The sequence below is a fragment of the Physcomitrium patens genome, chromosome 14, assembly GCF_059467195.1.
Source record: "Physcomitrium patens ecotype Gransden chromosome 14, ASM5946719v1, whole genome shotgun sequence".
Taxonomy (NCBI): Eukaryota; Viridiplantae; Streptophyta; class Bryopsida; order Funariales; family Funariaceae; genus Physcomitrium; species Physcomitrium patens.
Genome location: NC_143423.1, coordinates 3,052,695 through 3,124,783, shown reverse-complemented (window position 1 = coordinate 3,124,783; position 72,089 = coordinate 3,052,695). Strand labels below are relative to the sequence as shown.

At 34.2% G+C, this 72,089-nt stretch overlaps 3 protein-coding genes across 13 annotated transcripts; 1 reads left to right on the top strand and 2 right to left on the bottom strand.

Moving 5' to 3' along the window:
• Nucleotides 1-23,202: 23,202 nt before the first annotated feature.
• LOC112291383 (protein PSK SIMULATOR 1) lies at nucleotides 23,203-30,826 on the bottom strand. 4 transcript variants are annotated; one of them, XM_024538712.3, is made up of 13 exons: nucleotides 30,356-30,826; nucleotides 28,942-30,067; nucleotides 28,229-28,509; nucleotides 27,965-28,057; nucleotides 27,651-27,741; nucleotides 26,974-27,085; nucleotides 26,711-26,808; nucleotides 26,489-26,558; nucleotides 26,077-26,183; nucleotides 25,277-25,393; nucleotides 24,856-24,932; nucleotides 24,443-24,487; nucleotides 23,203-24,277 (listed from the first exon to the last, which is right to left on the bottom strand). In XM_024538712.3, the coding sequence occupies exons 2-13, from the start codon at nucleotides 29,344-29,346 to the stop codon at nucleotides 23,623-23,625; spliced, it is 2,151 nt and encodes a 716-aa protein (XP_024394480.1). In that variant the 5' UTR covers nucleotides 29,347-30,067; nucleotides 30,356-30,826; the 3' UTR covers nucleotides 23,203-23,622. The 4 variants fall into 4 exon arrangements, with proteins under 4 accessions (XP_024394480.1, XP_024394483.1, XP_024394485.1 ...); XM_024538715.3 differs by lacking the exon at nucleotides 27,965-28,057 and having other exon boundaries at nucleotides 30,356-30,748; XM_024538717.3 differs by lacking the exon at nucleotides 28,942-30,067 and having other exon boundaries at nucleotides 30,356-30,649.
• Nucleotides 30,827-42,956: 12,130 nt separating this feature from the next.
• Nucleotides 42,957-46,863, top strand: LOC112291879 (HVA22-like protein j). Of its 5 annotated transcripts, none has more exons than XM_024539827.3 (8): nucleotides 42,963-43,222; nucleotides 43,559-43,634; nucleotides 44,077-44,175; nucleotides 44,506-44,562; nucleotides 44,794-44,857; nucleotides 45,062-45,322; nucleotides 45,659-45,996; nucleotides 46,443-46,863. In XM_024539827.3, exons 2-8 carry the CDS (start codon nucleotides 43,603-43,605, stop codon nucleotides 46,555-46,557), a joined length of 966 nt encoding a protein of 321 aa, XP_024395595.1. In that variant the 5' UTR covers nucleotides 42,963-43,222; nucleotides 43,559-43,602; the 3' UTR covers nucleotides 46,558-46,863. The 5 variants fall into 5 exon arrangements, 4 of the variants coding, with proteins under 4 accessions (XP_024395595.1, XP_073394958.1, XP_024395593.1 ...); XM_073538857.2 differs by having other exon boundaries at nucleotides 42,963-43,379; XR_016506229.1 differs by having other exon boundaries at nucleotides 42,957-43,634; nucleotides 45,449-45,996.
• Nucleotides 46,864-47,206: 343 nt separating this feature from the next.
• On the bottom strand, nucleotides 47,207-54,732 carry LOC112291878 (uncharacterized). Of its 4 annotated transcripts, none has more exons than XM_024539821.3 (13): nucleotides 53,064-54,732; nucleotides 52,224-52,375; nucleotides 51,633-51,815; nucleotides 51,078-51,362; nucleotides 50,619-50,678; nucleotides 50,297-50,434; nucleotides 49,827-49,928; nucleotides 49,553-49,659; nucleotides 49,382-49,439; nucleotides 49,108-49,191; nucleotides 48,894-48,995; nucleotides 48,292-48,564; nucleotides 47,207-48,041 (listed from the first exon to the last, which is right to left on the bottom strand). In XM_024539821.3, exons 1-13 carry the CDS (start codon nucleotides 53,617-53,619, stop codon nucleotides 47,721-47,723), a joined length of 2,421 nt encoding a protein of 806 aa, XP_024395589.1. In that variant the 5' UTR covers nucleotides 53,620-54,732; the 3' UTR covers nucleotides 47,207-47,720. The 4 variants fall into 4 exon arrangements, with proteins under 4 accessions (XP_024395589.1, XP_024395590.1, XP_024395591.1 ...); XM_024539822.3 differs by having other exon boundaries at nucleotides 51,633-51,791; XM_024539823.3 differs by having other exon boundaries at nucleotides 51,633-51,785.
• Between the last annotated feature and the right edge of the window lie 17,357 nt (nucleotides 54,733-72,089).

Genomic DNA, 72,089 nt, shown 5'->3' with positions numbered 1-72,089 from the left:
AGAAGGAGTTGTAGCCTTAAAATCTTAGAATGCCCTCTTTGTTAGTAAACTAGTATTTTTACTATGAAAACACTCTCAATTTCACTTCTAAGACCTCCCACAAGTTCAATGATCAATATAAACATTTCAAACCAGATTTGTCACTCTTCTATCATTTTTATGCTCACAAATCATCTCTAGGCACCATAAGAGGTCTTTTAAGCACCTTAAGCTCTTTTAATACATAAAACTACAAATTTAGTTTATTAAGGATCTTAATCAATAAGAAAATATAATACTAGTATTCTATAACATTACCATAAGATACAAATCAAACCTTGAATCTAAAATAAACTTAACAAGAAGTAAAAGCAAATAAAGATGTACATCTAGATGTGAATCTAAAAGTTAGGAATATCAAAATCCTAACATCAGTAACAACAATATGGTCTATTCTACACAATAATAATATGATCTATTCTATACAACAACAAAGACTTCATAAAACTTCAAAGAAACTCACAAAGAAATATGAATGGATCCATAATTCATTGAAAAAAGAGAAGTTAGAAGTCACATCACTTAGCATCAACTTGAGTTGCACACAAAATAAAGTATGGAATAAGATGATTCTCACTTCCAACACTCTTTACTTATAGCTAGAGTTTACACCCATTGTAGTTGAACTTAATTATTTTCACCTTTCTTTTGTTATATCCAACTAAACCCTAGATTCCTCTTATCCTAGTTGCCACCTAAAAATCCTAACCGCCACCATAGCAATATCTTTTAAGCCTTTGTTATCTTTTGACCATTAGCAACTTACTATGGTTTAACTCTCTGTGGTTGCAACTATATAAGATCTTGCTGATCTTCAATAAAGTTGTACTCATTTTAAAAAGAGATTTATGAACTTTTTGGATTGCAAGTTAAATTAAACATTCAATTAATAAGTAGTCACTGAGGTTACAATCTCTTTGTATAAAATAATTAATTATTAGATATATCCCAATATCTTTGGACTTGAAAGAGTAGATCTTCTCTAATTAAGCTAAAATAAATATTCTATCTATGTGCATATTATTTCAAGTGTATTTTATTTGACTATTTACTAAAACTTTATCTTCAATCTGAAGTAATTTTGTGAACATGGAAAATATTTATTTTTCTCCTTCCTAGATTAACTTCTCTCAAAAAACAACTTCTCTCTCTTCTTCTTCACCAAATTCTAGTCTCTACAAAGAATCCAATGACATCAAATAGCATTCTTAAACCTCAAGTGACTTAAATCCTTAATTAGAAAAAAAGAAAAGTTATAATTCACATATTCATCTATTTTTTTTTATTCCTTTGGATCCACAATAGTGATTATATTCCACAATAACCTCTCTCTCTATAAAACCTATCTAAGGCCACATATAGTCCTTTAAATCAAGTAATTTCTTACCTCATAGTTGGTACTCTTGGAAGTAAAAGATATCAATGCTCAATAAAAGCAACCAATAGTACCTTTGGATTAAATCCAATTTTTAAGGATTGTTAAGCCGTTGGAGATTGTAAGTGATTGTTGTAATCATCATAGTAGAGATAGAAGGGAGAAAAATCTTCTCAAGCTGACTACTATAGTCTCTTATGGCATTTTGAGCCTTTGAAATAATAAGTCTCATTTTTGTCTTAATATTTCTAAAATTTCTTATCTATGAAGCAATTGATGGTTCATAGCCTTCTTACTTGAAGTATTAAAAAATTTCTATTTTTTTCAATATATTAATATTATTCAGCTAATTATAGAACTAAATTTAAAGAATTTCAAAGAATCTTTTTGCCATTCCAATTGGCATTATTGTAATATGAGAAGTTTGCTTGATTATGCACTAGACACTTGATTATGGAAGAAAAAATAGAATTTGTAATAAGATGACCTTAAAAACTTTAATAGAATCCTAAATAAATTTCAAATAAATTATAAAAATACTAATTAATCTTTAATTAAATCTAAAAAAAATCTCAAGAACTTACAAAAGAAATATAAAGAAATAATAAATTAACCTTAATAAAATATATATAATATTAAAATCTTTAAAAAAATCAAAATAGATATCTTAATTGAACTCTAATCAAATCTTGATGTTATCTTCAATAAATCCTAATAAAATCTTAAATCAATCCTAATCAAACCTTACATATAATATAATGAAATTTTAATAAAATCCTATACAAATCTTTAAAGCAATCTGAACAAAATTTTAGATAAATCCTAATCAAATCTTAATCAAATCTTAAACCAAATCCTAATAAAAGCCTAATAAAATTCTATTCAAACCTTAATCAAACCTTAAAAAATTCCTAAAATCTAATCAAATCTTAAACCAAACTCCTAGAAAATTTAAGACAAATCTTAGACAAATTCAAATCAAATCCTACTCAAATTCTAAATCCTCATCAAATCCTAAACGAGCTCTAAATCTTAACCAAATATTAGACCAAATCCTAATCAAATCCTATATTTTTAATTAATCTTAATTAAATCCTAAAAAATTCTAAAATCCTAATAAAATTCTAAACAAATTCTAATCAAATGTCAAGAATATGAAGCTCAAAGAAAGAAATCCTTAATACACTCTTGTATCATACTAAAAAATTAGAAATTCACTCAAAGATGAAATAGTATTAAACTACTATGGCTATTCCTAAAGACAAGGATATTACAAAATCTTGAAACTAGACAAAGAACTACAAAGGCATTGACAAGAGTAAAGAAGGCTTCATTCTTGCCTCCATATATATGCTTAATTAAGAACTACATGGTGGTTTCATATTGTAATATGACTATATAATAAAAATATAATCAAAAATAAATTTTTAATTAATACCTAATTATCTTGTTTCAATAATAATTCAAGATATTTAAACATGGCATTAATAAAAGCTTCTTAGTTTATTTTCTTGTCTTAATAGTTAGTAGATTAAAATTTGGTTAGTAATTTTACCTTCTAGGCTATAGAGACTCTTTAATTGCCTTAAAAAGATCATAAATTGATAAATTCAAGTTATATGAGGTAAGTAATTAGTATGGTTGATATAAAGATTAAGTTGAAGGTAGGATTGGATTGAAAATCTCCTAGGATAGGTTAAATTGATATCTAAGGATCGACTATTTGTGAAACAAGGTCAAAAACAAACCTTTAGTGGCAAAAATAATAACCTAGGAAAAACTAAAGAAGCATTCAAAGATCAGCAATTAGGATTTAAGAGCTCGTTGAAAGCTTGTTCTAGAGACATAAGGCTTGATTTTATAGGATTTGATTTGACTTTATAATTTTTATTCAAAATCAAGATTTTTATTAGCAATTTGAGATTCATGCAATACAATTAGGGCTAGCACTCTTTGCTAGTTTTTAAAAATGGTATCACATCTATATTTCAAAATTTAAAAGTACTTAGTTAATTAGGTGTGCTAAGTATATGTAAAATTTTGTGATAATCTAATGGTATGATTGAGAGATATTTGCGTTTTGGTATAAGAAGGTATTAGAAGTTGACAATTTGGATTTAGGTAGGAATTCTATGACATTTGAAGATCTATTAGTTGAATCAAAGTAAAATTTGGCATAGTGTTAGAGGACTTAAAGATCAAGCTACACACTAATTTTGAGTTAAAGTTAATTGTTGGAGAAAGAAAAATCACTATTGGAACACTTGCATTAACTTTCAAGTTGGTGGCCAAGTAACATTAGTGTGATTTTTAGATGTTTTCTAACAATCTATAAGTTGGATTGAAATTAATTCTTTTTTAGCACATAAAAGACTTGTAGTGGCATTTATGTGCAAAACATTTCTCCAAGTGGACGATTAGATTACGAGCTACAGCTTGCTAAAGCTTACTAATTAAGATTAAGGCTTGTGAAGAAAAATCAAATTTACCTAATTATGAAAGTAATAAGGTAATTAGAATTTATATATGGTTGAGATTACAAAAAAGAGTATTTTTGAGTGCTTTGTATTGGATTTAAGTACTTTTAAATTCAAATTCAAATTATATTCTTTTTATAAGAGTGAAACATATAAGGATTTTTGGATACTTATAAAAACACAACTTCATCTTTTACAGCTAGATGTTTAGTGCATTCTCAAACATGATGACACATAATATGACATAAGTGGTGAACTCAACATGAAAGTTTGAGATGGAAGGTATTAGATTGTATTTGTGGTTATTTGAAATTCATGGAGTAAGAAGACAAGAAGATTGAATTTAGAATTTTTGAGAGAGCTTTGAGTGGAGCTTCAAGTAGATCTTCAAATAGAGCTTCAATTAGGTTTTTTATTGATAAACAAGGTATGTACTTTGATCCAAACACTACAAAAATATTTCAAGTATTTACACTATTTATGCAATAACAATAGATCAATGATTGTAAAGAGGCTTTGGCAACGAAAGCATTGCAAGCGGTGGTTAACAAGATTGACTAATTTGATGGGAGGGATATTTTTAAATATTTAAGATGTTATATGTGGAAAATAGAATTGAATCGTGTTTTTGAGAAGAAGATGATTTAATTATTTGAACTTGCTATGGTATCAAAAATAAAGATATTTATTTGGAAATTTAGATGCACTTACTTGAAGCTACTCTTATACAATTGAGTAGTAGCTTATGGAAGCGCACCCACATTTCTACCCTTGACCTCTAAGATCCCTAATGTAGATCTATGACCTTCATTCATGTAAGACCTAATTTTATTATTAAGGTTGATGGCTCTTGTAAGTGGTCAAAAAAATATTTTTTTGATAAATCTAACTTCACTATTGTATTTAAAATATCTTTTTATGCTAAGATTTATATTCACACGCCTCAATCCATGCTCATTTGTAATTTTTATGAAAGTTTTTACCTACAAGGATCTTAGCAATTCTTGTAAATTCTTCAAAATGAGAATTTCATTGCTTTACTTGTATTTTGAAGGAGAGGATGCTGATCTTGTTTTCTTCATTCCATGGGGTGAATCTAATGCCACTATTGCATTTGAAAGGCTTCTTTTAATTAGGGGAATCACTATGCCACTTGAATTTAGAAGAAATCTCAAAATTATCATTATTAAACTTTATTAGATCTTTTAAAAAATTATAATTCTAATTCACTTTAAATCATATGAAATGATTGTAGGTAAATTCATAGGCTCTTAAGCAACCCTCATAATAGTAACTAACGACCTCTAAATTATTAGAACTAATTAATTTGCTATTTTAATATTTTAACTCTTATCACTTTGTTTTGAATTAATCTAATTCAAGAAATTAGACTATGATTTATATCATCAAATTTTATAATCTTAAAAAATTTATAAAATTAAATTCTATTTATGTAAATACTAATCTAATATATTCAATTATTATAAAATAAGAGAATAATAAAAATTATAATTTTGGAACATAATAGAGAACTCACATAGACTTATCTTTACTTGATAAGATTACCATCAAGAATATGTATTTCTTACTTTTGATTTCATAGCTTCTTAACTAATTCAATCAAGTAAAGATCTACGTAAAAATAGATTATAAAAAGCTTATAATCTGATTTGTATTAAAAAAGGAGATGACTAGAAGTTTGTTTTTCAAACTAGATATAGACATTTCAAATATAATATCATTCCTTTTGGACTCACAAATATATTAGCTGCTTAAAGAATAATAATTTATAAGTTTCAATTAATTAATTAATTATTTATTATAATTAAATATAATTTTTAATCACATAAAATTTAGTTGTTAAGTAAGGACTATATGAATGATCTTGAACAAACTATTGAGATTTAAATGGAGATCATGAAAATAGCCTTGAAAGACTATAGTAAATTTTATTTAATTTTTTTTATTAATATTGGTAATCATTTCTTGAAAGGCTTAAAGTTAATTGAATTGTAAATATCAAGATTTAAGTTAACTTAGCAATTATACAATTGAGAGTTCTTCCATTCTACCTCTTGAACTTATTGTGTGGCATCAATTTCATTGACTTGTGAAATTTGGGCTCATAATCTATGCACATCCATAGAGATCCATCTTTTTTTTTATAAATAAGATAGGAAGTTTTTTTAGAAATTTTGAGTGACATATAAAGTTCTTAATTAAATTCTCATCAATGTACTCTTTTAATGTAGTCAATTTATTTGGTAACAAGTTACAGATCGATCTAAATGGTGATTAAGCTCTTTCTTCTATATCAATTGAAAAATCATAGGATTGATGCTATGAAAGAATATTTGCATTTTCTTTTCAAAAACATATTGGAAATCTTGATATTAGCTAGGATTACCTCTTTAAATCTTTCCACCATTAAAAATAAATGTGGCGTATATATCAAAAGTTGACCCTTCTTTTGCTGCATGCATGAAAGTTCTTGCACCTACTAGTAAGGGTTTAGATGTACTAGGCTTATCTATTTCTACTTCATTATCAAAATTTTGGATTAAACTACAAAAAAAATTTAAAATTACAAGAAATCTAATCTATCTCAGGATTATATTTTTCTAACTACAATAATTCTATAATAATTGGATTAAAAAAAAATCTTATCACATTAAATATTTCTATACTATTATTATCTTAAATTGCCACATCTAAAGGAATAATCTCATGAATAACGTCTCTAGAAGACAACAAATAAATATCTATGACTTTTATATGTACAAGTTTAGTTTTTTTGACTAAAGATATTTCTTGTTTCTTGACAAAGTCTTCATCTATAAAACAAACTAAGGCTCTTCAATTTAATAATATAAAGACTTTGTGATTTTTAGGTCCTAAACATATATCTATTGTAAAACAAGGTGAAAGATTTGAAGAGAGAATAAGACCTTTACTATGAATTACATATGATTCCAACTGCACAATTTCTATTATAGTTGAAAAAACTTGTTCTTTGACACATTGTCTTTTTTTATAATTATACACCTCATTTTGTGATTGCATTGCTTCTTTGAATAATGCTAAGTAATGTGCTTAGCTTCTCCCTAATATAAGCACAAAACTTCTTGACAATATTGAATCTTTTTTTGCTTAGTGAGGGATTTAAAATGTACCATATCAATTTGCATTGGTTCCAGCCTTGATAAATAAGTTTGTAAAAATTTAGCACTTGCTATTATTGCTTGGCTTATACTTCTCTAACCAAGTCTTTGTTCTTTATGCCTTTTAAATAATTAATTATTACATGTAATGGCTTGAGGAATAAATTGTTTTAAAGATTTTACTTTTGACATTATCAATAATAAGTCTTTGACATTATCCTTTAATCCATATCAAAATTGATTGATAATGGCTTTATCATTCTAATCCACATCACAAACAAAGTTTTAGAATTCAATAATATATATGGTGGTTGATGATGATTCTTATTATAAAGATAAGAAATTAGTCTTTATTATTTTCTTATAATTACTTTTTCTAAATATGGCTATAAATACTTCTAAGAATGAATTCAAATCATAAAAGATTCATGAATTCTTTTCTATCCAAGGTGCAAACTAAAAAAGAGAACTTCCACATAGAATTGCACCTATGAATCCAACTTGAGTAAATCCATCATAGTATTAGAAGAAATGCAATCTTAGATAGATTTTGGCTTATTGCAAAAGTTCTTAAAATTTTGATCTTGTTCCATCAAACTTCTTAGGCATACTAATCCTTATCCTTATTATACTTATAGAAAAAAAAAATCTTAGATTTAGTTACAAGATTGATTTATTTTCTTCCTTCAACTATACAATTTTTTGGCATAAACTCTGAACTTATTCTATATGTGTAGGATTAGTATTTCCATGATTGATGCTCGTGATGCATGAAATTTCTATCTTAAGTGTATTAATAAGTTCTCAAAGATCACCAATAGTTGTAAATCTATTCACTTTCGTAAAATATAGCATCTATCATGCCTCCTTCTCTTTCAAATAATTTAATAAATCTACAAGTCAAATTAGAATATAATAATATCTAATCTCTAATATTAAATGAAAATTTCCATAAAAAAGGATAATCTACTTTTTTTAAGAAAGATATCAGTATTAGAAAACTAAATAGTTTGTTTAAAGGTAGATAGTCCACAACCTTCAAAATACAACAATAGAATTTGAATAATTCATCCACTTCCAAAAAAAATAAAAACAATGAATTAGCACTTTTATCAAATTTTCAAAGATATAAAGCTCAAAGAAAAAAATCCTCAATATACTCTTGTATCATTCAAAAAAACTAAAAAGTCACTCAAAGATGATATAGTATTAAACTATAATGCCTATTGTTAAAGCCAAGAATACTAGAAAGTCTTGAAATAAGACTAAAGACTAGAAAGGCATTGATAAGAGTGAAGAAGGCTTAATTCTTGCCTCCATATATACGCTTAACTAGGAGCTATGTGGCAGTGTCCTATGGAACCTCCAAAATGTATTGACTTTGCAAGTCACATATCTTAACTTGCAAGGTAAGTTTTTTATATATGTGCCACATAATTAGCTTGTTCTCTAAGCTATGAAGACATGATTCACTTGTTGACTAAGTTTCTAATCTATCAATCAACTATAAATATATATAAAATTCAAGTAATATCTATAAAGCTTTTAAGAAGCTTTTCTAAGAAATATTATGAAATAAATCTTTTTTTTTTACTTCTATTTAATCATATAGATAAATATTAAAATAAATATGCATGTCCATGATATCAAATTATAAATCCTAATCCTTAATTAAATCTAGATATTAATTAATTAATTAGTAGATATTATCAGATTAAAAAATCCTTCATTGATCATAAATCTCAATTGTCTAAGACCATATGTTAAAGTAAATAAATAAAAATAAAATAATTTATGTAGTAAAAAGTATTACCTTAAATAAATTGCTAATAGTCAAAAGATTGACTCTTAGTATATAGAAAGAGCATCCTATGGATATAAGACGAGGTCAAGGACCAAGAGTCAAAGTCAAGAGAATAAAGTATGAACTAGGCAATATCCAATGACTAGGTAAGAGTAATTAGTATATAGCATAGGATACCTTTGTGGTTAATAAGATGCTAAAAGATCTAAAGACCATAGGATACCGTCGAGATACGTTACATGCCAAAGGATCTTAGAACCTAGATTCATGTGTATAAAAGTCAAAGAGTGGAAGTTGTCTTGCAGGACAACAACCACAACCTATAAATATTGGGTGTTGGAAGTGAGACACATCTTACTCCATACTTTCTTTGTATACAACCTTGTTAATGCTATGTATTGTGACTTCAAAGTTTTATTTCTTTAATAGGTTATGAGCCCACATACCTTTAGTTATGAGTTTTGAAATTCTTTGAAGTCTTTGTTGTTATGAAGAGTAGATCTTATGGTTGTTGCTGATGGTAGATTTTGATATCTTCTAAATTTCCTTTGCATCTAGTTATTAATATAGTTTTTGCTCTTATTTATTGTTAAATGCATTTATGGTCTTAGAAATTTTTATAAACTTTAGAATGCTATTCTAAAGCACTAGTGGTGTATTTCTTTGCTAACCTAAATCATTGATATATTAATATTAAACTTTCATGTGCTTAAGTTCTTAATAGATCTTCTTATAGTGAATAGAGGTGTTATAAGAGATTAGACGTGATAAAAGAGTGGCAAAGCTTACAAGAGAGATTAAGATAATATATAAGACTTGTGAAAAGTCTTATAAGTGAAGTTGAGAGTGCTTTAAGAGTGAAATCACTAGTTTACTCATAAAGAGGATATTCTAGGATTCTAAGGCAGCAACACCTCCTTGTTGATTTTTAAAGTTCTATCTTCTCTTTTCTTGATTTTCTTTGATACACCCCTTCTTTACACATGGCTTCAAAGGAAGGTGAGGATTTGAAAGTGATGGAGAAGTTTAGAGGTGACAACTTCTACTATTGGAAGAAGAAAATGAAACTTTTATTGGCTTCATTGGACCTTTGGAACATTGTTGATAAAAGTAAAGAGCCTCTAAGTGATGGTGTTGATGTCAAGGTGAAGAAGGAGTATAAACAATGTGAAAGGAAGGCTTTTGGCATGATTGCTACAAGTCTTGAAGATGCCAATTTTTCACATATAATTGCTTGTAATGGACTAGAAGAAGCGTGGAAGACTCTTTGAAACATCTATGAAAGTAGAAACCTTGCCAATATTCTATGGACAAGTAAGAAGTTCTTAATGATAAAGATGGAAGAAAGAAATGACCTCATAGTTCATGTTAAGAAGTTAAAAGGACTTGCAAATCAAGTAGCAATTCTTGACATACTAGTTGATAATAGAGAAATTATGTTGACATTGCTCATGAGCTTTCCTAAGTCCTATAACTACCTCATTGTGGCATTGGAGTCTATCAACATGAAAGAGCTTACTATGAATTATGTCCCATCAAAACTTGTATATGAAGTAACTAAGAAGAAAATAAATAAGCTTCAAAGTATTGATTTGGCTCTATTCTCAAGAAAAGGCAAAGGTAGCTTTCTACACCAATGTCATAATTCAAAAAGTAATATAAGGAATTACTATATATATAGAAAATCAGGTCATTTTGCTAGAAATTACTACAAGGCCAAGAGAAGAGATAGGAAAAATATAAATAATATTATTAATAGTTTTGATGGAGATGATTACACTTTTATCACAAGTGAAGGAGCCTCCATGGCTGCCATGTCTAAAAAGATTATAGATTCAGATGCTATTAAGCATATGACACCATAAAAGTGTTCATTTGACACTTATGAAGCAATTCCTACAAGAAAAGTATGGCTGGGAGATAATAGCATGGTGTAAGCCATTGGAATTAGCTCCATTGTAGTGGAGATTGTAGTAAAGGACCAAATCAAGAAGATCAAATTGAAAGAAGTCTTACATGTACCAAAGGTGAAGAAGAACCCTCTTTCGATGAGTAAACTTATATCACATAGTTATAAAGTTCAATTTGGCATAAACAGATGTTTTGTGAAGACATTGGATAGACAACATATTGCCAAAGTTCTTAGAGATGGCAACCTCTACTTCATCAATTGTAAGAAGGTAAATGGAATTGAAGTAGTAACATATGTTGATTTTTCACAAAATCAAGACAAGTTTGGCATTTGGCATCAACGACTTGGTCATTTGAATGCCAAAAGTATAAAAGAGCTCAAATCTATGGTAAGTGGCTTGAATCTTGGTCAATTTAGCCAAAATGCTATGACACTTGTTTGTAAAGGTTGTATCCAAGGTAAACAAAAAAAAACTTTATTTCCAAGTAGAATTACAACACGTACAAGAAAATTATTGGAGATGGTTTTTTCTGATATTTGTGGATCAATGAAAACACCATCAATTGAAGGAAGAAGATACTTTGTCATATTTATTGATGATTTTTTAAGAAATATGTGGATATACAATATTAAAGCCAAGAATGAATGTTTTTCAAGGTTTAAAGAATTCAAGGCACTTGTGGAGAAGCAATATGAATGTAAGATGAAAGTGTTGTACACAGATAATGGAGGTGAATACATGTCAAAGTATTTTGATGAATTTTTGAGAAATCAAGGCATTGCAAGATAAACCTCTACTTCTTATATTCCACAATAAAATGAAGTTGCTGAAAGAAGAAATCACACCATTGTGGAGATGACAAAGAATATACTTTATATACAAAACCTTGAGTATGAATATTGAGCAAAAGCTATCGTCAATACAGTTTATATAAGGAATAGATGTCCAATAAGTATACTCACATCAATGACTCCACAAGAAGCTTAGAGTGGTAAGAAACCTTGTGTTTTATATATGAAGATCTTTGGATGCATTATTTATGCAAAGAAATCAAATTGCATGAGATCCAAACTTGATACAAAAGGAACAAAATGTATATTTATTGGATATTATGAAGATACCAAAGAATATAGGTTCATATATTTACAAACCAAGAAAATCATTAAAAGTTATGATGTAGAATTTTTGGAGGACAAGAGTGCTTGTGAACACTTGGAGATGTGTCTAAGTGACAGTAATGGTGTGTTTGTGGATATATCTTTAAATCCAACAATGAAAGAAGAAAAATATGATGACAGTGAAGATAGTGGAATCTCAAATCAAGATGAAGAATCAAAGTAGATAGATCATGAAGTGCCTAAAATTACTAAAATCAGCAATAAAGACAATCAAGATGTTGAAGATGATGATAGTGATGAGCAGTACCAATCTTTAAGTGTGAAGAGACAAGTTTTAAGAGAAAAGAAGATTGCAAGCGCTATTGGAGTGCATGAAGGTGAATCTTCATTAAATAAAAGGAGATATCCTTTAAGAGATCAAAAATAACTTAGTGTATAGTACAAGAACCACATCTTTTGTCAAGTAAATGAAGAACATGCTAATGTTGCACTCTTTACTAATCCATTAAGTTTATATGATGTAATAAAGTCCACAGATGCCATGAAGTGAAAGAATGTCATAGAAGAAGAGTCCAAATCACTCATGAAAAATAGAACATGGGAATTGACTCAAATTCCACCAAATCGATCTTCAATTGGTTGTAAGTGGATGTTTAGAACCAAAAGGGATGCAATTGATCAATGTTGTGAAATACAAGGCTAAGTTGATAGCCAAAAGATATTCACAAGTTGTTGGAATTGATTTCAATGACACATTTGTTTTCATGGCCAAATCCACCACCATTAGAACCATTGTGGCAATTAGAGCAACAATGGACTTGGAGATGCATCAAATGGATGTAAAGACGGCTTTTTTGAATGAAAAGTTGAAAGAAGACATCTACATGGATCAACCTCAAGGATTTGTTGAAGATGGCAAATAAGACCTTGTTTATAAGTTGAAGAAATCTTTGTATAAGCTCAAGCAATCTCCAAGGACATGGTACCAACATATTGATACATTCTTTGTGAATGAAGGATTTTTAAGGAGTGAAACTGATCATTCTTTGTATGTGATGCAATCAAATAAATTCATATTGATTGTCATCTTCTATGTTGATGATTTGATCATATTAAGTAATACCATGAAGAAGATGGATTGATTGAAGGCAAAGTTAAAAAAAGAATATGAGATGAGTGATTTGGGAGAGCTTTATTATTATTTAGGAGTGGAGTTTGTGAGAGATCATGCTAAAAAGACCATTATAATGAGCCAAAGTAAATACATTGAAGAGGTGTTGAAAAGATTCAACATAGAGGAATATAAGCCTATTAGAACACCCTCAAAAGTTAATTTGAAGTTGATGAAGCTTACGGAAGAGGAGTTTGTTGAAGTTGAAGGATAAATGCAAGGTGTTCCATACAAGGTAGTAGTGGGCTTACTAATATATGCAATGGTTGGCACGATAATGGATCTTACATATGCGATAAGTGTTGTGAGCCAACACATGTCAAAGGTTAGACTAATCCATTAGGCAACCATCAAAAGGATCATGAGTTACTTAAAAGGTACTTTGAACTTCAAATTATGTCTCGAAGGTGATATATTACTATGCATGGTTATTGTGATGTAGATTGGGTTATAGATACAAATGATAGAAGGTCAACAACAAGTTATGCATTCTTTGTTGGAATGGGAGCAATTTCATGGAATTGCAAAAGACAACTAATAATTACAAGATCAACAATGGAGGCGGAGTACATGACAGCAAGTCATGGTACAATGGAGGCAATATGGTTAAAACAACCTTTAGAAGATATTGGAGTAGTGCAAATGGGAGCAACTCCAATGAAGTGTCATAATCAAGGACATCTTGCTTTTGTAAAGAATCCAAAGAATTATTCAACGACCAAAGACATTGACATTCAATATCACTTTATATGATAGAAGATTGAAATGGGAGTCATTGATATGAAGTATTATACAACGAAAGACATGCTTACTGATTTGTTGATAAAGGCATTAGTAAAGGATAGATATTACATGTTGACAAAGGCTTTAGGATTGAAAGCTCCTTGACCAATAACAAAGTCGGAGTGTTGGAGTAAGTAAATAAAAATAGAATAGGTTATGTAGTAAAAAGTATTATCTTAGATAAGTTGCTAATGGTCAAAAGATTGACTCTTGGTGTATGAAAAGGGCATCATATGGATATATGACGAGGTCAAAGACCAAGAGTCAAAGTCAAGAGAATAATGTATAAACTACACAATATTCAAAGACTAAAAAAGAGTAATTAGTATTATGGCATATGATATCTTTGTGGTTAGTAAGATGCCAAAGGATCCAAAGACCATAGGATACCCTCAAGGTACATTAAATGCTGAAAGATCCTAGGACCTAGGATCACGTGTGTAAAAGTCAAAGAGTGGAAGTTATCTTGTAGGGCAGCAACTACAACCTATAAATATTGGATGTTGGAAGTGAGACACATCTTACTCTATACTTTCTTTGTATGCAACCTTGTTGATGCTATGTATTTAGACTTCAAAGTTCTATTTCTTCAAAGTATTATTTCAAATCTATCTTTATAAAAATAAATTTTACTTACTTTGTACTTTATAGCTATACAAAATAAGTAAAATCTATTTTTATAAAAAGTAATTTTAATATTATAAGATTTTATTATCTACCTATATTTATATTTTTTATTATATATTTTTAATTAGGCTCTTTCATAATAAAATACTTTCTTTCCTTCTTTCACCTAATGGCTATATTACTACACAATAGTATTCTTGGAATCGATATGCTAGATCTAGGAGTTGGCAAACCATTAGTATTGATGCATAGCATTGTTGGGTACAGTTTGGATATGTCTCCTATACTAGTTGTATGCAACAAGTGTGATAGCAATGCTACTCAATTTAAGTCACTGTTAATCATTGGCAAATGAGCTAGGATACATGTCAAAGAGGTGGACAGAGGGGGGCAACATATTTCTTGAATTGAATGGGATGCTGCTAGTATGGCTATGGGAGGTACATTGTATGTAACGTCTTTCTTTAGCCTGGGCAAGGGAGTTGCATGGATGGGCTTCCTTGCCTTTTTTATCAAGATTATCCTTCACTGGAGCTGCCTATGGATCAACACTAATTTGAGGCATGAGTTCTGGAAAGCCCACTCCTTTGTTCTTGCTATTGGGCTATCCAGTCTAAGTGAGTCACCTTTGAATGTAAGATGGTGCTTGCCCCTCTCTAGGGTATGGGAGACCACACCATGGCTCTCCTTTCTTTGTTTTGGGGCAAGGAGAGAGTCAGAGCGATAGGTCTTTCCGGGATCATCGATGTAGCCATCCTTAGAGGGGTAGATAGACTTTTCTATTGGAATCCATGGTTGACCTCCTTAACCTTCCTTTGGATGTTGTGGTCTAGACCGTGGAGGCCCTAGTAATTTTTGAACTGCTGCTATATTCTTATTGTGGTCCTCTTATTGTACTTTTATGGCGGTAGACTTTCTCCTAGCCATTCTACTTGTATTCGGGAATGACACGGGAATCTCCATTCAAATTATGGTTTCCGGACCTTACTCTGCCTTGGTTTGAAAACCTGTACTACAATGAAATTTTTCCGACGAAGAACACGATAATCCCACCACAATAGTGGGATTCTGCCCATCAAGGTTAGGAGGAAGGGGGAATACCTTGTCGTTGGTCGTAGGAGTGTCATGTTGTGGATACGGCACTTTTCTTGCAGTTGGAGCAGGTGGTGGTATTCTTACAGATATTGCCACTTCCTCCTCTGTGTGTCTTTGTAACCGAGTTCCTCTACATTCTTTGACCAAGTGATCTATACTCAAATAAAAACGACATCTGATAGGTAGGTTACAGTAATCCATTGTGGTTACCGATACATCTTCGGATGCTTCGTTGGTAACTAAAAGAAGTGTGCGCCATCCCGCCCTTGCCTCCATGGCTATGCAAAAATGTTGATCTGCTGCATTCTTGTTGCAAGCATCGTTCCTTAGTACTGCTTCCAACCCTTCTGCAATTTACTTAGCGACATTCATAAACTCCCTTGAGATTCCGCACAGTGTCATCCATGTGGAGACCCTAAGACCTCGTGGCTGGCTGGAGTCAAACTCCGGGATCCATGTTTGCATTTTACATGTCTCCCAACACGACTGGTGCAGGATCAACATCAATAGCTTTTGCGTAGTTGTATTCTGCTTGCCAATTATCTAAAAGAAGCCCCGACCAAGATCTCGCCCCAAGATCATCATTTCCCCTACTTGTTCTTTAAGAGCCGCAATCCATTTAGTCAGAACAAGTTGGGTCTGCTTACCTCCAATGAAGCCACTACTCTATGATGTAGTAGATGCCCATGAATATCCACATTCAAATCCACAGAATTTGCCTACCCAAACACAGCACATAGGGAAGAGAGCGCAATGAAGCTTCAGTGGTTTCAGCTCAGTGTAGTTGATGACTTCCGCGGAAGATCGTCCATCCGTTTGTAATAATGTTACAATATTCCTTGATTGGGGGCATATAGGTTTAGGAATCTGATAACCTTGTTTTTTTATTGAACAAGTGAGCCACTGAGCTCTGTCGGAGGTTAGAATGCCCGAGTCTAGTACCTTGTGCTGAAGGGCAGCACTACTCAGGATCACCGCTCTACTTTGGTGACGCATTGTGTTGGGATTAATGATTGCTTCGTTGCAATATCCATGTCCACGTTGAAAGCTGAGTGCTCCCATCTTGTCGTAGAGGTCCTTGGATAGTTTGTGTTCTTAAATAAAGGCCACATCCGGTTTGAAAACATAGTTTTGATGTATTGACGGAAACATCGACATTTAATAGCGCCTGTTTGAGAGTTAGAGAATTCCCAAATATTCCATATAAGGATGTTGAGAGATTTATTAATCATTCTTAGAGATGGAGGGGAGGGGGTCAGATTCTATTGTAGACCATGGTAGGTTGAGTTCCTTGCATGAGCGGAGCAATGGGAGGCATAGAATTTTAGTGCTGTCTTCTATTGCATTGTGTATCCTGTAAAATTTTGGAATATGTAAAGTACCACCGTAGAATGGGATGCGGTACTGAATTGTTTCCGGATGTCCAAATGGTAGATTTTGAGGAGAGGGTATTTTTGCGTGGCGTCTTTCAAGGAGAGCCAATTGGCGATCTCTGTGATGAGGTATGTTTTCAAAGCTCTGCTATTTAACCAGATTGATTTGGGAACCCTCACCATGGGCCATACTAAACGATATTCATTGCAATTAACTAATACACACTCTAAGGTTTGACATGGGGCAAAACGGATTGTTGTAGTAACCTACAGATACTCCTCTGGGAGCAGTGGTCTTTGTTCGGAGGCTGCTATAAGAGATCTTGAAGGAGTATTATAGTGGCAAAAAGAGGGGTGGTCGTAGTTGACTAACTACTGTTGGTCTTGTAGTGGTCTGCCCAATGTCATTGTTTCCAGATCAATTAGATCGCAATTTTGGTTATAGGTGGAGAAAGTGGTGTCCTTGTCCTTAGTGGAGTGTTTCTTGCTTGCTAACCTATGGGAAGAGTCTTCTTTTAGCGAAAGAGTGGCCGATGAGTCTCTTGTTGTTTTTATAGTTAGTGCACAATCCATGTTATTTGTTGTGGTTGCTATTTTGATACCCCACGCATGGGCAAAAAGATAGGAGAAAGCATTCATTTGATGTTAATTTCCATTCTAGGTGCACTCACACCTTCAAATAATTTATGTCGGTCTATTGGTGTGTTGATTCCTCAAAGTAGAAGGATGTGTCAATTGGGTCTGTCTCTATGATAGCTAGGATGTGGCAGCTGTGAGAGCCCTTAGTAATGATTTGTCACTTTTCTATCCATTCTATCGAGCTCCATTTGCATGTAATTAGACTTTTGCAACCCGAGCCAACGTTTCATTGCAAGTCTTCCACCAACTATTCCCAGCATAGTGTTCGGATGCTTTCAAAACTCTGTTTAATGTTGGTTGGGAGTGTGATTTGAGTGCCTTGTAGCTCACTATGGTTTAAGCTCAAGAATCATCTCTTGTTCTTGACCTTGATGTAGAATATAGGCCATATTTGGAATCGATGATCTCCGCTAGTGCGAGTTTGGTCCAGTTGTAAGCTATCTCATATATGATCTTCCAGGATGCTGGAAGAGATGGGTCTTTTCTTGCTAGGTGTCAGTATTGTGTTTTGTTTTGGAGAAGGAATCTTGAGAGGCTTCCCGTTCTTTTCTACTATATGCCACTCGGCATTCTCAGGTTATTCCACTAGAGAGGTAAAATGATTATGTGTGGATGAATTGAGGTAAAAAGTGTCCTGTAAGTTTGATGTGTCGATAGCCGTTTTTGTTTGTAGGGGGTATAGTACTTGGTTATCTGCAGAAGGTCTCGTTGGAATAAGCGACTCGGTTGGGGCTACAGAGGTCAGAGGTTGATTCTTGTATTGTTTGATACCCGTCGATGGATGGCCTTATTGTTCTTGTTTATGCCTGAACTTTAAGTAGGGCGCTTTTGTTGACATTGTCCAGCCTCGTATCCTAGCTCCAAACATGAGCTGCATTGTTTTGGTATGCTCTCATATTTCAATATGATTTCAACTTTTATGTTTGAGAAGGGAATGGATAGTATCTCTTATAAAGGGATGAGTTTTACATCCTAACCTAGAACGCAGACCCTTGGGGTGGAAGATTTCTTGTGGTAATCTTCTTTCTTCCCGGTCCACACCACCTCTCCAATGGCCGCTCCTACCTCTGGTAATACTGGGTAAAATACGTCGTCAAGTTTGGGAAACCGCATCCAGAAGAAAACTCGAATCTCTTGCGGAGCATATGGGTCAAATTATGGTTTCCACGGATGAAGGTGAATCAGATGAGCCCCGAATGTGAGAGGACTTTGTTGTAATGCAGCTTGAGCTCCTTCCTCTAGAGCGAAGTTGATCACGAAGTATCCTCGCTGAAGCATCCGGATTCTGATTATGAGCATATTTGGTTCAACCAAATTCACGTTCACCCATTCTTGCAGTTCGATGTGAGAGGGCAGTTTGGTAGGGGCGAAACCGATTAGAGCTAGGCGGACAAGGAATGAAAGCTTCCTGCTTGATCTGCGCTAAGGTTTCTTTTGACAAATTAGATCTTATCTTGGGACCAGACGGAAATAGCAAGGCGTGGACGGTCTTGGACGTGTTGCTCCACAGTGGTGGCCGCACATGTGTTGTGGCATCTCCCATTGAGAGTACCTCTAATTCTAAAATCTGCCTAATCTGATCTAGCAAGGCACAATGTAGAGAAAAATTTCAATTGGCAAAAAAGAATTTTAGGATTCGGAGAACTTCTCGTTTAGGTGGCCAAATTTTGTGAGGATTGGTGCACCTTGTGGCTGCGCTCAAGCTCCTCGCGCTCCTTTGCCTTGTTTCTACGTCATCTATACTTAAAAATTGCTTCAGGGTGCCCCTCTGGGCACCAGCCGCTTCGAATACTAGCTTGCGTGCTTATCCGGAAAAGATGGAGCTATATCACAGCTCTGCACTTCACAAGCTAATGTTTTTCCTACCTCATGGCATTCTAGTCATATGGTTATTTACTGTATAATGTTCATTTTTACCACTCAAATAGCTAATTTGGCATATTTCTATCAAACAACTATGCTATCTTCGTTGAAATATCCACATGTTGCCTGCCCTATTCTTAATTTGCGTCATGCCTGCCACCTATGTACATTGAATTTAATGTGTTCAAATAAAACCTAGAACAACAAATTTATATAACATTGTGAAATAAGAAACTAGTCCTCACCAACGACACTTGTGTCTATTATTCTGACCTATTTTATTTTATTTTCTGAAATTGACCTTGTCAACGAGGGCAACAAATGGCTGTGGTTGAAAACCAGGACCTCTAGCCAAGGTTACTTCTCTCCTCCCCAAATAAAAAAATGATGATTTGAATGGATTGAAGGAGTCATTTTTTTGTTTGATTTTAATTTTTCAGTTCATCAATGTGATATCATAACTTTATTTGACGGTTCTCCTTTGACAACACTGGTCGGTGATGCAAATTATTTTGTGTCTTATTTATTTATGCTATTTCATGTTATTTTTTTTATATCTATACATAGGCCCTTTAATGTAGGACAATGAGAATTTTGTCCGACATTGTGTAATATTGGACACAACTTCTCCTACTTGTCCTGTATTAGACTAACATTGGACACAAATGAATGTGAAAGGAGAATGTGAATAAAGTTACACAAAAGGGATAGCTTTGCATTTAAAGCTCATTAACTCTTTTTGCCCTCTTAAAATTGTTGTCTTATAACTAAGAATTTGAAAGATATTCTCTCATTCTCTTAATATAGAACATAGTTTTTGATGATTTCATGACAAATATCTAATATCAAAAAAAATTGTTCTTCATTAGAATGGCCTGCCCATATGTTTAGTTACAAATATGATAAAAAAAAACAAAAAATGTATGGAATGATCTACACAGCTCATGAAAAAATGCGAAAAAATATAATTAATCAACTTCAATAGAATATGTAAAATTTATCTTACTCTGAATATTATATATTTTTTGCAAAATAGATTCTTATTTTATAATATTTTACTTCCTACTTGTGCTATTCATTATGTATATGTATATATGTATATATATATATGTATCTTTTTCTTTTTCTTTTTCTTACACCTTTAAAATAAAGTTATTTTGATCTTTTTTAATAATTTATGTTTTCTCTGATATTTTATTTTAAAACTTTACCTCTAAAACTCTGTAATATTAAGAATCTAAGGCATTCAACTGGGGGTTTATTTTTTTATTTTTCATTTTTATGTGGTTTTGTAGGGTGTCATATCATGGTTGAAGAAAAAAAGAAGGTCACAAAGTTAAATATAAAGTAATTAAAAATATGATATATATGATAAATGAAATTGGGTTACATACATGTCTTTAAAAAATTTAAACTTTCTTAATGTCATAAATAGTTTAATTATTTTCAAAATTTGAAGATGCTTAAAATATATCTTATACATTTTTTAATTGTTCCAGTATCTGAATCAATGTATTTTAAAAATTAAAAAATAAAAAAACATAATTCATAAAATTTATAAGTACACATAATCAAAGGTATATTTATTATGTAAAATAAATAATTAAAAATAATTTTTATAAAATTTGAATGTAGGATTTCTTACATACTTATTAAAAATTTCAGAAAATTAAATGAAAACATGGATGATTATTATGAGTATAAATAGTTTGCAAATTTATTTTAAAATGTTAGTTGCACTAAATCATTGGTTTAAAACTTCATTCATTATATTTTTACTACCTCCTTAATTTTTACCTATGCTTTCCATAAAATTTGCTACTATATTTTCAATTAAGCTCTTCTATAATATCATCCTTTTTTCTTTTTTTTCTCTCTTTCAACCAATAGGCATGTTGCAACACAACACCGTTGTGTATGGTATCAAGAGCTTAGTGATATTTTTGTTTCACTATATCAATGCATTGAATGTACCCTGTTTTTTATTCTGTGTCAAAAAGATGATGCTTCCTAGTGATGGGCAACTCCAAGTTTTGCCATTCACAGTGCTGGTGAAGTCTATCAACCAAGCAGCCGTTTCTATGAAAATGAGATTCTCGCTCTTCGCCTGTCCAAACTCTGAACCAAGCGTACACACAGACCACCAACAGTGTGCTCATGAATCTCAACAGTATTCCGAATGTTGCAACAGGAAAGCACCATTGGTATACCACGCACGAGAATGCCATCACTTGTGGCATTCTTTGGAGAAACAGGGACATGAACATGAGAGGATTTTAACTGAAGTGCAGTTGGAGCAGCACATAGAAGATTGACATAGGTTTAAATTGCTCGAAAGTCGGTTGCTTTTTGTTTTGTCCTGATACCGTTCCTTGCTGACCATTTGCATATTTTGACATTATCCAACAAGCCAGATATGGATCTACACAGCAAGAAGGCCCCCAAACATCCATTTCATCCTCTTCGCAACTACAGTGCACGGCATGGGCTCGGATGTCTGGTGTGCTGTGTGGAAGGCATGGATTGCAATTGCAGGGACAATACGAAGGAGCCAGATATATATAATTGAGCCCCAACCTTTTCGCTTGACACCCCGGCCCTCTACAGGACATAACAGAAATGGAGCTCCGCCGAATTCGAGTCACAACTATGAGTGGAGACCTTCGCACAACGGAAATCAATCTACAAAGGGAGCATTCTGGACGCATTTGGGTTACAGGATTAGTGCGCGACCTTACGTTTGTTCTTTTGGAATGGGTGTGGAATCCTCCGACCCCATTGCGCCCAGTTGCGTTCTTCAACTATTCAACACGAGCAGGATACAGAATTGCACTAGCGCCCAAGGCGCAAAACTCGAGACTGACAAACAAACAACAACGACTCGGCCTAACCCAAGAGGAAACCTGGAGTTCCATAGCATCAATAAGGAACAAGTATAAACCGGCAAAATTACAAACATTCCTCTGGCAGATTAACTCTGGTGGTCTGCCTGCAGGAAGTTGGTGCGCGGTAATGGGCTTCCCCGACATTTGTCTTTGTTGCAATTACAAGGTTAAAAAGTCCCTGGAACATTGCCTCAGAGGTCGCAAGATCGCGCGAAGAGTATGGCAGGCATGTGAACCGGTGTGGAGGACATTACAACGCCCCCCAATCCGCGCATGGAGGGAATTGCTCACAGGCGTACCCCCAGGCACCCACAACGAAGATTGCGTTTGTTACCTTAACACCACCCCGTTTCTTCCAGCCTTAAACATAGAGCCGCAATTCTATGGCACCTATTGTGAGCCCAGTGCCGCTTAGTTTTCTCACAAGAACGCATTAATGCACATAGCGTTTGCCAACTAACCTAGAGAGAGGTAATCTTTGCTGGGATGGCTAATAGAAACCACATCCTTAGCTACATTGATAAATGCGGCGAAACTAGAAAGACAGAAATCATAAAAACCTTTCAGGATACCTGGTGTTAGCAGGATGTTTTCTGTTCAGGAGGCCTTTCCTCCCCTCGATGGCACTTAGCCCCCACCCTCATTCATCTGCCAACCCGCGTATGGGACCCAGATTGATTGTAGCTTACTTTATTACATAAAACACCGGAACTTAAAAATAAAATAAAATAAAAGGAAGTGCCGTGAGGTACCCACTAAGTCAAAAGCACGCCCAAAAGGCCTGGTGTGACTACCGACTTTAGAAAGTCAATGGACAGAATATAGGACTAGCTAGGCTATATTACAAGACAAGAGCCTAGATTACGGTACACTGTTGAATAGATCATGAAAGTGAGGAGAAGAAACCCCACTGACTGCTCTGTGAGAGGTACAGTTGTTAATAGGAGCATTTAGAAACGTCTCTTCGGCTTAACTACAATCGGGAATGCTCCATCATTTACAACGTGTGAAAATGAGGCGTGGGCATATGCTGTCACTAACTTCTACAGATATTGCTTTCTGCTGTATCGAAGTCTTGGTGGAAGACATTAATCCTCTTCAAGAAAAAGAACGTGACTAAGGTATGGATCTCGAATGCCCTTCCTACGTGGACGTGTTGTGCTTAGATGACATGTAAATCGAGCAAGCTAGCTAGTCAATCTTACTCACGAAAAAAAGGAGAAATATATTATCAAGAAAAACTTGGAAAGTGTCGAGAGAACTTCAACTTCAACACAGCATGTATAAAGCGAAGCATCACTATACGCTATGCTCGTTTACTCTATGCACATCATCCCTAAGAGGATCGACCTTACTGTTTCTTGGTTTGTGGATAGTTTGATCAAGTTCAAACTTCTTCGCCGTACTTGAAGAATGGCTGCTGTTTTGGCTTAACTTTGGCTGTTCTCGTTCTGCGAGGACAACGCTGGAGTCGAATTCTTCCGACATACCGAGTCCTGGAGTAAATATGGGACTCGATGATGAACCACTGTCAACATGACTCAACGTAGATTCGTCCTCCTGTGAGAGCTTCGAGCTGCTTGAAGTCACTGGAGCATGATGAGGTAGGTTTGGAAACCCATTCGAGAAACTTGGTGAATTTGAAAGACTCACTGAGGCAAACATTTCAAAGGGTGGGGGGGAGATGTTCCTCTCAGGCGGTACGAATGGCTCAACTAATTTTCTTCTACCAAGTTCCACCGGCTTCTTATCCTGTGTCTTGTTCGGAGGTTTCTGTGGTAACAACTGTACATTGCTGTTCTTGTTCATGTTTTTCCTTGCTCGGCTGACCAAATGATGCAACCCAACAATAAGTTCTAAAATATAGGCCTCCACTTTCTGTTGATTCGCATGGTGCAATGTTTGCAACAGTGTTATTTCTGTGTATCCCATTGCCTTCCGATCGGCTGCCGACCTGTTATTACAACGACATAAACATAAACATGAAAAGAAAAGCCGGAAAAACATCCACATGCATTAAGTGTAGAGGGCATAAAAATGTAATTCGCACACTGATTGTTGCTCGAAATTATTAACATATATAGTACTGAAGGAATACGATCTGGGAAGACATACTTACCCAGTATTTGCCCACTCACCAACCCATCCAAATCCATGGTGAGCCCTGAACGCCAGAAGCAACGAATTCCCGAAGACAATTATTAAGTCCATGATATCACCTCTTGAAAATCATACTTCATAGCATAAATGCACTTTAAAATACATCTAACTTAGATGATATACCAACACAAAGACGCTGTTAAATATGAAGTTGCAAAATCTGCAGCTAAAAATTGACAAACAACAAGATAAAGAAGTACAAGTAGACATGCAAAAACTATCTGCACCAAAATAACGCTGTCTTGCAATTGCCCGATCTCAGGAAAACATCTTGCTGTGTAAGAATTACAATCCCATTTCTGCCATAATCGAAAAAAATAAAAACAAAGAAATGATTTAGAACAAATGATAAACACTACTGGTGATTCTTACTTCGTCGTGTTGGAAGCAACTGGAACCATCCAATCCAAAATCTTGTACAACTCACTTTTTAATTCGTCAATTGTCATCTGCACAACAAAGTTAGAAGGTACTGTTGAACAACTTCCTCAAGTACAAGTTCTACGTCTGATGCACGACATGCAATTTACCCTTCTTTTACGCAAATTTTGGGAACGGTGTAGAGGAAGAATAAGGCCGAGTTCGACCGCGTAATCACTGTAATGTACACTCCATCACTCTAACGCTTCTGCTTTCAAATATCTAAAACAGGACAGTACCAGCGTCCGGTTCTAGTTAAAATTTCACAGCAACAAATTCGCAAGTGCTGCGACGTTAACAATTCCTCTTTTATATTCCACACCATCTTGAAAAGGGGGCGGGAGGGTTTGGGTTTCAACAGAATGAAACTCACTTGATCCAAATTGGAATTTTGCTGTAAGCGAATTCTCAATGCAGCTTTCATAGTTGGGGGCAACCCTTGATAAAGATTGTCCCTTGCGTTAGGAGGCACCGAACTAGGTCTTGTTACCTGCATGTATAGATATCAAGAAAAAGTTGAGCATTGGAGTGGAACCCAATGCCGCTGTCAAAGGACTATTAACAACTGCTTCGTAATTCGAAAGTATCTAAAACAATAAGAAGAAATTCGTCCACATGTATCATACGAGATCAAGGAAAAAAAACACGACTAGAAGGGGCACAAATTCAGACGTAATTAAAAGCCATCCACATGAATAGCCCCTTCAGGACCAATACCATAAAGAACCGCAAAATTAAGCAATCTCATTAGTCACGAGAGGAAAATTAAACTCGAGAAATTTACACTAAAGTCTCAATCTAAAGATGTCGAAATGAGGTAGAACTTTAGCGGCACCATTTTGCCAAGGAATTGTTTGATCCTAATTCAAGAAAAGTTGTCAAAAAGAAAGAAAGGAAAGAAAAGAAAAAACTCCTAATTTGAGAAAACAAACTCATATCTTGGATCTAATTTCCACCTGGATTTCAAGTCCAAAATTTGTTCTTTATAGGATTTTTGAACAGTAATTTTTAATCATGGACCTTGGCATTGAGATGTAAATGTCGGGTTGTACAGTCCGTTAAAAGAGATATTCCTAGAAACACAACTCTGCTATATGTGTCACGATTGGACATTTTTAGCGAGATAAGTGCCGACCGTTTTGAGGGAAAAATATAGAAAATACATCATCATACCAGGGTGTCTATCTGATTGATGATATTCGCATAATGAAGCGCCAAGCCAGATGTTCCAAGCTTCCCAGTCTTCCTTGTGCAGCCGTTCTCAGCCTCTTCCAAGAATACTGCAAGTCACCATTTATAAATACACATTATCTAGATCAATGAAATAATTACATAAAATAACCTCAGCTAAATTACACTGAATATTGTAATCCATGTAGACCCATTCAATCCTCTTCACCTTTTAAGAACAGCTCAAACTTTTTGCTATTAGTATTATTATTTACTTGGAGAAAGAAAGTATCATGTAAGCTCTTAAACTAACTGCTAATTAGCAAACTAGAAAAACGGCTTTCAACAAAAACACACAAAAGTGATGTGAAATATCGTGGATAACGAATTTAGGAACAAGAGAGCATCAATTTACCATCAGGCCCAAAATTTTCATTGATTTCTTGGTAAAGATAATATACAATATCCACCAATTGTTCCATGACCTGAAACATTCGCATTTAGAGTTTAAACTTGCACGGCAAACGATCAACACCAGGAACGATGCAACAGTGAAATACCGACTGACAGTCCTAATGACGATGTACTTTAGAAGTTTTTATCGACAAGTGATTGCTATGAAGTACTAAATTGTTACCTCTTCTAGAATTTTAGCCCATAATGATCTCCTCTTGAGCGTCTTTACATGCCTTTCCTGGCTCTTAACTTCACTCTTCAAGAGCGACACTGTTTCTTCTGTACATCAAAACCCCCAGAAAAAGATTTTAGCCATAGTCGTCCATGTCATGAAAGCTTTCGAGCCGCGTTATGGAGATATCTCACCACTTTACGATCATTTCAGCATGTCGAACTATCATTGCTTCTCTAACAATGAGCAGAGGAAAACAAGGAGAGATGGACCTGGTATCGCAGCACCACGAGCAACATTTCCAGAATAAAACTCCTCCTCTTGTTGCTTGCGTTTCAGATCTATTCTGAAGCGGTCCAAGGAATGCAGCTCATGATACAATTCCTGTTGCAGCACCGTGATCGTTTGTCAAATATCTCTCTTTTTCACCTCTTGAGAATAACTGGACTAATCGTTTTCTTGAAATTCAACTACAAATTGGTAGCACCATATCTATTGCTTGGAGTCATTCGCATCACTAGTCACTAAAGCGAAATGTGTTAAATTTTCCTTCTCAACGCTCCCTGCGGTCAGTTGCTTCACAATGTAAACAAGGTGGCTCCTGGTAGCGCCTTCATAAATCATGTCGTTCAATTACTCCCTCAAAAATGTAAGAATTATTTCGACCCAGACTTTGCTCTCCTGTTAACATCCAGAAAACTCCAAGTCTCTTCTTCAATCGCTTCTTCACCGTCCCATAGACATCCTAAGAAGCTGAGCAACGGGTTGCAAGTCTTATCCTTCCGCGGCTCGCACTAAATTACCAATCAAACAATTTTTTCTAAGTTAAGATCCGAGCGACGGTGAGAAGTCCACTAGCGCACTCTGGGACAAAATTGGGGTCTGTACACAGTATTTAAGTGCCCCGCTTTCTAGTTGTGTTGTAGAGTGGTGGAAGCAATGTACTGACCGCAGTGTTCTGAGCAAGGACCATCAAGTCATTCATGACACGATTTGCTTCTTCTTTAGACTGATGAGGAACAGCACCATCTTTGATCAAACTGCACGAAATAACACAATCATGTAGAGGTCAATGAGTAAACAACTATATGGTCACATTAAGTGAGCTTGAAAACAATAGATGCCGACGAAATCCTCAGGGTTAGGCATTGCCAACAAGTCCTACTCTATCATTATAGATTGAACTCACTTTCTGAATTTTATGCTTAACAAAAACACGGCCATGAACCACAATATTATTTAAACAAAAGAAGTCACTTTTACCGAGAGAATACTCGATCAAGGTTGTGCCACTGAGGGTCGCGGCAATGATTACCGAACCTAACAACCTCGTCCGTGAAAACCTTGAGCTCATGCCTGCCACTCGTAATCACGACAGTCCATCTCATACACTCAATGCCAAAAAGGAAGTAGAATAACGACACCAAGTGAAGGACCTCTATGACCCTCGAAGAGAATCGATTCAGTAAGGGCATCTAACCAGCCCTTTGACGTCGTCAAGTAATTGGGATGGAAAATAACACATACCTCTTGTCTGCGGCAGCAATACTCATGAGTTCTTTATAATCTGTAGAGACCAAAAGTTGAACGCCCTCTGAACCCAAGGTTTCCTCTGTTAATATTTTCATTTCCTCTTCACTTAGAGACTGTTTCAGATTGGAGCCTTTCACAATTGTGTTGGCAACTTCGAATGCCAAAATACCAATCTTGTTTCCTTTCGGAACTACTCCGGCTGCGAAAGTTGGCCCGGCTCGGTTAGCAACTGAACTCCCAAGGTTGTCAAATGCTTCCACAGCCTTTCCCAAGACCTGCCGCCATGCATACTCAAATAAGTCCTACAAATTTATCCCCACTTGGAAAATAACCAGAGACGAACATTTGTTCCCATACAACCAGACGGCCGCATTAAACGGGAATTGAAGCAAGAAAATCAAAAAGAGGTGTTTAGCTAAAATTGCCATGAGAAAGGTAAACATCATTTATGACGCTAGAATCAATCCGTCATAAATTATCACTCGACCATTCACTAGCATGACGAGGAGATATATTTGAAGAATGAACGTCACTCGCGACATCAGGCTGAAAAAGAGTATGAATTGAGCCAGATACGTATGCTTCTCAACATATGTTTGATTCAACTGATTAAATCCTGTGCGACGACTGCTTGCGATTGGCCAATTTATTTGACGTAACAACGGAATCGAAGAGGGAAAGCAGCATAGGCAAAGGCTAGCACGTACCCTAGAAGCACCCTTCTTCGCAACTATGGAGGTCATATTTCTCACAGTACTGGCCCTACCAGATAAAATCCTAGAAAGCCGCCTCTTCTCATCTGTGTTCCTTTCATCTTTATCAATGACGGGAGCAACTTCCCCAGAGTCCACAGTCTCAAGGTCATGGTCGTTCACCCCAAAAGTAAATTGAACGCCGGTCGCAGAAATTATGTCTGCCATTGCAGGAGGTGGGTCGTGCTTACCCTTCTCCGAGGCTTTTAACTGATTCTGAACCATTACGGTGGGGTTTAATGTAGTCATCTTCTCGTTGTTCAGTGAAGGCCATCGATGGTGAGGAACGTTCTTACAAACCTCCTCTTCGTCAATGGGCTGCTTCTTCCGACAACATTTTCGTGAGCACGCGGCCCCCATGTTTGCTCTTTGTTACAACGCACCACAAGGTGTCTCTGTAACTAGAGCAAAGTGTGGGAATCTTCCCTGCCTCTACCGCAGAGTTTGTCCAGGACAATCGGACATATCCTTCTATCACACTGACTGGAATGGCGATCCATAGTTACAAAATCTACAAAACCCCCTGCACACGGGGAGGATTTCACACTCCTGTCTCCACTACAAGATGGGGATCGAGCTCGACAATCCAATTTTCGAGGCCGACAGAAACGATCACCCGAAAATCGGTGCATCAAAGAAGCCTTTCATCTCGCAGAAAAGGTTGAGCATAACGGAAATGGCTGCAAGCGTCGATAGTACACAGTGGCCCTTTCTCACTCCATCGTGAGTACATTTGGCAGAAGGAAACCCTCTAATCAATCCCTACAGGGGCTCAACAGATTGATGTGTAGAAATCATAGCCCGGCAGCACTTCCACGTTCTTTCCGAGACATCTCTGATCGGACAAAAATTCGATTCATCCCAGGCGTACGTGTGAGTTTAGAGGGCAAGATTGCAAGCAATGTCCAGCAAGTTAAGGGTAAAATACACATATAATGCTTCAACTGTCAGGATCTCTGGCCTCGTCCTGCACTTTGCCCAGAACCAGTCCAGCAGTAGTCGGTACACATGTAAAATGCACTGTAAAGGCCGCTCTCTGTACACTATTCTAGCACCTCCTCAAGCTGCACTCTGCCACAAGCTGCACTGCAAATCTGAGCACCACTGACATGATTCGAAATGGATGACACTTGCCAACTTTTTACTGAAGCAGTCGTTGCCTGAGACCCACTATGCTTGAATCGAATGGAAACAAGTGGACGCAGTGGGTCCGATGTCAATTCACCCCCCAACACACAGCAAATGTTACATCCATCCATAACAGTCGACACCATGCGCTGACACACACACACACACACAAAAAAAAAAAAAAAAAAAAAAAAAAAAAGTGTGTACTACGACAGTACCAACAAGCTCACAGATACCACACCTGATGTAGCAACGTTGAGAAGACGCCATCGCCACCATTCTTGCGACGCATCCTCCTTGCATGTTGGCGTCGACCGTTCATGGCCAATCACGACCTTACTTCCCTCCTCAACCCTCCCATACAAACACTCCGTCAAACCCTACAGATCCACCTCCCGTCCCACAAACTCACACCCCACAACGAAAAAAAACCAAATAAACACAACCACTACTCTCACATGCCACACTCCTCCTCCTCCTCCTCGCCTTCCACCACCACCACCAGCCTCGATTCCTACACACAATTCAACTACACCGATCCGTACCTCAAATCCCACCCTCTCACAAATCCCTCCGCGTCCTCAAAAACACACACCCCTCACACTCCGCGTCCTCGTCCCTCGTCCCCGACTTCCCTCCACTCCGCTCCTCACCTCTCCCCTCTCCTCTCCTAGCTCCATACACATGAAACACCAGTAAGAACAGCTCATAAACGAACGCACAGCATATCCCTGCGAGCGCACTCTCTCTCGCATCACCATCAACCCACAAAGCTCTCACCGAAAGGAGCTGATGCCCAGCTGGAATGAAACCACAACTTCCAATAGGATCGCGTCAATCCGACGAGTGTACACAGCAATTCTAGTCTCCGCAAGGATTTGGTCATGGAAGGAGGCGGGGCAGTCAACTCTCCCTCTCCTTGTGTCTGGAACACCCCCCCCCCCCCTTCCCGACCCGGGCGGGTCCACTTACTGCTTACTCGTGTTCTCTTCTTCTGTGCGTTGGGTTTGGTTTGGGTTTCCTGTCCACATTCCGGTCCTCCTCGTTCTCCTCCTGTTGGATGAAGAGCTTGGTAGGTCGATAGCTCTGGACCTTGCGAGTGAGTGAGAGAGTGTGAGTTGCTGGCTAATGGGATCATTCCAGGTTAGCTGAGTGGTGGTGGTAGGATGGTGGTGCTTTTCCGTGTAGCTTCCATCGTTTGGGTCCCCCCCCCCTTTGGCAAAGTCCAACTTGGGTTCTGGCGCTGTGAAGTGTAGTTTGATTGAATATATTCGTGTGGGTTTTTTCTTATTATGTGTCGTCTGTTGTGGGTGTGGAGGTTTTCTGTTTTCGTGCGTTTTTATTTATTTTTTGTTTTTTTTGTTTTCCTTTGGTGCAGCTCTGCTTCGGAAAGCCTGGCTATGGCACTTCCAGTGCCAGAAGGTGCAGCAGTTGTTGTTGGCGACAATGCTTTCATGAGCCCTATTATTACTACTACTGCTGTTTCTTCTTCTTCTTCGTTTGCTGCTCCTTTGTGGGCTTGGTCTGACAGGGTGATGAATTGGGGAGGCAAGGAGGGTGGTTGCTGAGGGAGCTAGCTATTGCTGCGTTGGGATTCCCCCTCATCACTCTCTTCCAAAATATCTGATGCCTGTGAGCAATCAAATAAGAATAAAGAAAAAAAGAAAAGCATCTGCTGAAAGTTACAGTGTGCTTCTATCTATCTATCTATCTATTTCTATATATATATATATATATATATATATATGATTTTTAAAGATATTATGAGTTTAAAGTAGTTTTGATTATAAATTTTATGAGATTGTTCAAGAATCGATTGAATTAATGTATTCATGACAAATAGATTTTTTTTAATAAATAAATAAAGTGAATAAATAAATTATAATCTTGAAAAGCTTCATATTTTAAATGGCTAAGATTTTTTGAAATAAAAACATAGATTAAACTGCAATGTTGTTTGCACATGTCAAGTGGTGAATATAACACTAATCAAATAAAACTTTACATTACATACCAATCTGGACAGCTTCTAAATCCACACACGACGCAAACCCATTGTTGCTAAACGGCAGTCCACAAAAGTTGACAGTAAAAGGAAAATCACATACCTTACAGTTTCAAATGTGGGCATCCAAAGAAACAAAGAAACAACTCCTGAAAGTCGCTAATCTGAAGAGTAATCAACACAAAGCTGATGTTTCAGGTTGAACCAAACCCCAACACATGGAGCAGCTTCAGGAGCCTTCATTACGGCACATACGCGAACAGAGGAATCGATGTTGCAATGAGCACATTGCAATAAGGTTATCAACAAAACTGGGTATCAGCCTACAGGACACACACGATCAATACATGAGACCCCGCACTCTCTGTAAACTGTCGCTACACTTGAGAAATGATCATCTAAAGCACCAACTCCCTTCAGGGTCGTTGCATGAAGAGATATCAGAAAACGCCCCAGAATCCAGCTGTGATCAAGTGAGTGTCTGTTTTCCCTGATAGCATTTCGATGAGGTGTGCACACAAGTGAGCTTCCCGCAGAGAATCTGCAGTATTTTATTAGATCTATTGCCAAAGTTATGATTTTACGTTGATGGTGACTGACGCTTTCTGGCCACCTCATGATCGTGTTTTATTCTGTTTGTTTTTTTCATTTTTGGTTTGTTCGTTTTTTTCATTTTTTTCCTTTCGAAGTATTTTTTTTTTTTTTTTTTTTTTTTTTCCTCCCCATTGTCAATCTCTCTCACCGCAGCGCTGCAGGAGCCATAAAACTGTGATTGTTTCGCTGAGGAATGCTGTAAAAGATCATGTTCTTCCCAAACAACTCCCACACGAGTTGCTGTGAAATGAATCCATCACTTATCTCGCCTTCTACATCGTCTGTGGCGATGTGTTCGTGCACATGGTGCGTCGCAATCCGACTGACTCCAGCGTTTCTGATGGGTCCTGTCGATTCCACGGTAAACTCCACCACTGCAAATCGATCGTATTCTTCATACTTTGATTCAATTCTCACATGGTCTTCATCCAGAAGAACCAATTTGTGCATAGATAAGCTGAAGTCAGATGGTATTATAGGCCGACCTAGATAAACATAGTCTAATTACACACAGTGTGATCCAGGATTACATAGTAAATTGATTGCCACTGTATGGACCATGGTTAGCAACATGAGATGGGCTTTTCCACAGTGCCTGAGCTTTCAAAGTGTTTGAGTCCCTGCCATTGTGAACAAAATGCAGATGCTCAAACCAGGAGGCTGTGCTTTTTCTGTATTCATAAACACTACAGCATGTAGTTGACATGTTCTTCAAAAACATTACCTTTATGTCATTGACATGTTCTTCAAAAATAATACCTTTATGTTGTTGAGCAGGGTGGTTGAATTTTGGGAAAGTACTACTTCAACATTGTGACTAATGCCACAGGTGTGTTCTCAAAAAAAAATAAGGAAAGTAAGGAAAACAAAAAAAACAATTGCCCTTGAAAACATATTAATTTTTTATTACATGTTTTCACTTTTTTTTCATTTTTACCTTGACTCATAAATAAAAACTTTAACATCACAATAAGAAATACAATGAATCAATGGCAACTTTTTGATAAGTTTTTTGTGTTCTAAAACTTTGCTTTACAAGAAGATGCAGATATTTTACACAAAAACTGTGAGTAGAAAAAATCACTAATTAGTAAATGCAATGCTTGTATATTGGTTACAATGTTAAAATATACTAATAGATTTGTCATTATATGATACTTCAATGAAAAAAATTAAAAAATCAAAATTTAGTGACTTATATTTTATTTTTATTTTTTTCATTCTGGCTTGTGATGAGACAATCACAACATTTGTTAATAGGATAAAAAATCAACTTTTTTTCATTGCTATACTTTTCTAGATTAATTATTCATGTTCTAAGATTATTAAGTAATTCAGTTATTTAGTAAAAATGATAAATCTCACATTTCCTCTTCAATGAAAAATTGAAGTATTCTTTTTTATTATTATTATTTAATAATTAAATAAAATAAAATATTTTTTCCTCTTGTTATTATTATTATTATTATTATTATTTAATTCTTCATTTAGGCATATTTCCAATGCATAATTTGACAACAAAAAAATTAATGTATACAAAAACAGCCCACTTGCAATATATAGCTAACTATTATCACATTTTCAGTTTTGAAATTTTTTGCAATTGAAATAAAATTAAAAAAAAGGAAAGAAAATAAATAATCTTGCAACATGGGCACTCAATAAATGAGATTCTAGAAGTGGCACTCAACCTTGGAATCGAGCATTTGGATTTTTCTTGTACTGCAACAATTATGAAGATGCTTTGCAATCAAAGTAAACCAATGGCATAGTTTTTCAATGCCCTGGCATGCTAGTTCTTACTAATAAAAAACTTCTTTCATTCAAAACCCTTCAAATATAAGCAAACTCACTTTGGAAAAAAGCCTGTGCTTAAAGAAAAACAAAGTAGAACAAGGAAACAACTTCAATGACCCTGAGCCAATTGGCCACCTTCAAAACAGACTTGGCTTTCATCTACTATTTTTTCTTCCCACATTTAATACTTTTGGAAACAAAATAAACTCTCATTTGCCATGCATTGACCAGGATACTATTGTAAGGCCTCTACACCACCAGCCATTCAAACTTTCCACACAAAAAAGAGTAAAAATGTAAAACCAACAAGGCTGATTCAAATCCCTCCAAAACTACTGCTTAAGTGTAGGGGCATTTTCAGCTGTTTAAGCCCCAAATCAACATGAAATAGATTAAAACGTAATATTAAACAACAGAATGTTCAATTGTGGGAACATCCAAATAGGGTGGTCGTTGAATTGACCACTAATCGTGGACATGATTTGAGAGTTTGAATGGCAATGTCCTATAGGCCCACCTTAAGTAAGAAAAATATGATGTTTTGGGCCACATTAGTCAAGTAAAATGTTGCATATTCCTTCAATGCATGAGCCTTGAAGGTGGGTCAAAGATATCCACACTTCTTCATGTGGATTTGGGCATCACTCCACAACCCCCCCCCCCCATTCCACTTGTACCTTAGTCTCTCTGTAAAAAGAAGCACAATATAGAAGCATTCATTGTATACTTTGTAGCCTCATTAGGGCTACATGTTATGTGGCTTGATTCTTCAATTGGCAACACTTTGTGCACATAATCCAAAACAGTTGCAAAGAGGTTGAGCAATGAGGTTGAGCAATGGCTCACGTTTTTCGATTTTCTGTTGGAGCATTTATTGAACATTTTATGGGGAAAATGAAACAGTGGGAAAAATCATTTTTGTGATTGGAATGGTGCATTTTGTCTGTTGAAGCTCCAAAAGGCTCATGGTGGCACCTGACTGTCAGAGTGTGAACCTACCAGCTTTGTGATGCAGCACCCCCATTATAGCATTCATAAACATGTGGATTTGAAAATATATGCTCATGTACATGTTTATAATCATATTTGGACATTCATAATCTGTGGTCACTATGTAATAGTTTTGAAGAATTGAAAGAAGCAGTACTGAATGAGTGTAAGATTCTTGTTAACATTTTGCATTTTATTTTATGTGGAATAGTTGGCACTGTATTGTGAACAATTGACAATTTGCATTCATCTTAAATTGCATGGTTATAGTGGCTGAGCAAGTTGCCATGTGATGTACTATAATAGAATGATCTTGTTTCATTTATTATTAATGTATCTGTTAGTGTTGAGTCAATTAAGTTCAAAATAACCAACAGATTGTAAGATTTATTCTTACTAGTTTTCTTCTATCTCTAGATTATGCATTTTAACTTTGTTTTATTTATCAGAAAACAGAGGTTTTCAATAAATGAACCATTTGAAATTAAGTGAAACTAAATCATTTATGGTCTCTTCTGCAACACTACTATTTTACAAGTGCATCTTTTGTGAGTTGAATGTAATATATGAGGGTGAATTCATCATTCATATCATTGTACAAATTCATTCTGTTTTAATGTAATTTCCATTATCTTGGTGAAAAATAAACTCTTCTTGTGCACTACAGTTTTTTATTTTTTATATATTTTTGGATACCTCCATAAATATTCAATGTTAATAGTAAAGAGGTAGCAAGTAACACTAGTACAGTCTTCAGTAAAGAGCTTGCCCACAATACATGGCCTAAACAAAGAGTTGGTGACAGGTACACTAATCACACACAGAAGACTGGATTAATTGTAGTGAAGGTTGCTAGAAATTTAGGATGCCAGATTGTGGCTGTGGTTGTGCAGTAGCATTGAATTGGTGCTTCATTGTTTCAAGTGGGACCTAATTGCCAAGGCACCACCACTTTGAAAATGTACAAGGGAACTCAGCCAAACAACAATAAGTGCAGGAACAAGGATGCAAACACCAAACCCACCCTCACTAATTTATGCAATTATATATATATATATATATATATATTATCATTTTTCTTAAAGAAGATACTGGTTTATGACATTGTCTAATCATATGTCATTTATCGATTTTGACATTATTTGTGATGAATTTTGTTTAAAATAAATTTGATGGTTTAGATATCTAAGGTTCATTTGAATAAATAGCCTATAAATTGGAGGATGATTCTAAAAATAATATCCAAATTAAGTACTCTTAACATCCACTTAGTGAATATATAACATTATGTCATTAATATCCAAAAAGAAGGAGAGACACAACTCTGCTAATTTTAATCTGTGACTACAACAATAATTTATTACAATATATATGTATATATATATATATATATATATGTATATATATATATATATATATATATATATGTATATATATATATATTGCATATTGAAAATAATTATTGATATGAATTTATTATTAAAATTTTAAATAAAATTCCCTTTTCTTTGGAAATTGAGTTTGCAATTTTTTTCATTAATTTTTAATTTTTTAAAATGTCATCTTTCAACTAGAAATATTACAAGTTTTATTATAATAATCTGTTTATAATGTTCTTTTCCTTTGATGCTTGATATCTCAGATACAAAACTATTTTTAAAATTATAATAAAAATCAAGACTGAGAAACAAACCAATAATGTTTTCATTTCTTTCCTCTTTTCTTTTATTCAAATAAAAATATAAAGTAATAATATATTTAATATAATGAAAAATGCTTCATTTTAATTTTGTGCTCTCAATAAATTTATATATATATATATATATATATATATATATTTATTTATTGAAAAGCATACTTTGCTTAATTTATAATCGTAGTGGATATAAGTTTTATAAATTATGCAAGGTTTTATATTTTATGTGAGGAAATGACTTTTCATTGTTTTTAAATGATCACATGTATTCTTCCAAACAATAGTATCCAAAAGAATTAGTTTTTTATTTTTATTTTTTTATAATTTTTTATTACCTTTTCATCCCTTTAACATACTTAACCTAGTTTAAATATAACCAAAATAAAAATATAATAGAATTCTACAAGTAATCAAATGAGATTTGATTGTTTATGTAGCTTTCAGCAAAGAAAACAACGGTCTGTTAGTGTAGTTTGTAGAAGACAAAGCACTTAAGACCACAACAAGTGATTAATGCTTCCAATAGCAACCCACAAGAAGACACTGCAAACAATGTTTATTAAACACAAGAGTAAAAAGTTTTAGGCAACTCCATAAACACTCATGTACAAAGAGGATGTAAGAGACTACTCAAATTAATTTCCAAAAATTGATTTAGCAACAACTTTAAACTTAAACTAAAATGGATCAACAATAGAAGAATAAAAATTGCCATTATTTTGACATCTTAAAAGAACAAACTATTTGATGGAAGCATTATTAAAAAGTCTTATAGAAAATAACCTTTATAGAACCAAAATAAACATACAATTGTCAAAATTCTATATACATACATACATACATACATATATAATGCAAAAATAAGATTACAAGTTAATTTTGTAATCTGAAAATAATATCTATTTTAAGGTATGTGTGTGTGTGTGTGTGTGTATATACATATATATATATAATTTTATTAAAAAGAATAATAAAATTATTTAAATTAAATGCACAACCATTTAGGTACTTGATGTGATGAAATTGATGACCTCATTGGAGTTCCTACAAGTGCTATCATTAAGCTTTCCATACCAATACCATACATGAACTACACCTAAAAAAATACACACATACACTAACAAAAGAAACACAATGTCATGGACATACATATTTATTCCAATAATTACCTAAATAATATAAGTAGATAGAAGTAGCTAAAAGTAAATAAATTTGACAATATCTTATAGAGAAGTTTTTTAAAAGCTTCATAAACATGGCTTTGTTTTTATACATGTCTATAGGTGATTGGTAGGTTGAAAACTAGGCCAACAAGTTGGCCACATGTCACACATGTTAGCTACTTGTAGTACAAGTTGAACATATTACATACACATAAGAAGTTTGTCTTACAAATAAAATGTTGCTACTAGTTAGATGGTATATATAGGGGCCAAAGTAAGGCCTTTCCTACTCTTGTCAACTCCTTTCTTGCTTCTAATCTGATATTCATTAATAGCTATTACAGTTTTTTTTCTTAAATATGCATATATATATATATATATATATATATATATTGCCATCTTTCTTTTAAAATGTCTCATTTGTTTAAATACATTCTTTGCATCCTTGTTCTTGATACACAAAGATTATAACTTTATGTAGTTAGATAAGAAAATATTTTTTTGTATTATAAAAGTAGAAAGAAGAAAAGTGAAAAACAAGCGAAGTTGCAGTGTGCTAAGCTTGTAATATGACAAGATTGCAAGATAACAAAGCAATGCATTTTTTAGTGAAAAAGCAAGGCTAAAGGGAGGAATATTCTTGATGAGGTAATTAATTTGATTATAAAAGGTACCAAAATAACTAAAATTGGATATCAAAATTTTGATCTTCAAATTAAATAATATTAATATTCAAGAAATTTTTAATTTATGAAATTAAAATTATAATATCTTCCACTATATATATATATATTTATATATATAATATTTGAAATCATAGAAATGCTTCAAAATAATAATATGAATACATCACGGTTTAGGAAATATAAAACCAACAAATGTATCATAAATCTATTGTTTAATATATAGATTTTCTTACATTTTACTAAATGAATTGATTATTGTGATTTTATTATATAAACTATTAATTTTTTTTAATGATGTCTGTTTTTAGAGTATATTATTGATGTGGTCATTCTATTTTTTAATTTATCAGACAAAGTTTTTAAAGATAACAATGCAAACATATTGGATTTGTTTTTCTTAATAAAAGAATTTGGAGTATTTCATTTAGAGGTTTTAAATTACATAAAAATATTTATTAAATTATTTTATCCACATCTTATTTAATTTATATGATAAATTTATAAAATCATTCAAATATTTAAAAAATGTATCTATAGGATATTATATAGGAATAATATGAAATAAAAAAAATTCGTACTTTTGATTTTAAAGGTAACATACTTGACATTGCAACCTCAAAAATTGTCATATTGATTGTAAAAACATGTTACTTGATTTACTGAAATTAATTTTAATTAAAATTGGAGATATTATATATATATATATATATATATATATATATATATGACAAAGCTGATTCTTTCAATTTTCTTATGCATAGTAGAAAAAATAATGAATTAAGTTGTAATAAATGTGATATTTAATTATATTAAAATAAAAATTATACTTATTATTTTCTTAATATAAGTTTTAGGCTAATTGTTTTACAAAAAATATGAAGAATTCAACTTTTTAAAGAAAATCTGTTTTATATTTACAAAAGATTACATTTTTGTAAATAGCATAAATAAAAATTTATATAAAACATGTAATTTCAAAAATATAATATAGTATAGTATAATGTATTTTAATATGTTATAGTATAATATGTTAGTATAATATTAGTATAAATAGTATAATATATTTTAATATATCAAATAAATGCTTATTTGATATATATGTATATACACACACACACACTTATTTTCAAAAAAAATATAGTTGTAAAGTTGTCAAAGACTTAGGTAATTATTTTTTAACATCAAAATTTTAAAATTATGAAATTATAGTTTTAATTAAATGACTAGTCCTAATTTTATTTTCATTTTTAAAATATTGATTTTGTAAGTCAATATTGTACAGTATTAATCTATGTTGTGATATAAGTGTTAAAAAAGTAGTATCTAATAAATCATACGAATACAAGTTATAGATTTATAAAGATATGAAAAAATCTTGTATAATTACAGTGTTAAAATTATAAAATAATTAAAAATATGTAGCTTTTGAAAATCAATGGAATAATTCCTTATAAATAATTTAAACTTTTGTAAATAATGGTATATTTATATTGCATTATAAAAATTCATCTAAAAAACATCATTGTAATTTCAACAAAAATACATTAAAAAATAAATTATTTAAAAATATAATTTTGTTATTTATTTATTTAAATATATTTAAATAGCATTTTACAATCTAAATATATAATGCTCAATCTTTATTTTCTTTAAAATAATTATTTAAAATTTTAAGTATGGTTGAAGATTTTTTTTTTGAGATTTTAAGTATAAAAGATATTTTGATTATAATAGGTTTTCTAGTTATTTATAGTGTTCTTAGTAATTATATGTGTTTTATTTCACTTCAATGTGAATTGTAAAGGTTGAAATTGTAAATATATATTATTGACAGAGTACTTTAGAAATATTATAATTTTTAATAAATATTTTACAAGATTGAACCAATTTTATGTATCAAATTTGTCTATTTTTTTTTTGTTTTTTTTGTAAAAACATTTTATAATTATTTTTTAAACATTATAAAGTCATAAAATTAAAATAAATAATGTTATTATAAGTAGAGTTTTTGATTTAAAAAAACTTAGATATAATTAAATTTAAAAATTTAAAAGTATGATATTATATTGGTTCAAGTTATCGTATTTTTGTAAAAACGAAATCATACATATGATTAAACACAAATTAAAACCACACATGTGTGTGTGTATTTATATCTATATCTATATATTTATATACATGAACAAAAAAAATCAATAAAAAAATTAAAATATCCCATAAAAGTTTTTTTATACAAAAAAATGTATCTTAATATTATTCAAATTAAAGTGCTGAACAACAATAATAATTAATAATATAAATGATATATTTTTAATATAATTCAATGCTAAAATTTTAAATATTCTAAAATATTCTTAAATTGATAGTTGCAAAGATCTGAAAACAAAATCATCTTATTAATTTTTGGAATACTTGTTTATAACAAATAAATGATGTTTTAAAAAACTTGCATTGAAAATTGTATATTTATCCAAAAGAATATTTTAAACTTCATTTAGTTTTATCATATTAATTTTCATAATATAATTATATATTATTTTTTTATTTTATGTTATTTTAGATAGGAAAACATATAAATAAATAACTATATAATTATATATATATATATATATATATATATATATACTTATGTACTAATATGTATTATACATATATGCAATTAATATTATTTTATTATAAGAGATAGATAAAAGTTGATATTTGACGAATTAATTATAAATTAAAATATAAAAATAATTTTGTGCATAAATGTAAGAGATGTTTTTATTAGGGTTATTTTTTACAAAGTTTTTTGCTTTAAAGATTACTTAGTAATGTAGATTAAACCTTATTTTTTTACATGATTCTCTCTCTATATATATTGACTATTTTTTAAAAAATTAGATATATTTTAACAAATCAAATAATTTTTCTGGAAATTATAATATGAAAGTTTTTCAAATCTTGATTAGATGTATGTGTGTCATGTAGCTATAATAACTTCTATAAGAGTTGTTTTACTTCTAAACAATTAGTATGGAATTATCTGGCAATTTAGACACTTTGCTCTTAAGTCTCGTGGCTGTGTAGAAGCTTGTGCATCGTCTTCTTGCCAACTTTAATTTATGTAGGCCATATAATTTTTCTAATATTTTGGTCTTGGTTCAAGTTTTTTGTTTTATTACTTGAAATTATCCATTTTTATACATATAATTGTATAAATAAACTGAATTAAAACAAAATAAAAATTCTTTTAATGAAAAAAATATTTTGGATCTGCATCTATTTAATTATCTTGATAGATTTTTCCAACTAGGATTTATAAACTATGTTTAAATATTTTTTTCCATTTTGTATGGTTAAGAAAACAGATTCTAAATTGTACTTTAGTCTATAGTATTGGTGATTTCATGAAGTAATGTTTAAAGAAATTAGAAAATTTAAGAAATTTTTAAAAATAGAAAACTAAAATCTATAATATAAATTAGCTTTTTTTTAATGTATGCTTCTAAAGTTTACACATTGCATGCATTATCGATTTGATCTAAGAGATTTTTTTTTACATATATTAACACCAATAAATCGTCTTTACAAAATTCCCTTATTTTAGGCTTAACTTTAACGATAGGTCAACCTTAGATACATTATAGAAACATCCATTAAACTTGCTGACTCATCAGTTCACATGAAAAGAAGCAAAATTATGTAACGCAGTGTGAAAGCAATAACCCGCGCGGGTTTAGGGCAGAAGCTGAGTGCAAATGACCGATTAGGAAGCCCGTTCGAATCTCCAGAGAGCATGTGCACGGGAACGGGCTACGGATTGAGACCACGACCGGCGGAGGAAGTTCGTTATAACTGTCCTGGAATCAAATTTCTGCGTCCCGTATCCGAGATACCTGATTCTGGTACCTTTTCGACCTACCTTTGTATAATAACAGATATCTTCTTGGTATCACCCAGGTGTCTCCTTGGTACCTTCTAGCAAGCCACAACTACAACTGTTCGGTCGCTGCTTTGAACACCGACTTTGCGCTCCCGCCTAATTCCCGTTTTGAATTGCTACTTTGAATGCTTGCGAAAGTTTTTGACTCGCAGATTTTGTTTTGTTGGAATACATTTTAGTTGGAAGCGTCTTTTTTCGACGGGTGGTAGACTATGTGGATGATAATGGAGCGGTACAGGTGAAGGTTTCAGAGTAAGATAAATGAGTTCCTATTGCGAAGCACCTGTTGGGAGTGGAGAATATGAGTCGAGGACTTTTGTTAACCGGCGAGGGAATTTTGCTATTGATTGACGAGGAGATGAAAGGGGATGAAAGGGAATTATCTGAGTTGACAAGGAGATGAAAGGGGGTGTGTTTTTTCAAGACATGATGGTCATGCATAACGTATCGTTCAATGTGCGATTGAGTGAAAGATGGCGGTGCAAATGAATCGATTGGGATAGTAGTTTTGTGGTCATATGTGTATCATTTTCAACTCACAGAAAGACTTGAAGAGAAATCTAAGGCCTGGATGGTTTGTGACTGTAGCCCTTGACATAAATTGTAGGAAGAGTAGAGTTGAGCCGTTGAAGATGATGGGATCTTTCATTACCAGGGGAATTATGTAAGCTTCTTATCTCAGTTTTGGCTTTTTGCTAGCGGAAAGAGATAGTTGAAATGGGTGGGCTATTTGTGACACATACAGTGTAATGTACATTAATGAAAGGTGCGCTTGAGGATGCAGGGATCTTTAAAGATTTTTTTGGCGCATTGTATGAATACTGTGTATCTATGCGGCATCTTGTGACTGTTTTGCTTTTGAGTTTAATTTCTCAAATCATGTCTGTAATAGTAGCATAGCATCTCCTTTTTAGCATGCAAAGGAGTTTTCTTGCTTCTATAAATATATCATCAAAGTTACGGATGGAAATTGTTTCGAAGAAGGGCGCTGATTGAGATTTTTTTTTTTTCTTCTAATAACTTGGTTGCTGAAACTGCAATCCCAAAGTCCTTATCAAATTGCGCAATAATTGATTTAAGCTGTGGTGAGATTGGTATTTATACAGCATGGGACTTGGATACATTTGCCCAGCTTATGAATGTTACAAAGTAGTGGACAGACCAAGGGCAGACTTAGAGAACTTGCGATTCTGGTGCCAATACTGGTAAGTGTTTTCTCTTTGGGATCGTTGCCGTTCTCCAGAGACCTAGTGTTCTCAATTGTTTTCAATTATATATTTCCGAGGTATACAACCTATGATCCCCGAGCTACATGCTGGCGTAACCATCTTCTACTACAAACCACATTTCACAAGAATTCAGAAATAGTATAATTCTTGACGAGGGTTTCAACTGTTACAAGACATGTAATCCTATTTATTATCTTTGTTGCATTGTCAAACTGGATGACAAGACTGTTCCGATTCCGTGCCAGGCTTGGGGTATTTCTTGCTGAATACTTATTACTGATGCTGATGCCTTCCAACGGATTTCAGGATGATAATTGCAGTGGTGACTGTGTTAGAAAGGCTGGGAGACATTTTCATTTCGTGGTACGCTTCAGCTGTGTTCGTTTCAGCTGTACTCTGCAGATAACTAATATTCTGTACATCTAGTGATGCATCGCATGCACCTACTCACATAGATACCGTAGTTTTTTCTGTATTGAAGTTTGATCAAAGTAACAGGCGGTTTGGGGTCGTATTCATATTCTCAAATTCATTTAGAGGTTTTATGTGAAGCATCATTTTCTAATTAGTGATTTTCTCGTTTTATTTTTTCAGGATGCCTATGTATTGTGAGGCAAAACTCGCTTTCATAATTTATCTTTGGTACTCTAAGACTATGGTAGGCCCCGTTTAACTGGTACATGCCTTGAATTACTCGTTCTGGAGGGTTTAAAACTGGTACATGTCTACGTGACAACTTGGGAGGTCGGACTTATGTTTCGCGGGTAGAGATAGAACATCAGGATGCTGAAATTATAATGTTATCATGAAGGAAAATGGTGAATATGGTGGTGTTACTTAGAAATGTTATGTTGTTTTGCAGGGAACAACTTGTTTGTACTCTAAACTTTTAAAGCCGTTCGTGGCTAAACATGAATCGGAAATTGACCATAACTTGAATGAACTAAAGACCAGAGCTGGTGAAATAGCCCTTGTCTGGTGGCAGAAATGGTCAATTCACGTGCAGGCTCGATTTCATGAGCTGCTCCAATTTCTCGCACGTCAGTCCGACAGAGCCCAAGAAGGCGCGCGTGGATCTTCATCTCGGTCTCATGCCCTGAACATCCCCCGAGGACTTACTCAGGTGCCACCTAGCACTTTTACATCTGTTGGGCTTCATTGATTTATATTCATGCTTTTGTAGTAGGCTTAGCACACGGGGTTTGGATTGTGGACCTTGGATTTTTATTGGTATTAAAAGTGATCGTAGAAGTTTCTGCTGCTATTCAATCTAGAAGATGTAAGGTTTCATCAGCTGGGAGACGAGACTATTTCACCTAAGATATGCGAAGGTCGGAATACTTCCTCTGTTGGAGGGTTCGATCTGGACTCGCAGCCTGTGTCCCAGTGGAAAATGCAGATGAACTGTACCCTTCCCTTGATTACTCGTGCTAATTCACAATAATGAGAATTCATATAGGGTGCTCTTCTATCGCATCCTCCACCGCCTCCACCAGGAATTACAGGTTCTCCGGCGGCTTCCTATCCTTCTTCGCAAGGCTCTCAAGCTGGCCAGAGGATATACCCGCCTCCACTGTCCCACTCTACTGGAGTCCATGTCCAACATCAGTTAAGGCCACTCGGGATATTTGATGGCGAGGGAGATTCAGACCATGATGTTGTCGAATATCATTTAGGGGAGCGTGCTGAGCATCAGTCTGAGGAACGGTTAGAGCGATTAGTTCCATCAGCTGGAGGACAAAATCTGCCTCCAGGAGTTCAAAACACAAGGATTCGCTTGCAGACTGATAGTCCCGGGTGAGAGACTACTTAACTTGTATTCACTACATGGTGTTATTTTTTGTTTTTATCCTAAAAGTTATCTTGTACAGACCTGTGAATGAGTGCAGCTTCAGCTTCTCAACACAATGGTTGAAGTTCAGTGTTTCTTGGTGGGTTTTGAGTTGTGTTCTTTTCCACCGAAAGATGATCTGAAACTCACTTGGTGATTGCCACTGGAACGAATATTAATGATTTTGTTTTGTCTTACTTTGTTCGTTGGAATTGCAATGGTTATTACAGAAGCTGACTGAGTAACTTTGATCTATGAACGGTCTTTTGCATCATTTTAACGGTTTTATGTTAGGTCCTTGCTGAGAATATGTTGGATTAAGGGATCTTAACAAACTATCTGTTAACATTACACAATTGATTAGTGACTTTACAGCTTCAATCTAATAATCTGGAATTACTTGTGTTGATAGGAATCTGTCCATCTGGTTGCCTGCATGGCTTGGTAGTACAGCCCCCAAGAAGGTTGATTTACAAGAAGGTTCTCGTCGATATTTTGGAGCATCTTATTCTTTTCAATTGATCTAGCTGAGCATGTCTCGTGCGCAGTGCTTCAGTAAGAAATAGACATGATGACATCCGTATTCGTTTCTGTGTATGAAATACAACATTGCGACGAAGTTTTAAATAACATTGCGAGGTAAGTTTAGAATTCACTGCCTACAGGTGGGAAGTTACAAGGTCTGGTGGCTAACTTTTTCTCCGTGCAATTTGTGTAATTAGTATTACGGATTTTAACCGGATGTTTCAATTTATATTTCCTAGAAACTAGATTGATTACAAAGTTGTACATAACATTTTGAGATTAATCCATTTTCCCATTTTTTGTGACTACCTCTGTTGATGCTCTTGACTATTCTTAATTTCTATAAACTATTCTTTCTTCAAAGCGTCACTAACTTCGTAACTAACAAGTTGGTAAACAACCGTCACATTTAGGTCTTGTGGAACACTGACGTGTGAAAGATATTGATCAGATTGAAAGAGTTGACTTAAGCTTAATTTAAAATTTGTGAAATCTTGTCATAAATTTCTGCATAATTCATTCACGATAATACACGTACGATTCGTCACTTCTTTCACAGTGTTACTCAAGACCCTACAGCAAAATTGCGGGAATCAAATTGAAATGTGGCATTGAAACATACCCTTTCGTCAACCATGAATATACCTAAAATAGTCGACACAAATTCCAAGTATACCATTGCGTGTTCAACGTGTAATGAAAGTACGACATTGTCACAATGTAAAAAACACTTCCGTTTTCAACAAGGCTCAACAGATAGCTACTTCCTAACAACTTCACACAAGCCAAATTACATCCAGTACACAATCTCGGCGACTCTTGATAAATTTCCCCTTTAGACCACCCCCCTCACCTTACGCGTCGTCTTCAACGAAATTCAGACGAAGATAGTACGGTGCGTTATGTACAGATTTGAAGGACTAGGAATGTAAGAGTTCAGCGTTCTGTCCTTAAGTCAGATCCTGGTGATGTACTTCGTACAATTCTCGTGACATGAGAACGTGGCTCTGTTCTTCACTTACAGCGTATAGCAACTTTTCATCCTCGAAAAGAAAATGATCTTCACAAAGTATAATTAGCCATAATTAAAATGCTACGGGATACCAAGTAACTACACATAACATGAAACAATGACAATTATCTAAGAATATATCTCGGAGAGATTTCACTTCCAATCATACTGGTCATCCTGCAGGTCAACTGAGGAAGCGTAAAGAAGGGAGTAGGGGGAATCAGGATGGGAACAAAGCAAGTCCACAATGTGAAGCCAGGCTGAAAAAGGTAGTTGGGTAGAATATTGAAGAGAAACACATTCACGCCCTCGTTTCGTGAGATAGTAGCTGCGCCAAAACTCAAGAAGTGATCGGAAATTATTAAGAACTCTCCTGTCAGCAGCCCTTATTCCTTGAAGATATGCCAAGAGTTCTCCGTTCTTCTCCACAGATATAAATATGATCAAGGCCGTATTCACAACGCATATATTATCCTGCAGTATACGTCCCACATCATGGTGAATAGCAACAGGACCCAATAATGAGGCAAGCTAGACAGTTGAGATAGAAGAATTATACAGCAAGTTTCAATCATGATAACTTTGCTTCTAAGATCACACATGGGTACGTAATAGAGGGGCCATGAATGCATTGAAATAACCGCAAGAAGAAAAATGATTAGATTGACCAAGTCTCAACTCATGTTTTCGCGGAAAAGGTGGAAGCAAGGGCGACATAAAGGACCTGGTTGATGTCATTAAGCCGCACAGCGCACATGAGGTCTCTCAGCAACCGTAAGGTATTGTGCGAGATAAAGGCAGCAATCTTGTTGTAGTTTTCATCCTGCTTACTTTCATAAATGTAGCGATCTTTCCTCATACTTTTTTCCTTCAAAGAGCACGGATATAGATTTGGACTAAGGTCTGTAGTCAATACGTCGGTCCGCTTGAGGCAATTCAGAGATAGCACCACAGATCGAATAAACACGTTTGAATCTACTAGGTTTGTAACCAAGACCTACAGTTATGCAACAGTGGTAACCCAAATTTAGTACACATGCATATTTTTTTCTGAGAAATCATCACATATTTTTTCTGCTTATGAAATACCAACTCTATCACAATTCAACCTCTGTTGATATCTCAGAGATACCTTATACTGGACTACAAGCATTACAAGGTTAATCGTACACGAGATTAGTCCACTATAGGATCCTCCCATAGCACTGTTCAAGAATTATTTTGAAAGACGACTTTCCGGAGTTTATATCTTGCTGCTTACGAAATTTTTACTACTGTCAAAATTAATTTCGTTCTCCCAATATCTCCAAATGAGTTCAAATATACCTCTACAAACTGGTCAAATGCGTCTCCCACTAGAAGTCCGTCAAGGCGCTGAAATAAGCTTTTGTTGAACTTAATAAGCTCTCCCAAAAGATCGAAGTTAATCTGGTCAAAACCAGATACATGAAATTTGAGTTAAAAGGATCATGGTGCCTGGCATCTTCTACAAAGATACAATGGAAACTTCCCTTGTAAAAAATGCCGCTCAATCACAAACCTGTAGAGTAGAAGCACATCGGAAACCTCCTTTCAAAATTTCCCGTAGTAAATGTTCCATCAGACCAGTTGATGCTACAGTTTCCTGAGTAATCAAACATGAACAATTGAATAGAGCAATGTTAGGGATGAGACATACATCAGTCCTCCATCGTTTCTTACTATCCAACTTTAATCACCAACAATATTGCAGCAAAACTTTAACTTACTTCTGAACTTTAAGTAATGATTTTAAACACTAAATTGGTTTTGACTGTAGAGACAAGGTGACCTACTTGATCCTTAGGATCAGCACCTCGCAGAAAGGCTTCCACACATGAAGCAAGCCAGCACCTGCACGGCACTTTAGTCAGTTGTGCGAATTCAAAATTGGTACGCGCTACATTCATTCACAAGTGCAACGTTGCAAACTCTGCAAAGTCTCTAAGGAGCGTAGTTGGAAATACCGATAAAGTGAATCTCCCGGTCCATCCACCAATATCTTCAGTACCTTCACTATAAGACCATTTGAGCCCTTGATTTCAGCACCGTCAGTCCAACACGAGTTGCTTTCCTGAACATGGACACAAATGAAAATCTCACAAGTGACAAGGCTCTAACAACAAGCAAGACAATGCTAAGGAAATCAGGGTTGTGCCCCTTTTCCCTACCTTCAGATGATGCAGTGTGCCAGAACATGATTGCAGCTTATTAATGCGGATTGAAATTTTACAAGAGTACCTTGGAGACACTTGGGACCAACAATAGTTGCTTGTTCGTCCTATTGCAGCTGTCACGATCACAGAAGTTGTGAATTAACCTAAGATATTGAATTTTGAGGGCCTGCAAGTTGGGGAATATAGTTAAGATTCACCCACAAACATAAAGCATCATTCATTCAAAGCAACTTGACTACTGTAAGTTCTACAATGACGAAGATGAAAAAGATAATTAAGACAAATTTCCATTTCTGAGACTTGATAGAGAGGTCCGTTCTGTGTTTAGGTTACTACGTGACTCTATTAAAGAAGAGTTTATCTATTAATAATCTAATCCAAAAGCCGTCTGAGGGAGCCCAGTGACTTTCTGTCATTATATCGTCAGCACAAAAAAATGTCGGGTCAAGTTCCAACTAATAAGAAATCTAGACGTTATATGTTTTAGACGGCACAAACTTGTAACATGAACATAGTATAGCTTCATGTCCTTACCGACTTCGGACTGCACGCACAAATAAGACCATGAATTCCTCGAGAGTGAGCTCGTGGCTGTGTTGGTACCCAGTCCAACTTGTCGAACATATCATCCAACACACTCACCAGCCCTAGCTCTGCCAAAGAATTTTGCACCTGAAAAAGACTTTTCACTTTTTATGTCTGGTGCTGCACATCCATCGAAATTTCAATGAAGTGTTCAAAAAAATAAAATAATGGTAACAAATGTAAAAAAAACTCAACGATAACGCACTACAGCTGAGGCAATATGTATTTATATCGACGACAAACTGGACTGAACACTATGTTGAGGGGATACCTGCTCTCTTTTCTTACCACCGCACAAGGCGCACAACACAAAGAGCACTTCCACGTGATGCTGCATCCCTCAAGTCAAACATATAGATTCAATTGCATAGACATGAGGAAAGAATCTTATGAAACCAGTCATGTCTTTTAATTAAACTGACATAAGAAAGAAAGCAAAGAGCTCTAGGCTTGATTTATTCTCAGCAGTGAAGTAAGCAAGGTTCACAGGATCCCTCAAGTGTTCACAAATTATATACTAATGTATTTCCATAACCGCAGTTCTTCCCGTATCTCACATCATTCCCAGAAGATATTTTGTTTATTCATTCGGATTATGGGTGAAAAGATAGGCTGCAGTTGTACTCCAACATTTGATTTTTTGTTTTCTCTTCTTTCTGACGCAGATAATTCATCATTATATCCCAAAATTACAACGAAATCGGCAGGTGAGATTGCACAAATATCTTACAGATGCGGCTAGTTGTACAACGCTGGTGGAGAGACCAGTGCGATCCAGATATGTTATGATGCTCCAATCCAAGATCCTCTCATCAGCAGAATTTAGACCTGTCCTCTCTTGTTGGAGATGAGAAGCAGGGTCGGATTCCTGAAGACCCTCCAGCTGTGGAATAACAGCCCCTGTCTCGTCAAGAAGTTGACCTCGAGTCACACGGAATGCATTGTACATCCTTTCTAATGTGCTTCGCATTGGCACTGCGACCGCTACCTCAGAGGGTTCGGATAAAAGATTAGCCTGCAGCCACCCCATCCACAACTAGTTAATAACACCACAGAAAAGGAATTGAGTACGACGCACTTCTGACGACACATGATACGTGTGCTTTTCGATCTGCGGATCCAAGTCAAATAAGCTGATGCAAATACCAAGACTTGAGGAGCTGTGGACTTGATAAGATCAAAATCAAGTTCCGGAAAAATCTGAATTCATCAAGCCCACGTTCCACTAGGTCTGCTGCTATTCAAGAAAAATTTAAAAATTCCTAAAGATGCTCAGTTGTATCACCTCTCGACTAATGGACATTATGTCCAATGCGAGGAGTTTCACTAGGCGTGAAAGAATGTTTGGGATGAGTAGAATGGCTTCATGGTTTTTGTCAGTCGTCGTCCATTCTGGCTCCTCGATCCTTGATTTCTGTTGCATGCAACTTTCAGAACTCTGCTCCTGGCCCAACCATGCATTCCCTGCCTTGAAACCAACCATAAAAGCAGTAGCTACACGTTTGAGCACTTTGATCTACTGCTGAAATTTTCATGACTTTTAAGCACAAGTCAAGCATAAGTCAAGCATAGAAAACCTTTGGACAATGCCTTGCACAAGCTGAGGTGCCCATATTAGTCATGATAAGATTTGTGAATACGCTGTTATAAATATTCTTATATGATACATCTATCGTGCAGCCCAATGTCATCCAAAGAATACAGTTCATTTAAGATTATATGTCAATCATGGCATGTTTGGAAGAAAGCGCCCAGCATTTGTAGAAAGCACAACGTGGTGGACGGGGATGTGTGCCTGGCCACTTACGAATTTTTTGATGCTACTATTATGGTACAAATATGAATAAAAGCACTGCTTATTATAAATTATGCCTACCTCAGGTTCAAAGACCACCATCGCAAGAACACGGCAAAATGAAGCTAGCTGCCTTGAGGAGAAATTTGAGACTAAACTTGTAAGATTCGGAACACCCTGCACTGGCCACGTGTCTTGTCGAATTGCCAGAACCTCTTCTGCAAGATTAACAGCTGCATAGAAATATCACACACGATATCCGCAGTTAGTCACTGTTGAGCAATTCCCTCGTCCATTATGAACGCATAAACCGTAGCATTAAGAGCAAGCTTGACCTCGAAGGGACGTGATAAGAACGGCTCCTAACCATTACCGTAAACCAATTTGAGGAAGCGTATATTCACAATGTAGAGGGAGCATGAGTTATATTGTTAACATATGAACCCTGGGCTGCTGAGACAAGATGCGACCAAAACAGCTGGTTATGTCGACTGTTTTGTGAGATCTTACTGAGAAGTCTTCACATCTACTTGGAACCTCATGCTGCGGCCACAAATGGTGATAGTGAACCAAGTTCCATATTCAACCAAGAGAACAATCGTAATATTCGTAAGATGTCATCACCTCTAAAATGAGTAGAGCTGCCTCACTTCATCACACCCTCAGACAACAACGTCTCTAGCAACCATGAGCACAGGCAGCAAGGTCAGGCTGCTCTTACTGGTAAACATTAAGCTAGATTGATTGACGTTGAAATAGACAATTAAGATCTCTTCGATAACAAAAGGCTAACAGGAGTGTGCGAAGCGACCAACATACAGCATTAGAACATTGGATGGAGGAGAATGTTCCACAAGCCAAGAAGACAAGGGAGATTACGTGTTCCCAGAATTTTGAAGAGATCTAGAAGGGCGTGCTCACCATTATCGAACGTATTGTGGAGGCGCATCATGTCAAAGAGCTTCACTACGAAAACGTCATCAGCAGCCAAGTACTCGATGAAGGAATGCACCGTCAGGCAAAGCTCACGCAAGATACTCAAACATTCGTTCCGGATGTACAGCACCTTCACCGTAAAGCTCAGCTTCTCAACGTCCGCTGGTGATGGGAATTTCAGAAACAGAGCCCTGAGGAGCAGGATGTCCCCTCCAAACAGCACAAAGGCCTTACGATTCAGCTGATGGTTAGTGTTATTGCATTCACACAGACTCTGAGCCGATTTCGATAGCGCCTCTTGGCAAGAATTCACGTCGTTAACCACCAATGCGTTGTCAAGCTCAATGCACAAATGAGCAATGTCATGCGATGAGCTCTGTAGTCTGTCATAAACTGTGGCAGGCAACTGCCGTAAAGCCCTACAACCCTTCCCCGTGATTTGTGCATTAATAAGCACCCTCAGCATGGCCTTGACTCTGTACTGTTGCAATCCACTGTTGATTACGAAACAGCCATAGCCGCTCGATTTCCAAGACCCCATCAATGCCACCTCTACCTCAACAAGCCCCTATTCATAAACTCTCCTGTATCAAGCTTCAATTCCTTCCTACATGATGCACTATCATGGCGGGGCTGATTCAGACGCAAACGTGTGCATTATGCACAGAATCTACGAAACCCATCTCCTACTACCCTCTGATACTCGATCTCAATGACTTCCGAGTTCAGAAGCATACCCCCAAATCTCCCAAGCAATTTACACTCGGACCCGCAATCATGGATCCTTCGGTAAAGTCCTACTAAATTAAGTAGAGACCGACGCAAAAAAACTCATTAACCAAAAACTAAACCACTTGAACCTACACCACACAATAGCACGCACCGTCTCTCAAATTCACCCTAATATAGGCACCACCACACAATCTGTCTACTCGAAATGTTCACTCCTAAACTACAAACAATCACAGCAGTCCCTCAACTGAATCACACGTACTCACCATTTTCTCTACAAGCAGAGCTACAACTGACTCCATATATAGTTCCCTAAAATCCACCACAATGCACCACGACCAAACACATCCAATGTAATACACACCAAAACTTAAACAATCCGTCGCGACGCACAAATCATGGTCCTCATCGCCTCTGGAAACAGTAACCCCTATCTTAAGCACTCGAACACGCTCAAACGTCCATGCGCTCAACAACAAACAACATAACTGAAAATGTCCTCCTCCCTCACGTTGACGTGTTCTCCCACTAATTGCGAAGCATTAACCTTCTTCACTCCCGGAACTCGATCCAAACACTCGCGCAGATCAATCCACCCTAGCACTGCCTACATGACAGAGTTTCCGATTGACGTGTGGAGTATCTCCCTGAGCGATCGCAGGGCGTGTACGTCTGTGCAGGTCAAACAATGGGTACAATGACAATCTGACGAGCTTCAGGATGGCGAGATATGAGGAGTGTGTGCTCATTCATCATTAAGCGCATCCCCCTCCTGCTTTTTATTAGATTTGAAAGATACTGTGTCTCGCCTCCAGATCGTTTTGCTTTTGTGAGGAGCTAACTCCTCAATCCAACCCCAACCTCGGTCTGAAGAAACACTACTGGAGTTGGCGTCGCTGTCGACGTTGTTCGGTGAGCAGACAGTGGGGTGTTGCACACAATCCGACCGTGATTTCGTTGAGCCACATGCTCATGGAACTCGTCCATGCATTTCTGTTCGTTGAGTTTTACATTGTCACCGCACACTTAAACTTGGATGAAAAAAACGCCAAAGGTCTTCTATTTTTAATGAATGGCATTTTCTTAGATTTTTTAAATCCCAATCAATTCCTATAATTATTTTAATTCCTTCATATAGATAAATATATTAATTATTTTCTTAAGCACTTTGATTTCTCTCATTTATGGCCCTTCAAAGTAAGTAGAAGTCTTTTTTACAAAAAAGCAATATTGATGCTTATTAATTTTTATTACCTCTTTTTCTAATATTTATATTTTTAAAATATATTTATTTAAGCTCTTAAATAAAATATTTTTTTAAATCTTTCACCTATTGGATGTATTGCAACACAACAATGTTGTAGCTAGACATACTTGGAAACATCAAAACTTGTATCCAAAAGTTGTACGGCTAATTAATGATAATAATATATTTTTTGTTAGTGGTATTTGTAGCAATATTACTAGTGCCACACCTTTATAAATTATGATGGACTTATTGCTCAACTAAATATGATTGGCAATTAGCTTATTAAAGAATTAAGACTAAATACTACAAACCTTGAGTCTTGTCTTTTTTCATTTTTATTTTAGTAGGAAGCATGATGTTGTGTTTTAACAAAATTATAAGACAAAAGAAAAAAAAAACATAAATTATAGCTTAGAAAAGCTTAAGTAAAAGAAAGATAATAAAAACATTTAAAATTAATTTTATTATTTTATAAAAAGACTTCTATTTACTTTATGAGTCCATAAATAAGACAAAAAATAGATAAAAATAATAATACATCATCTTTAAGAAGGACTTAAAAATATTTTTTTAATAAAAATTACCTTAAAAAACTAAAAATTGATATTTAAAGAGGACTAATTGTAAACTAAGGACAAAATAAGAGGTATTTTAAGTGGTTTGGATTTTAAAAAAATAAAAGAAAGTTTGCATATTTAAAAATTCTTTGAAAATTCTAGCAACTTAATAAGTATAAATTTATAAGCTTATGCATCTACTTGTCTTAAAATTATTTTTGAATATTATTTTAATCTAATAATTAGGTTGACACGTATTAAAAACTAATTATATTATGATATTAGAATTTTGATTTCAAGGATTAATAAGAATTTTTTTGATCTTGAGTAATTTTCGACTTGAATTAAAATCAAGTTTTTTGAGCAGATTATAAACTTAGTTTTTAACAATATTATCAATTTTGAATATAAATTAACAGTTCAATAAGAAGCAATTACTCTTAAAAGATAAACATCAAGGTTAAAAAAGGATGAAGGCCTATACCTAAATAATTAAGGAGTTTTTTTTAATCAATAAGTTGAATTCCTTTCTTAATTATACTATTTTATTTTAATCATTAGATTATTATGTGTGAATTTTTTTAAGCAAGATTAATATTTTTATTGTTAATTATTGAGGATTTAAAAATATCTTACGATCAATTAGAATTTATTAGAATTACCTTAAGATTTGTTAGGAATTATTTAAGATTTTGTTAGAATTTCTTAAGAATTTGATAAGAATATTTTAAATATTTTATTTAAAAATTCTTTAGGATTATTAATAGAGTGTGTAGTTTCTATTAGACATAATGTAGAATGGGAGGTTGATATTGCTTTGCTAGTTGACAAGTTATAGCCACTATTTGTTGGTAGTAATACCATTTAGTTGTTATAGCCTAAGAAGTTGTTGTCATATTACATAAAATTTGCTTGAGAATGTCCTAGGCACTTGATTGTAGAAGGTAAAAGAAATTTGCAATAATAAGTCTTAATAACTCTAATAGAATCATATAATTTTTTTAATTATAATTTGATAAACATAATCAAATATTGATCAAGTCCAATTAAAATTTCAAATAAATTATAAAAGAAACAGAAAAAAATCCTAAAGAAATTATAAAGAAATAATAAAAAACCTTAAAATACCTTAAAAAATCTGAAAGAAATAAAAATAATCTTTAAAGAAATCTAAAATAAATCCAAAAAAATTCTAAAGAAATATAAATGATATCTACAAGAACCTTGAAGAAATTTTTATAAAATCTTAAAGAAATCCTAACAAAATTCAAGAAAAATACTTAAGAAATCCTAAATCTTAAATCAATTTTAATTAGATCCTAAATCTTAAATCAATCATAATCAAATTCTAATCCTTAAAAATCCTAATCAAATCTTAAGTCCTAAATTAAATTCTAATTAATTCCTAAATAAATCCTAATCAAATCTTAAATCCTAAATTAAATTCTAATTAATTCCTAAACAAATCCTAACTAAAATCTAACTAATTCAAATCAATCCAAAGGTAATTTTAAAACCTCAATATTTATTGACTAAGCCATTAATCTTATTTAAAATTTTAAAATTTTTTCAATTTTTTAATTAAAAAAAGTACAAAAAATTTGAAAAAAATTAAACATACAAAATGAAAGAAAAATGTCATAATCTTCTTTGATGTTAGCCAACCTCCATCTTTAAACTTAATGTTGATCTTCCAATAGCAATAATTCCTAATTGAACTATTAACTTGTTTTCAATTTTCTCATAAGTATTGGAAATCAAGTCAACTATTAGCTTCAATAAAAATCACCTCAATCCAATTATCAAATTATTGCAAAACTTAAATAACCTTGTTAGACCTAAAAATCCAATTTTTGAGACCCTAATCCTTTTAAATTTCAATAAATTCTAATCCAACTATTTGATTAAGCTCAAATTCACAATATACCTTTAACACAACTATACTCACAACTCTACATAATTTTAATTGTAGATCTACTAGAAAATTCAAGAAATTTTTCAAATTGTAAACTCTATTTTATTTTATAAAATCCAAAGTCACTAAAAACAATCCTAACTTTATAAAGCTCTTATAAAGTTATTATATATTTAAATTATCTAAAATTAATGTTTTAAAAAATCTTATAAAGTCTTCTTCCAAAATTTACTCATCAATTTACAAAAGAATCCTAAAATCATTATATATGTATAATTTTGAATCTTAGGATTTAATTTCAACTCAAGTTGACAACTAGTCCTCTTAAGATATCAATTTTTGTCTTCTTGAGGTAATTTTTGCTATGATCAACTCATAATTCCTTCTTATATATGTCTATACTCTTTATTTTTCTAATATATCTTATTTTTCTTTATTTATGGCCCTACAAAGTAAGTAGAAGCCTACTTTGTAAAAAAAAAAATATATTTATACTTTTAGTTTATTATCTTTTAATTATTATCTATATTTCTAAGATAATTTGCTATAATATTTTAAAATAAGATCTTCTAAAATATAATACTTTTTTTCACTCTTTCACTTATTAGCCGTGTTATATTACAACATCTACCTCCTCTAAACCTCTGCATCCTCTAGCATGTACCAAGTTTCTTCATTATATTGATGTAGAATATTTTTCATCTTCATCAAATTCTTGATCTTCAATTTACTCTTCTACTCTCATCTAAATTTTTGTAATGGATTTTTTTTCATTATAACAAATGTCTTCACTTCTTTGTTTAAATAACTTGATTTGCTTGCTTGCTACAAGTATCTTTAATTCTATACCATCAAGTTCTTGTAACAAGTATGTTCCATTGTCATAAATTTTTTTAATAAAATAAGGCTCAAACCATCTCTTTGCAAACTTCTTTGTTGTGCTATGTTGATTTTCCAAGCTACTATCATAAACTAACATTCAATTGCTATCTTGAATTGCCTTAGGTCATAAGAGATGTTTTTTATCAAATCTTTCTTTATTCTTTTTCCTTGCTTCTTTCAACCTATCTATTGCCGCTTCAATATCATTAGGTCTTTTTTCTAATTACTTGGTAGAAATCTTATACAAGTACCAAATACTTTATTTGTCAAAATCCCATAAGGATTGCTACTAAATCCACTATCCACTTATAATGTAGTGCTAAAGGATAAATTAGATGTAATTCATTTCAATGTCAAATATTAAAATAAAATTGATAAGTTTTACAAGATCCTACAAAATTTGCTATATCTTTATACATGCCCTTCTATCAATATTTTTCTTTCAACTTAATAAATGTTGCTCAAATATCTTGATACCTTATTTATAAATTTTCATGAAATTCCTTAATAATCTATTATTAAGCTTTTAAACCACATATAATTTGTTGTGATACTTTTTCTTTCTTCTTTACATGCTCCCATAAATATATATTGTGTATAAAATATTCATAGGATTTTTTTATGGATTTTCTTAAATTCTTAATCTATCTAACCTTCTTATTACTTTAATGTACTTAAATACTTTCCAACATCTTTCTATTTTCTTTCATATAAATTTCTTCAATTTTTTTAATAGTATATTCAAACATATAACTTCTTCTTTTGATAATATATTAGTATAAAAATTTTGTACCCACACCATCTTGGAAATCTATCATATCTTCTTTATTATAATATCTTACTCTTTATAACATATTTGTAACTAAATGTTTTTTTCTACAATATTTTTAAATTCTACATTTATAAATTTGATATATTCTATTTATCTTAACATAGCAATATCAAGAGTTGGACAACTTGTAATCATACTCAATAAAGATAGACAATCTCTTTTTATAACTATAGATTTACCAATCAAATATTCTTTTTTTATTTTTTATAGCTATTACTACATTCCATAATTCTCTTTTGATTTGTGTATACACTGTCATATGGCATGATTTGTAATCTAGGAATATATTAAGTACTTATTGTAGAGAGTTTAGCTTTGGCTTATATATGATGTCTTATCTCCCAAAATTCCCTTTATCTTGCACAAAAGGTCAAATTATAATGAAATCCTTCAAAATATTTTCTTTTTGTAAAAGATGTTTTTATCTTGAACTTTAGAAATTTATATTTCTTGATCCAACCGTTCAATTTTTTTAAAATTTCTATTTAATATATATTCTATCTTTAAGCTTTACTACAAAAAAATAAACTATAAATCTATTATCGATCTTTTGGCATCTTTGAAATCCTAGCAAGTATTCTAAATCCTAATCTATAAGCACATAAAAACTATTTTTCTTATATCTCAAAAATCCAAAATCTAAATGTCACAAAATTTATATTTAAAGTTTATTAACATAATTACATACTTTAGAAAAAATTTAGCCAAAATCTTATCAAATTATTGAAGATATAGCTCAAAACACAACCACTAATAAATCAGATCACTTACTACCCTTTGTTAGGGACATAGTCCTTAGAACCTTCTAGAAGCAAGTCTCTGGAACCTTCTAGAAGCTTTCTAGTTGGTGGAAGTTGCTTGAGAAGCTTCCTAGTTGGTAGAAGTTGCTTGAGAAGCTTCTTAGTTGGTGGAAGTTGCTTGAAAAGCTTCTTAGTTGGTGGAAGTTGCTTGAGAAGCTTCCTAATTGGTGGAAATCGCTTGAGAAGCTTCCTAGTTGGTAGAAGTTGCTTGAGAAGCTTCCTAAATAGGAGTATATATTGGAATCGAGGTTGAAGAGTTCTTCAGTCTCGACAACACATCTCTTGGAGCTCTAGCTCACCTCTCTGGTGTTGTTTTTGTATTCATCTGATTAATCTAGTTCTTATCAGTTCTTCTTGAACTTCTTGTTAGATCTCGAGCCTGTATTTCTGTGTCCGTGACACTTTATCGAGATTGAACTCACCTTAGATATCAGAGCTAGTTTCTTCCTCGTTAGAGTGTGGATTACCCCTCTACTTGAAGGTGTATTAGCATTTTAGAGGTTGCGGATTACCCTCTTCTAAACTGATACTTCTTTTGTTTTAATATTGGAATCTTATTCTTCTTGGAGAGAGTGGATTACCCCTTTTTTTGAAGCTCTTAAGGCGTTTTAGAGGTTGCGGAGTACCCTCTTCTAAACCAATATTGTCTTCTTATAGAGTCATTTCTGTCCTTCTCCTAGAATGGCTGGAGGCGAAGACATTAATATGACAGAAAGTTCGGAGTCCAAGTTGGATGCTATCATGAATGCCCTCGCTACATTATCACAAAGAACTGCAGAAATTGAAGGAGTCGTGGCAAGACTTTATAATGATGGAGTATCTGGGATGGCACAATCTAGGTTGCACCAGCCTCAAACTTCTACACTTAGAGAAGCAACTTTGCCTCAGGTTTGACAATCACCGTTAGTTCTACAATATAAGGAGCCTTGAGTTAGCCTTCCAGACAAGTTCAATGGCACACATTCCAAGTTTCGAGGATTTATCAATCAAATAAGATTGATAACAATTTTACAGCCCAAATGCTATCCAACGGAGGAGTCACATGTTGGGCTTGTTGGAACCTTACTTACAGGGCAAGCTCTATCATGGTTTACTCCTTTGTTTGAGAAACGATCATCCATACTAAACAACTTTGAAACCTTTTTGGAGGCATTTGTGGAAGCATTTGGTGAATACGACAAGGTTCGATGGGCTACAACAAAGATCCGGTGACTACGAGAAGGGATGCACTCTACATCAATCTATGCATCGGATTTCAGGCAACTAACATGAGACATCAATTGGGACGAAGAAGCATTGATGAGTCAATTCTATTGGGGTTTAAGGGACGATGTGAAGGATTTATTGTTAACTCTTCCTGATCCGCGAATGTTCAATGAAGCTATTAGCCAAGCTATGAAGTGCGATAACCGCCTATTCCAACGTCGCCAAGACCAAAACTCAAGACAACATATGGTTCGTCACGCCTCAACTATGTCGGCAAGCAGTGTGAATTTACATTCAGAGGTAGAAGACATGCAAATTGATGCGGTACGTGTCAAATTCCTTACTCTAGAAGAAAAAAAGCGGCGTATGGAGGAAGGTCTATGCTTATATTGTGGTGAAGAAGGCCACAAAGTTGGAAACTGTCCCAAGAAGCAAAATCGACGCATTGTCAGGACCATGGGCACGTTTGTTCAGAAAAACGAGGATGCCCAACTACAATAGGAACTATGCGGCTAGACAGTGAAATATCGCAATAACAATCAAATTCCTTTCTTTCCGCTCAACCTGCCCTTTGTTTTACAATCCCTTTGTTTATTGGCCCTCAAAAACTGAGAACATTAGCATTATTAGATTTAGGAGCATCTGCTTGTTTCTTAGACGAAGAGTTTACGAAGTGTCATAAGATCCCTTTAGTACAAAAATCCAAACCTGTTCACGTTGAGGTCATAGATGGACGACCTTTATTGTCTAGTAGTGTCACCCATGAATCAGAATCTATAGAAGTGATGTTTAAGGGCCATAGTAGCCATATTATTTTTAATATTATTAGAATCCCATCAAATCATATTATTCTTGGTCTTTCTTGGTTGAAAAAGCATAACCTATCCATAGATTGGAGGTTGCGGAAGATGACCTTTCTCACAAAATCATCCAAGAGCAAGCCTAGTAAAAAACCATGAATAGAGAAATCCTTATTCATTAGAGCAAGAACGTTTGTAAGATCATCTAAAGAAGGCACACCATTTGTCATTTATGCGACTCCAACTACTGGAGAGAAGATCTCGACAGCAAGTATACCGGAGCAATATAAGGATTTTAAAGACGTGTTTCAAAAGAAAAATGCCGACATGCTATCGGAACACCGACCATATGATTGCGCCATAGACTTGTAGGAAAGAGCACAACCGCTTTTTGGCTCAATCTACAATCTATCGCAAACGGAGTTGGCGGAGTTGCGGAAGTACATCGATGAGAACCTAGCCAAGAACTTCATCTGTCATTCAAAATCGTTAGCTGGGGCATCCATCTTATTTGTGAAGAAGAAAGATGGCTCATTGCGGATGTGCGTGGACTATCGAGGCCTCAACAAGATAACAAAGAAGAATCGTTACCCATTACCCTTGATTTTTGGTCTCTTAGAATAACTTGGATGTGCAAGGATCTTTACAAAAATTGATCTAAGGAGAGCTTACAACCTCGTACGAATCAAGGAAAGAGATGAGTGGAAGATAGCATTCCGTACAAGGTATGGCCATTTTGAATATAATGTCATGCCTTTTGGTCTTACCAATGCTCCAACAGTCTTCCAACATATGATGAATGACATTTTTCGGGAGCACCTTGACGATTTTGTTGTCATCTACTTGGATGATATTCTGATATTCTCCAAAAATGAGGAAGAGCATGAAAAGCATGTTTGTTTGGTCTTGGAGAAACTACGCAAGCGAGGACTATATACCAAGTTGGAGAAGTATTTATTTCAACAAATGGAGATGGAATTTTTGGGGATCATTGCGACCATGGAAGGCTTAAAGATGGACCCCAAGAAGGTAGAAGCAATCGTGTCCTAGGAGGTTCTGAAGACGGTTGGAGACGTACAATGCTTTCTTGGCTTTGCTAACTTCTATCGAATCTTCATCAAGAATTACTCTCAAGTTGCTGCTCCTCTCACTCGATTGACATGAAAGGATAAGCTGGAATGAGGACCTCTAGTAGAGAAGGCGTTTCAAGACCTGAAGACGGCATTTACTACAGCTCCGATCTTGGTACATCCAGACTTTACAAAGGCCTTCTATTTAGAAACTGATGCTTCGGATTTTGCTTTGGGAGCTGTACTTTCACAAATGGGAGAAGATAAGAAGCTCCATCCGGTTGCATTTTATTCTCGAAAGTTCTCTGCTGCTGAAATCAATTATGAGATCCACGATAAAGAACTTCTTGCTATAGTGGATTCTTTCCAAGAATGGCATTACTTTCTTGAAGGAACTGCACACCCAGTGACCATATATATTGATCACAAGAATTTGGAGTATTTCATGTCGGCTCGAGTTTTAAATCGAAGTCAAGCTCGTTGGAGTATGTTGCTATCTAGATTCGATTTTGTTATCACTTATCAACTTGGAAAGCAGTAAAGACTATCCGATGCCTTATCGAGGAGATCATATCTTGTACCAAAGGCTGGAGAAGCAGGGTTTGATCAACAATGTATGACGTTGTTGAAGCCAGAGCAATTTTGGCTTTGCGTTACTATTGTGTCAATTGATGCTGACTTCTTGAACTAGGTACATGCCGTAACCATTGAAGATCCAGTAGCCATTGATATCAAGCAGCGTACCAATGACAACAAGTTCAAGGTGGAGGGAGATCTTTTATACTTTGAGGAGCAATTGTATATTCCAAAAGGACTAGCACGACTCCGAGTTCTTCAATCTCACCACGATTTTCTAGCTGCGGGATATTTTGGATTCAACAAGACCTTAGAGTTTATTTCTCGAGATTTTTGGTGGCCCCAAATGTAGAAGGATGTGAAAGATTTTGTCTTCTCTTGCGATATTTATTCAAGATCTAAGAATCCTTGACATCGCCCTTATGGACTTCTACAACCATTACCGATTCCACGTTGACCATGGTCTTCAGTTTCCATGGACTTCATCACAGACCTGCCATCATCAAACTCATTTGACAGCATCTTTGTTGTGGTAGATCGGCTTACAAAGATGGTGCACTTTGTTCCTTGCAAGAAGACATTATCAAGTGAAGTTACAGCAAGGCTCTTTTTTGATAATGTGTATTGATATCATGGACTACTAGATGATATTGTATCAAATCGAGGAACCCAGTTTGTATCAAAGTTTTGGAGATCTCTTTTTGAGATACTGAAGGTGGATATCAAGCTTTCTTCGGCTTTCCATCCTCAAGCTGACGGCCAAATGGAATGGGTGAACCAAGTCTTGAAACAATATTTACGATGCAACATCAATTATGAGCAAGATGATTGGACCGCATATCTGCCACTAGTCGAGTTTGTATATAACAACACCCTCCATGTGTCGACTCAATACACACCATTCTTTGCTAACTATGGGTATCATCCGAAGCTTGATTTATTGAATCCGTCAACAAATAACAATCCAGCAGCTGAAGGACTTGCAAAGCAACTATCAGAGCTTTAAACTACGTTGAAGCTTTAATTACAATGCGCTCAAGAATCCTACAAGGTGTCTGCAGATAGATTTCGGAATCAAGCACCTACTTTCAAAATTGGAGATAAAATATGGCTTCTTTGACGGAATATCAAGACCAAGCAACCATATGATAAGTTAGACTATCAAAGATTGGGACCATTTATCATCCAAAAGCAAATCAATCCAGTGGCATACCGTCTGGAATTACCGACTTCTATGAAGGTACATCCAGTCTTTCATGTTTCTCTGTTGGAGCCTTATCGAGAGTCATCCTTTCCTGGAAGAGTGCAATGTCCGCCACCTAGTATTGAGATCGAGAACCACGAGGAATACGAGGTCGAAAAGGTGTTGGATTCACGGCAAAGGTAGGGCAAGTTGGAGTATCTTGTTCATTGGTGTGGCTACGACATTAATGAGCAAACGTGGGAACCAACTGAAAATCTTCCCAATGCGCCACAAAAGATACAGGAGTTTCATCAACAACATCCTCATAAACCTAAGGCAGTTTGACGATAGCTTCCTTCTGAAGCTTGTTCACCTAAGAATATAAGAAAAGGGGAGAGCACCACCAAAACTCGTAGTTGATAAAGTAGAATTTTTTCAATAGCCTTCTGATATGGATAGCCAAGAGATAGATACTATGCCAGTCAGATTATCTCAACCGACTAGCTCATGAAGGCGACCCCGAGATGAAGAACTGCCTATACCACGACGACGACGGAGGATATCGAGTAAACGATCACTGATGATTGTATTTGAGTTCGAGCTTGCTTACGATGGTCAGCCAGAAGGCGTGTTTGCAGGACAATTTCACAATGAAGACATGGAAGTTCATGCTTGGTCAGAAGTTGAAGGCGTGGGCCACTACCGTTGGCTTCAAGGATCGATGAACCACTTATCTTGTGAACAACAGTTGGAGTTTATAGCAGACGTTATGCGACAGATCTTCATTTTCTTGTGTTGGTACTGATTCACAATAATATTGCTTCTCAGAGACCTCGAAGCTAAAAGAGGGGGTGATGTTAAGATTGGCTAGGACTATTTGGATATTTGGTCAGATATAACTTTGGTCCCTTTTTCTTAGTAAAGTTTGGTTTTGTATATTTCTATTCAATTCTATTTAATTTTTAATTTTTTAATTTATTTTATATTTTATGTTTACTTTTGTTTATTTTTTATTTTTTATTTTTTTTTGATCTATGTTGTCTTACGTTATGATGAGATTTATATTGCTATGGATTGAAAGAATCTTAGACCTTAGAAATCATCCAGTCTTATTTTAATGATATCAAAACAAGTGTTAGTTTGTTCTTTAGTAGTGTATTATTAGCTACTATCCAATTAGAGGTCAATTGTTGTAGTTACATGAAGTACTATTTTACTTCTATCATAAATTACTTTTAAAAAGTAAGTTAGTAGAAAAGAAGGCATTATAATAGCAAAGTTTAATAATGAAATTGCAGCATGGGAGAAATGGCAAAGTAATTCAAAATGGAGACTCAGATATAATATTTCTTAAGCTAGATAACTATTATACAAAAGAAAATAAAAGCCTCTAACACAAGGAAATTAATATCTATTAGGCTGAAATTAAGTAAACCTAATATATACTTTGAGATTTTAAGGCAAGAAGATGTATGCTAATGGTTCTTCAGCATGTGATAATACATTTAATTATAAGAGGCAAACACCACCAAAAGAACTATTTATGCCACTAGCTATTTGAGAGATACAGCTACAATTTGATAGTGGCATTGAATTCAAAGCTATGAAGCTAAAAGTGGATTTTGTGACTAAGAGGAATTTGAAACCAAGTTTAGGAGTTAATTTGGGACCATCAATGCAAAAAAAATAGCACACAATCAATTGGTTAATCTTATACAATCTAAGTCAATGTAAAATTATGTCTTTTGAATTAAGTTCCTATATTTTTAAATTAGCAATGTTTTAAAGATAGAGATAATGGATTGGTTTGTACATGGATTAAAACTTGTGGTTTAACAAGATGTGGAATTAACAAATCTACAAACATTTAGGAGGCAATTGCGTTTGCAGAGATGGTTGATATCATAGATTTCAATAATCATGGAATATGATCTATAGTACAAAGTCTTATATTACTATCCAATTCTATGGCACAAAAACCAAATATCACAAACATATATTTATTGTATTTGTTACCTAAGTGATATAAATAGATAGAAGTAGGTAAAAGTAAATAAATTTCATAATATCTTCTAAAGAAGCTTATTAGAAGCTTTATAGATGCTGCTTTGACTTTACATGTATTTATACTTGATTGGTAGGTTAGAAACTTAGTCAACAAGTTAACTACATGCCATACATGTTGGTAGCTTGTGGAACAAGCTAACTATGTGGTACCTACATAGAAAACTTGCCTTGCAAGTTAAGATACGTGTTGTACAAAGTCAACACGTTTTTGGAGGTCCTATAGAACATCGCTATGTAGCTCTTAGATAGATAGTATATATAGATATAAGAATGAAGCGTTCTTCACTCTTATCAACTCCTTTTTTGCTTCTAGTTTAGTTTCAAGGGTCTCTAGTTTTCTTGTCTTTTGACAATAGCCATTCCAATTTCTTTATTAATATAAATATTTAGTTATTTCTATTTTATCATATTTCTTTAAAAAAATTATCATTTTTTTATTTATTTTTATCAAGTTCTTGTCTTTGACAGATTGATAAGATTACAATTACAATATCAGAGCTTTATCTAATTTTGATTAAGAGTGGATTATCCCTTTTTTTTGATAAGACATAAGCATATTAGAAGTTACAGATTACCCTCTTTTAAACTAATATTATTTTTAGTATTTTCTTTGTTCTCAAGTACTCTCTTCTATTTTCTTGAGCGATAGTACACATCTTTTCTTTTGTAAGTGTTATCATGATAGAACTTGCTGAAATGAAGAGTGCAATGGCACAAATGCAAGAACAATTGAGGGAGTTAATTCTTATGATGCATCAACTCAATTTATCACTACAGAGAGTAAGAAGATTGGCAAGAAGTGAAGATATAAAAATATTTGGAGCTGCTTCAACATCTACACCAAATCATGTTCCTTCTCCTATGGTGGAACATCCTTCCAATGTTAGAGAACCAAGAATTATCCTACCCAAAAAGTTTGATGGTACCAGATTAAAGTTTAGAGGATTTATCAATCGAGTACAACTTATGATTAAACTTTAACTCCAAAGTTATCCAACTCTAGGATCACAAGTTAGATTCATTGATATGCTTCTTTTAGGTTCAGCATTATCATCCTTTTCATCTTTTCTTGAACCACAAGATCTAATATTGGATAATTTGGAGATTTTTTTGGTAGAGTTTCAATCCATGTATGGAGAATATGATGCAATTTGTGTTGCAACCAAGAAGATCTGTATTTTACGACAAGACAATCAATCAATAACGTTATGTGCTTCATAGTTTCAATAACTTACAACTAATATCAAGTGAGATGATACTACACTTGTTAGCCAATTACTCTACGAATTATAATATGAGGTAAAAATATTAATGCTCAATTTATCTGATCCTCAAACATTGAGTCAAGCAATTGACTTTGCTGTGAAGTGTGACAATTGTCTTTTTGAATTTTGATATGAGAACCGTATAAGTGGACTTCAATGTTACTATAATTCAATAGCAACACCAACATCTCTTCAACACATACATTCAAAGTACATGATATGCAAATTGATGTAGTATATTTCAAACTTCTTACTAAGCAAGAAAAGACTAGTCGTCGTTAAGAAGGATTATGCTTATATTGTAGAGAATCTAAATACACTACTCAACATTGTCCAAAGAAGCAACGCAACCATAAAATGAGGAGTGCAGCTATCAAAGAAGATAGTATGTTGGAAAATGAGTTTGTCTAGCTACAATAGGGACTATGTTGCTAGAACCTTGTACAACACTTAGTGAAGGTCCTATTCTTTCCTTAGAATCCTCTCCTTCTTATACAATAAATATTATTTTAAGACCTAAATATAACAAAGCCTTTACCTTGTTAGATTCATGAGCCTCAGCATGTTTCTTAGATGAAGAATTTGTTAAAAGACATATCATACTTTTAATGAATAAAACTAAACCTCTTCATATAGAAGTCATAAATGGTCGTCCATTGTCTTTAGGAGATGTTATTCATAAAATTCTTCCTATAGAAGTAGCAACTAATTATCATAGTAGCTTTATAATATTTAATATCATTAGATCTCCCTCTAATTCAGTCATTTTAGATTTACCATGGCTAAAAAAATATAACCTTAAAATAGATTAGACTTCTTGTAGTCTTAACTTTTCTGAAAGTATAATTAAGAGCATAGTTAATCAAGTAGAAAGTCATAAGTCTAGTATAATAAAACCTGTATTTGTAGGTGCAAGTCCTTTCTTGCATGCTGCAAAAGAAGGATTACCTTGTGTCATTCATGCCACACTTGTTTCTATTGGTAGAAAGACTTTAAGTAGCATTCCAAGCCAATATCAAGATTTTTAAGATGTATTTGAGAAGAAGAATGTGGATACTCTTTCGAAACATCGTTCCTATGATTGCTTAATTAACCTTCAAGGAGTACAACCACCATTTGGACCAATCTATAATTTATTACAAAATAAGTTGGCTAAACTCAAGGAATATATTGAAGAGAATTTGGCTAAGAACTTCATACATCATTCCAAATCTCCAGCAAGAGCTCCAATTTTATTTGTGAAGGAAAAAGTTGGATCATTGCAGATATGTATTGATTATCGAGGACTTAACAAAATCACCATCAAGAATAAGTACTTGCTACCTTTGATATCTGGACTCTTTGATTAGTTGAATCAAGCTAAAATCTATATAAAAATAGATCTATAAAGAGCATACAATTTGATATGCATCAAAGAAGGAGATGAATAGAAGACTGCATTTCAAATAAGGTATAGATATTTTGAATACAATGTCATACCTTTTGGACTTACAAATACATAAGCAACATTCTAACATCTAATGAATAATATCTTTCAGGAATTTTTAGATGATTTTATTGTTTGTTACCTAGACAAGATCTTAATCTATTCTAAGAATACAAAAGAACATGAACTTCATGTTTGTTGTGTGTTACAAAAACTAAGAGATGCGGGATTCTATGCCAAAATAGAAAAGTGTGTATTTCACACTACTCAAGTTGACTTCTTAGGATACATCATTTCAAATGATGGACTTATGATGGATCCTAAGAAAGTTCAAGCTATTATGGATTGGAAGATCTCAAAAACAGTAAGAGATTTCAATGCTTTTTGGGATTTATTAAATACTATTGGATCTTCATCCAAGACTTCTCTCAAGTTGCAGCTCCAATTATATGTTTGACTTGTAAAGACAAACTTCAATGGAATCAAGAAGCAAAAGTAGCATTTGAAGCTTTGAAGCCAACCTTTGTTTCTGCACCAATCTTGTATTGCGTTGATTTTTTTGAGCCATTTTTTATGGAAACACATGCACCAAATTTTACTTTAAGTGCCATATTGTCACAAATGGGAACAAATGATAAACTTCACCTGGTAGCTTTTTATTCCAGAAAAGTTTCAACAGCGAAGATCAACTACAAGATCTACAACAAAGAACTTCTTATAATTGTGGATTCGTTTTAAGAATGATGCCATTATCTAGAAAGTGCTTTTAGTCTAGTCACCGTATATACGGATCTTAAGAACCTTGAATATTTTATGTTAGCATGTATTTGGAATCGTTGCCAAGCTTGTTGAAGTATATCTTTGTGAAGATTCAAATTCAACTTCAATTATTTACTGAAAAAACATCAAGGTTTGTCAAATGTACTCTCTAGACGATCTTACCTTCCACCAAAGGAAGGAGATGTTGCTTTTCATCAGCAATGGACAACTCTCTTGAAGCCAAAGCATCTTCATCTTTGAGCAATAAAATCAATACTAACTTTTGATTCAACTTTCATTAAGCAAGTTCAGTTAAGTATGTCTTTTGATCCTCTTATTTGTGATATTAAGGAAAATCCTTCAATGTCTCATGCTACTTTTAAGTTTGAATTCAAGAACAATCTACTATATTTTGAGGAACACTTATATGTTCCAGGAGGTGAAGCTCGATTACGTGTTCTTCAAGCTTGTCATGACTTTTCAGTAGCACTATATTTTGGATATAATAAAACTTTGGAACTAATATCCATGGGTTTTTAGTGGCCACAAATGTGGAAGGCAGTCAAAGATTTTATACAATCTTGTAATATTTGCTCAAGATTAAAAACTCCTTGTCATCGACCTTACGGACTTCTTCAGCCATTATCTATTTGAGATCAACCATGGTCTTCTATTTCTATGGATTTCATAATAGATCTTCCAATCTCAAGTTCTTATGACTTTATATTCATGATAGTAGATCGTTTTATCAAGATAGCACATTTTGTACCATGTACAAAATCTATCACAGGTAAAGAAACAACTAAGCTCTTTCCTGTCAATATCTATTGCTATCATGAATTATCTAAGGATATTATATCAGAGAGAGGAACTTAATTTGTATCAAGATTTTTGCACACTCTTTTCAAGATTCTAAAAGTAGATATGAAACTATCTTCGATATTCTATCCTCAAATTGATGGACAAACAAAGCATTTTAATCAAGTTTTAGAGTAGTATTTAAGATGTACCATCAACTACTAACAAGATGATTGGACAACTCTTTTGCCATTGGCAGAGTTTGCTTATAATAATATGGTACATTCTTCTACAAAATAAACACCTTTCTTTGTCAATTATGGTTATCATCCACAACTTGATACTTTTGACTTTTCAAAAGTTGATAATCCTGTGGCAAAAGATTTAGAAAATCATTTGATAGAGCTACATGCAACAATGAAGGTATAGTTAAAAGAAGCTCAAGAACAACAAAAGATCAATGCGGATGTCTATCAAAAGGAACAACTATCATTCCATGTGGGTGACAAGTTATGGTTACTTCATTGCAATATCAAGACTACTTGTCTTTATGACAAGTAGGACTATCAAAGGCTTAGACCATTTTCTATTTCTGTACAAATCAATCCAGTTGCATATTGTTTATACCTACTAGAGTCAATGAAAATCCATCTAGTATTCTACGTATCTCTTCTTGAACCATATAAGACAATGGACATACTAAGAAGAATATAAGCTCTACTTCCTCTTATAGAAGTGGACAATAATAAAGAGTTTGAAGTGGAAGAAGTTTTAGATTCAAAGCGGCGTCAAAATAAATTAGAATATCTTATAAATTGGCATGGATATGATATTAGTGAATACACATGGAAGCCAATAAAGAATCTTGCAAATGCAAAAAAAGGTGGTGGAGGC

Coding starts and splice junctions, on each gene's coding strand:
- LOC112291383 (XM_024538712.3), bottom strand. CDS start 29,346: ATGGGGGCCGCGTGCTCACGAAAATGTTGTCGGAAGAAGCAGCCCATT. Junction 28,510..28,941: donor CGAAGAAGGGTGCTTCTAGG/GTACGTGCTAGC, acceptor GCATGGCGGCAG/GTCTTGGGAAAGGCTGTGGA. Junction 24,278..24,442: donor GGTGAGTGGGCAAATACTGG/GTAAGTATGTCT, acceptor TTGTAATAACAG/GTCGGCAGCCGATCGGAAGG.
- LOC112291879 (XM_024539825.3), top strand. CDS start 43,489: ATGTGTATCATTTTCAACTCACAGAAAGACTTGAAGAGAAATCTAAGG. Junction 45,323..45,658: donor TCCCCCGAGGACTTACTCAG/GTGCCACCTAGC, acceptor GAATTCATATAG/GGTGCTCTTCTATCGCATCC. Junction 45,997..46,442: donor TTGCAGACTGATAGTCCCGG/GTGAGAGACTAC, acceptor TTGTGTTGATAG/GAATCTGTCCATCTGGTTGC.
- LOC112291878 (XM_024539821.3), bottom strand. CDS start 53,619: ATGGGGTCTTGGAAATCGAGCGGCTATGGCTGTTTCGTAATCAACAGT. Junction 50,435..50,618: donor GTGGTAAGAAAAGAGAGCAG/GTATCCCCTCAA, acceptor AGTCTTTTTCAG/GTGCAAAATTCTTTGGCAGA. Junction 49,929..50,296: donor GTGCGTGCAGTCCGAAGTCG/GTAAGGACATGA, acceptor CCCAACTTGCAG/GCCCTCAAAATTCAATATCT.